Source organism: Arachis hypogaea, chromosome 8 (genome assembly GCF_003086295.3).
Source record: "Arachis hypogaea cultivar Tifrunner chromosome 8, arahy.Tifrunner.gnm2.J5K5, whole genome shotgun sequence".
Lineage (NCBI taxonomy): Eukaryota > Viridiplantae > Streptophyta > Magnoliopsida > Fabales > Fabaceae > Arachis > Arachis hypogaea.
Genome location: NC_092043.1, coordinates 16,261,072 through 16,332,576, shown reverse-complemented (window position 1 = coordinate 16,332,576; position 71,505 = coordinate 16,261,072). Strand labels below are relative to the sequence as shown.

The window sequence follows — 71,505 nt, the reverse complement described above, 5'->3', positions numbered from 1 at the left end:
TTAGGCAAAACCATCTTTCTCTGCTCTGTTACTGAAGTGAGACAATGTCATGTTTGAATGGACAGAAGCAGCTGATGACTACATTGGAAATAAAAATTTAGAGAGTTAGTATATTTGAAAAGATATCACATCCCTTACAAGGGTAAACACAAAAACCTACCTGCGCGGCTTCTACAACACACAAAAGGCTCCACTTCTGACTTCGCTTCATGATAGCATCAAGTTTGCTGCAGGGATCAAGCTCGCTAGCTCACCCCCCCTCCACACTCCTGATTCCTCGAGCAGAAAATACCCTCCCCATGGAGTATCCCCGAGTAGCCAACAGAAGAGATCGTAATGAGACCCGAGGGTGCATGCTATGTCGTGTTCAGGGGGCGTGTACCCGGAATATACGCAACATGGGAGGCGGCGTCGGCTCAGGTGGATGGCTTTCCCTGGAACCTGCACCTTCGCTACTGGAGCTACGAAGAGGCCGTCACCGCCTAGAATGACTACTTCCAGATACATGAAACCCCTTCTCTGGCGCGGCGAACAAAGATGGAACTTTTGGCGGAGTTTCCCCGAAAGGGCGGCGACAGTGGGAGCGATGGCACGGCGACACGGCAGACTCCGGAGGGATCAGGTACAGTCCCATTCTAGGGACCATTCTAATTTGTTGTTTAATTTCCTAGAATATAGCATGGTAATGTTCGTTCTATTAAGTGTACTTGTTCACCTTGTTGTGACCGTTGCAGCGGGCCCGTTGATACGGCGCCTACATGATGCGGTCGAGTCCCTGGAGAATCGTGCCATTGAACTAGAAAGGGATAGGAATGAGCGCTTGGATCAGACGACAGAACTGCTCCGTCAGCTGGCCGACATTTTATCGCATGGAAAAACTGCGAATCAATTCTCCCATTGATGATGCCATGCCGTCCCGGCATTGTGAGGGACGTGCCGATGAAGATCACCGTGGAAACGGCACCCGTTTGCCGGTCATGAATGTAATGGTGACTTGAGTGTTGTTTTGAATGTACGTTGTAATTTGACTTGTTAAGTTGTACTGTTAAAACTGGTTGTATATTGCTTAAAAGAAAAACTGGTGTTATTCAGAGAAAATCGGACAGGCAACGAAAACTCACATTTGCAGAAGCGAAAAAAACGAGGATGGAATTAGTGGGGGCCCGTTCTCTGGCGTCGCCGGTGGGATTCGTTTTTTGCCGTATATAGGCAATGTGCAGGCGCTTGCGTGGATCATGTTATGTGTGGTACGTTTGTCAAATGTGCTGTGGTGGGCTATGCGATATGCGTTCGATTAATAAAAACTCCTTTAAAAATGCAATAAATAAATTCTGACCACTATAATTAATTATATTAGATAATTATATTTTCATCTTATAAATGTTTTGTCTTGATTATGTTGGTAAAAATTAAATTGTAATTAATTTATCAATAATTATAATAATTAAATGTATTAAATAATAACATGTGTGTTTAATGAGCAATTTATATTAATTATTTATGTCATACTTACCATTGAATATTATTTATATTAGTGTTCGTAATTTATCTATACGCTTAGTCGCATTTGCTAGATTGTAGCATTGAGGGGCGTGACTATGCATCATGATGGGTCTGAGTGTCTGATAAATCCCATTTGTAGGGTTTATCTTGTATTGATTTTAGGGGATTTTATGACCTTTTACCCACATTTATTCAATGAAATAGCATGGTTTTATAACTTCTCCCTTAATTGTGCTTAAGAGTGAAAACATGCTTTTTAGGACTTAAAATAGCTAAATCTAATTCTCCTTGATTCCATTAGATGCCTTGATATGTTTGTTAAATGATTTAAGGTTTAGGAGGCAGAGATTGGATCAAGAGAATGAAGAAAGAAGCATGAAAAGTTGGGGAACTCATGAAGAAATGAAAGAACCGGAAAGCTGTCAAGCCGACCTCTTCGCACTTAAATGACCATAACTTGAGCTACAGAGGTCCAAATGATGCGGTTTCAGTTGGGTTAGAAAGCTAACATCCGGGGCTTCGAAACGATATAAGATTTGCCATAGTTGCTACACGTATGGTGGCGCGCACACGCATAGTACGTGCACGCGCCATTGCTGCCACCTGGTTCACTTAAAGCAAAACGTGGCCAGCGAATTCTAAAGCCTTGTGGGCCCAATCCAACTCATTTCTAATGCTATTTAACCCAAGGACTGAAGGGGAAACACAAGTATTGAATATGTTAGTTACCATTAGTTCATTCACACTCATTAGGATTAGTTTTAGAAGTAGTTTCTAGAGAGAGAAGCTCTCACTTCTCTCTAGAATTAGGATTAGGATTAGGATTAGTTCTTAGATCTAGGTTTTAATCTTTGCTTTCTTCTACTTCTACCTTTCAATTCTTTGTTGTTACATTCATCTTCTTCCATTCCTTTGTTGTAATTTCCTTTATGTTGTTCTTGTATTTTGTTGTAGATCTAGTATTGTTCCTTCCATTTTCTTTCAATTCAATAAGAGGTAATTCATACTAATTGTTCTTCTTTGCTTTTCAATTGTTGATCTCTTGCCTTTGTAGTTAGATCTCTCTTTAATTCTTGCAATTTATGTTGTTTACTTTTATTGCCTTTTATATGTTTGTTGAAATGCCTCTTCTAGATATAGTATAGATTTTGTTCCTCTTGGCCTAGGTAGAGTAATTAGTGACTCTTGAGTTATCTAATTCCTTTGTTGATTGATAATTGGAGAGATTGCTAATTGGTTTGGAGTGCACTAAAGCTAGTCTTTCCTTGGGAGTTGGCTAGGACTTGTGGCTCAAGTCAATTCATCCACTTGACTTTCCTTTATTTAGTAAGGGTTAACTAAGTGGTTGCAATGAACAATTCTCATCACAATTGAGGAGGATAACTAGGATAGGACTTCTAATTTTCATACCTTGCCAAGAGCCTTTTATAGTTGTTAGTTTACTTTCTTGCCATTTATCTTTCATGCCTCTTATCAAAACCCCAAAAATAACTCAACCAATAACAAAACACTTCATTACAATTCCTAGGGAGAACGACCCGAGGTTTGAATACTTCGGTTTATAAATTTAGGGGTTTGTTTTAGTGACAAACAACTTTTTGTATGAAAGGATTATTGCTTGGTTTAGAAACTATACTTCGACGAGATTTTATTTGAGAAATTCTAAACCGTCAAAAATCTAATCATCAAAATGGCGCCGTTGCCGGGGAATTGCAATGGTGTTGTGTTATTGGTTATTGTATATATGTGAATATTGTGAATATGTTTGCTTTTTGCTTCTTTGTTAATTTTTAGTTTGTTCTCTTTAATTGTTCCTATTTTTTTGTTTTTTTTTGTTTTTGCCCTCTCTTGCTATCCTGAATTCTCATTTTGGCTATGAGTGTGATTACAATTATGTTGTAGGTGATGAGGACTATAATGAAGATGTGTATCAAGGATGGGATAACCAAAGGTGGGAGGAGCCATATGCTTATGATCAATCCTCATGGCAACAACCCCCACCAATGCACTATAAAGAAGAGCCACTCTATGATGCATATGAGCAATATGAACCACACATAGAGCAACCACCACAACATCAACATTTTCAAGAGCTACCCCCTCCATATTATTACCAAGATGAACCACCTCCAATAAATGAAAATTTTCAACCACAAGGTGAATACTACTTTCCACCACAACCTCCCATGGAAGAATACTCATATCCATTGAACCAAGAGCCATATGATCCTAATCATAATATCCAAAAGGAACAAGAGTCAAGGGATCGTCTCAAGGAAGCACTGGATCAATTTCAAGCAACCATGGAGTGTGTTGTGCAACAAGTGGAAAGAGTGGAAAACATTGAACCACCACAACTCTACCGAGACGAACCACCTTCCTATTATAAACCCTTTCCCCAAAATGAGGAACCCTTCCACCCACCCCAATCTCTAATGGATGAAACCCTTGGTGTTCTTGTTCAAGGGCAAGAAGAGATGAAAAGGGATGTGCAAAATTTCATGGCCGCCTTGGATGCGGTAACAAATCAATTAGCATCCCAATGCTTGAACACTCAAGGAACTCCCATGGCTATATGTGGAAAATCGAATGAAGAACATAGCATGAAGGAGAGATTGGAAACTCCGGTGGGAAATGAAGGAAGTTGCTTTGTATTGGAACAATTGGAGGAAGCTTTAATTGTTGAAGACAAGGAAGAAGTGGTAGAAGACTTAGGAGATGCGGAGCTTCCATGGGAACATAGAGTTGAAGAAAACCCCTCCAAGATTATTGAAATTGATGCTAGGGAGGAAAGTGCACACCTTCCAAGGCATACTCCATATGAAGACTTGGATGGGATAGAGCAAGGATTGAGTTCCCTTGGTGATGAAGATCAAGCATCAAGTCTTAGTGGTGAAGAATCCTTTGAACATGAAGAACCTTCTCCGGTTTGATTTGAAAGCGTTGAGGAGGTAAATTTTTCTCACCCTCCCTATTATGATTTGAGTAAAGGAAAAGGTTTAGATAAAATTGTTGAACAAAAGATTGAGATTAAGAGATCTTGTGAAGAGGTGGAAGTCCGTAGAAATAGAAGAACGGGGGTTGGTTATGCTTTGTCAAGATCTTTGGAAGCATCTTTGCCTAGGTTGCTATCTACACCTTCATTTGAGTGGGTGAAATTCATTTCTATTAGCTTTATCATCCCACTTGAATATGGTTTGCTTGAAACGGATGGCCAACTTAGGGAAGTTTGTGGGATGAAGCGTAAGCGGAAAAGGTTTTGTGGTGGGCGTTGCAAATCAAGACTCATTATGGTTGATGCATCAAACATGAGATATAAAGGTTGGAGTAGTGCTCAAATAGATGGGTCTAGGAGGATTGTTGGCCACTTCATAGAGAATTCACCTTACTCACCACCCGGTTGGACTAATAATGATGATCAACTTCAAGACGGGTGTGAAAATAAAGTGTGGGATCCCAGATTAGAAAAAGAGGATCAACTTTGGGAGCCCCAAGCTTGTGAAGAACTCCATCAATACTTGGCTCAATCCATAAGAAATCTTGGGCCACAATGGAGAACCAAGCATTGGTGGGAGTTCCAAGATGAATATAAGCACAAGCCACCTTGATGAGGAGCTCCCCATAAGTCCAACTTAAGGACAATAAATAAAAGTGCTAGGTGGGAGGCACCCCACCATGGTAACATCTTTTCATTTTCTTTTTTTTGTAAATAGTGTAGAATTTAGTTGCTTTCATATTTTGTTTAGTTAGTTGAGTATATTTGGTAGTTTAGTATGGTAAATAAGGTTTTAGGGTGTTATGGTAGCTGTTTGGAGGTTTGGAATGCTTAGATTGGTGCAACAACATAGAAAAATTTTTGAAAATAGAGCACCATCCACGCGTACGCGCATTCTGCGCGTACGCGTGCATCTAGCATTTTCGACCATCCACGCGCATGCGCACTGTACGCGTACGCGTGGATGCAAAATTTCACCTCCAGCCAAAAAACCAGAGAGTTAGGCCTGCACTGTGCAAACATTGGGCCTAAGGCACAAGTCTATGGACGCGTGCGCGCACCTGGCGCGTATGCGCACATGATCTTAAATTTGCAATGCACGCGCACGCACACTGTGCGCACGCGCGTCGATTGCACAATCTGCACCGCCGGTACTTTTACCCGAGAGTTGTGCCACTTTTGGGCCAACATTATGCCTCTCGCCTAACTCGATGCACGCGTGCGCGCATCTGGCGCGTACACGTCCTTAGGCCAATATGCACATCGACGCGTAAGCACGCATGATGCGTACGCGCCAGTAAAAAAAAAAAGAGTTTTTTTTCTCATCTTCCATTTTCTTTTGTTTACTGCATTCGCATACTTCTACTCTTTCCATTTTTATTTTGTCTCTATAGCATGTTTTCAGTTTTTTTTCTAAGTGTCATTTCAATAATGGTGTTGGATTCTTACACTCAATTGTTGAGAAATTCTTGCATTATTTTGGTGCCTCTTGACTTGTTTGATATTGTTGGGTGGTGAAACTTTTAAATCAATGCTTCATTTTGTATGACTCTTATGTTCTTTGTGCATTGATATGACCTTATATTGTCTTTCATGGCCCACTCTCTCTTGTTCGAACTTGATGCTCATCATGCTCTTCATGCTTTGACCTTACTCTTGCATCAAGTATCATTGATATGCCATTTTCTCTTACTGTTTCCTCCTCTACATGTTGTATCTACCATGTAGTAGAGAACCATACTCCTACTTGGCATTAACCCCCGCCTATGTTCTATTTGCTTTGATATCTTTGTCATAGGCTTAATATTCCTTTCCTTTTCTATCCTTTTAGGTTGGCCACCAAGAAGGGAGAAATGAATAGCTTTAAATGGGGCAACAAACAAGTCATCCGCACAATCTTTTGACGGAGCTCATCAATTGTAGTAACCCGTCCACATTGGTCTCCCTTGAGTGCACCGAGGACGGTGCAAACTTTTAAGTGTGGGGAGGTCGTCCGACCGGTCGGCGATTTTGGGTGACAAATTTCTAATCTCAACACTTTTGCATTTCATTTTAGGTTTTTAGGATTTTTGTTGCATTTTCTTATTTTTTTTGCATATATATACACAATAAGCTTAGTCAAAATAATGAAAATTTCCAAGATTTCTATCTATAGGGCACCTCAATTGATTTGAGTGAAAACTCTTCATAGAACTTGCTTGAAATATATATATTGTGGATCATATTTTTGAGCTAAGAACACAAGCAAGTGAGATTTGAGCCTAATGGTGTGGTTCATCCTATAACCACTTATTTTCCTTCTTGTGTACATTATTCTCTATGAATGTAATCTTTGATTTGTTTGATTCTTTATGTCCATTATTTTGTGTATTCATGCATTTATATGATTGATGCCATCATTTCATTAGCTCACTTATCTAAATAGCCAACCTTTTATATTCCTTTGTTAGCCAATTTGAGCCTACGCTTAACCCACTTATTCTTATTTTAGCACATTACAAGCCTAAAGCGGAAAACAATAAATGTCCTTAATTTGGATCTTTGATTGGCTTAGACTAGTGTGTGTGAGTACCATTCAAGTGTGGGAATCTTGGGACATTGGGTGAATAAAAGGGTAGTTTTGTATTTTTATTGAAAATATTGGGAATTGAGTACATGCTCATGTATTGATCAAATGTATAGACCTTATGCATTGATGTTCTTGTATATAGAAAGAAAAAAAATGAGAAAAACAAAAGAAAAAGAAAAGAAAAATAATATGGAAAAAAATAGAAAAAGAAAGAAAAAGAAGAAAAATAATAAAAAGGGGACAAAATGCCCCAAATCAAAGTATAGTCCAATAAAATCAATGCATAGGTGTTGTGAAATTAAAAAGGAACACATAAGTATGTGAAAGAGTGAAAAATGGGTAGTTAGGTTGGAATTTAATTGTATAGCATGTCATAGGTTAGGTGGGAAGTTTAAGCTTATCAAAGATTCAAATTTCAAACTCACTTAACCAAATATGCATCCTACCTTGACCCTAGCCCCATTACAACCTAAAGAAAAGACCTCATGATACTTGTATGCATGCATGAAATATATGTCGATTGTTAGAAGAAAAACAAATCTTAGAAAGCATGATTAGGAGAGAATTGAGTGAATCAACCCTAAACACTTGAGCGAATAGAGTGCAAATACATCTGGTGAGGGTTTGATGCTCAATTACATATTTCCACCAATGATCATCTCCTTTCATGCAAGTTTGTAAAAATATTTAATAGCTCAATTCAATTGTGGTTTGGCATGGTTGTTAATACCTTTTGCCCTTGTGCATATATGCTTCTTGGGAATTAATTTATTTTGACCAAGCAATTGCATTCATGTAGATAGTTGCATATAGGTAGATTGCATTTAGTTAGTTTTCATTGAAGAAATGTTGATCCCTTTGCTTTCTCTTGGTTTTAGCATGAGGACATGCTTGGTTTAAGTGTGGGGAGGTTGATAAACCCCATTTGTAGGGTTTATCTTGTATTGATTTTAGGGGATTTTATGACCTTTTACCCACATTTATTCAATGAAATAGCATGGTTTTATAACTTCTCCCTTAATTGTGCTTAATAGTGAAAACATGCTTTTTAGGACTTAAAATAGCTAAATCTAATTCTCCTTGATTCCATTAGATGCCTTGATATGTTTGTTAAGTAATTTAAGGTTTAGGAGGCAGAGATTGGATCAAGAGAATGAAGAAAGAAGCATGAAAAGTTGGAGAACTCATGAAGAAATGAAAGAACCGGAAAGCTGTCAAGCCGACCTCTTCGCACTTAAACGACCATAACTTGAGCTACAGAGGTCCAAATGATGCGTCTCTAGTTGGGTTAGAAAGCTAACATCCGGGGCTTCGAAACGATATAAGATTTGCCATAGTTGCTACACGTATGGTGGCGCGCACGCGCATAGTACGCGCACGCGCCATTGCTGCCAATTGGTTCACTTAAAGCAAAACGTGGCCAGCGAATTCTAAAGCCTTGTGGGCCCAATCCAACTCATTTCTAATGCTATTTAACCCAAGGACTGAAGGGGAAACACAAGTATTGAATATGTTAGTTACCATTAGTTCATTCACACTCATTAGGATTAGTTTTAGAAGTAGTTTCTAGAGAGAGAAGCTCTCACTTCTCTCTAGAATTAGGATTAGGATTAGGATTAGTTCTTAGATCTAGGTTTTAATCTTTGCTTTCTTCTACTTCTACCTTTCAATTCTTTGTTGTTACATTCATCTTCTTCCATTCCTTTGTTGTAATTTCCTTTATGTTGTTCTTGTATTTTGTTGTAGATCTAGTATTGTTCCTTCCATTTTCTTTCAATTCAATAAGAGGTAATTCATAATAATTGTTTTTCTTTGCTTTTCTATTGTTGATCTCTTGCCTTTGTAGTTAGATCTGTCTTTAATTCTTGCAATTTATGTTGTTTACTTTTATTGCCTTTTATGTGTTTGTTGAAATGCCTCTTCTAGATATAGTATAGATTTTGTTCCTCTTGGCCTAGGTAGAGTAATTAGTGACTCTTGAGTTATCTAATTCCTTTGTTGATTGATAATTGGAGAGATTGCTAATTGGTTTGGAGTGCACTAAAGCTAGTCTTTTCTTGGGAGTTGGCTAGGACTTGTGGCTCAAGTCAATTCATCCACTTGACTTTCCTTTATTTAGTAAGGGTTAACTAAGTGGTAGCAATGAATAATTCTCATCACAATTGAGGAGGATAACTAGGATAGGACTTCTAATTTTCATACCTTGCCAAGAGCCTTTTATAGTTGTTAGTTTACTTTCTTGCCATTTATCTTTCATGCCTCTTATCAAAACCCCAAAAATAACTCAACCAATAACAAAACACTTCATTACAATTCCTAGGGAGAACGACCCGAGGTTTGAATACTTCGGTTTATAAATTTAGGGGTTTGTTTAACAAACAACTTTTTGTATGAAAGGATTATTGCTTGGTTTAGAAACTATACTTCGACGAGATTTTATTTGAGAAATTCTAAACCGTCAAAAATCTAATCATCAGTGTCTAACCCCCTTGCTCCGCCCATGGCCACAGGGAGTCGTCACTCACGTCACGTCAACGAACAATTAAGTAACATCGTTTTTCAACTTTATGTCAGTTCCAAGTAAATTACCCCGATTGCATTGTGAAGAGAAGAGTCCAGCAACAATGACCACCGATGGTTTTTTGTTTATTTCTTTTCGTCTTTTAACATGGCGTTGGGCCAAACATCTGGCCCTGGCCGAAACAACAGTGACAATTCACCCCGCAGCCTAACCCAGTCCCCTCACCGACCCAGATGAGATGGAACCATACAGTGCGACAAGCCCACAACAAATGTTAATGGTTTGAAGTAAACACAGGAGTAAACACAAACCCAAATGGGCCCAATTAATATGGTTATTTATCTTCGAAGTCCCATAAATGTATTTTTTTATTTTTTATTATTAAAAAAATTAACGAAAATGGAATCCGATAAGGATAAGATGCGACGGTTTAGGCTGAGGGAACTAGATTCAAACGGGCGCAGTTAAACCATAAATACACGTGCAACCGTATTTTCCACACTACTGGATAATACTGTCATAAACACATACAGTGCCAGGCCCCTCGTCCCGACGAAAAGGTTTCAATGGAGCGGTTGTCTGCTGCGATTGAACTACCCCGTGACGTTTGATTGGCCATAGCCATTAAAGTCACTGCAAACTCCATTGAGGACTTGTGCAGGTTCCGTATGATGTGTTGCGCTGCGCGCGATGCTGGCGAAGAGGAGGCTGTGCTCAGGATGATTTCCATACCACCCCAGCATGACATGAAGTGGTGGTGGACACGTGACCCCACAGCGGGAAGATTTTTTTAGAGGTGCTTTGAGGCTGGTCACCCGGAGCTGCTGTTTTGGGAGGCGCTGCGGGAGCTCTACATTCAACGTAACGACACCATCGGATGGGAAATGCTGCAGAATGCGGCAAGCAATGGATTGGACGCTGCCAAGTACGCACTTTCAATGGAGCTACTAATCCGAAGGGACGACGATGACGACAAAAAGAATGGCTTGGAACTATTTCGCGCCCTGGAGACTGATGATTTACTCCCTGCGTGTTACTCGAGTTGCTTTGCAGTTCTCACAATTGCTTGGCTGGAGAAAGTCTAAATGCCAGAAAAGGAAGAGGATCATATGGTGTGCGACTCGGCAAGATGCTTGACCCGAGGCCACATGGGTCTTCTGTATGACTACCGCCGAAGGGCTGCAGCGCTGGGCTCCATCCACGGTGTCGGGGGCGCAAACCATATTCCGTGCATCCGCTGTCGCGCCGACGACGAGGTGGAACGATACTTAGATATACACAAGTTTTAGGGCTGTCAGGCATATGTGACCACGGAACACAACATCGTTGCAACTGTGGAGGCCAGGAAGGGGGTAGGGGGAGGTTGTGATTATCGCGCTGATGTCTGTGATCGTTATGTACTTCTGTTGGGGCTTTTTTCTGATAAAATTTGCCGGTTGAAACCCTTTTTTTTTCCTTTTTTGGGTGACACTATCATATAAAAAATAATTAACTCGACACATGACAAATTATTTGTTTGGATGTTGAAAAGAAAATAGAAGGAAAGAAAATAAGAGGAAAGAAAATGAAAAAAAAGTTGAGTTATTTGTGTGTTGTTTGGATGAATAGAAAATAGATGGAAAGAAAATAGAAAGAAAATTTTCTTCTGTTTGGATAGAAAGAAAAGTGAGAAGAAAGAAAATCATAATAGTATAGAATTACCTTAATACCCTTATCATAAAATAAAGTATAAATATTTTTATTTATTCATGTTTTATTATATTTTATAAATATTATAAAATATTATAATTTTATATATTTGATTTAAATTATTTATCTAATACATATAATATTTAAATATAAAATTTTATTATAATAATATATTAAAATTAAATTTATATTAATATTTGTTAATAATAATATAACTAAGGGTAGTATTGAAAATTAAAAAATATAGAACTTTTTTTCTTGTTTTCTTGCTTGTGATCAAAGAAAATTTTTTTAGTGTGACCCACACAAAAATTTTCTTTCCTTCCTATTTTCCTTCATAACCAAACAAATAAAAATATTATTTTCCATCCATTTTCCTTCCATCCATTTTCTTTCCACCTATTTTCTATCAAACTAAACATAGTGTAAAAGAAAAAAAATTAGGAATATAAGATATATATTATTTAATAATTATATAAGATAATTACATATTTATTCAATTAATAATCTATATTAATAATTTAAATCACGACTAACCGAAAAGATTATATCACAGCATTTTTAAATATTGTGTATATTGTTTACATTAAACTATAATTGACTACACTTGTTTAGACCCTTAACAATAAATTTATTTTTTTAAACATAACATAATTAAACATAATTATTTGTTGCGAGGTTATTTTTTTGTTATATATAATAGTCCAAATCGCCATGACATTTATGCAGAGCACGACATTTTTTTTCTTTAATTTTTTTTTGTTTTATAATATAATTGCACAGTTTGGTTTAACAAATCCTTGTGATCTCCATGTCTTTTATCTGACCCACCATACTGGAATTTTCCATCCGTTTTTTTTGTTTAGAATGACAGAACCCCTCCAGAATGTGCTATTCCACCGACACAAACTATGCACCAAATCACAATCATGGGGTCCAACGTGGTGCCCTACGCCGATGTGGAACATTGTGCTTCTCACCGTCGGGTCGCCGCATTCGGACATGTGGATCGTTTTGGCTTAGAAGCGAATTGCCGTCGAAGGATCTTAAGGTATTTATGAAGAATCTTTGTGGTTGGCATCTGTGGAAGGATCTTCTCTCGTAGGGATTGGGGTAACCCTATCGTTCATCATCTCACCTAATGCTGTCAGAGGTCTAGCACACTCAACGGTAGCAAGGCAATTTTCCCGAGAAAGATCCCTCGTGATATCTTCGAATGGTCACATCACCTTGTCACATTAGAGACCCAATTAGATCGCCGGGAAAGCAAATGTTTACACCAATTCGTGCACATTTTAAATATATATGCGGTATAAAAAAAGACCCATCAGCGTGCCTTCTAAGGTAAGCATCACTCGACCAACACACTTCCTGCGAGGTAGTCGACGGAAAAATGCGCTCAATGGAAGAGGAGACAGACGAGATACCAGCTTCGGAGGTAGTCGAATTTTATGCACCCGTATAAGGTAAACATTTATGTCTCCTCCTTGGCCTCTGTTGAATAGTTTCACCGTTGTTTGTAGGAGGGATTGGTGGCGGCGGCTCTCCTAAAGTTGAACGCCACGATGGATGCGCTAAACAGGAACATTGTGAGACTACTTGAGGTATACATAATTTCCGTGTATCTGCTTGAAAACTCTATTTCCCCTTAGATTGTGACCCAGATCTGTATTTGCTTTCCCATATTCTCCAGAAGGAGCATTTTCAGGTGGACGTATTCACCGATAACCTTAGGAAAGCACTTGGCCAGGTTAACGAATGCCTTAACAAGTACGACAGGACGGGAGGGGAGCATGGGACAAGGACCGTCGGGGCCGGGTCCTAGATCACCGCAGCCATCCCGGAAAGCAGCGCTCAAAGGAGGGGAGAACGTACCTCGGCGGCGAACATCGACATGGTCGACCTAACAGCGGGACCCCGCGAGAGACGCATGGCAAGACCCGGAAGCTTGGGTGGAGGGAACATCACCTCTAGCATGACAGGACACTGCGTGGAGAGCACCATCATGTTCAGGTCGATGCTCCATGATGATCGTTGGGTGGCGCCAGGGGTGTCGCAGCAGACCAACTTCGCATGGACCGCACCTGCCTCGCAGTTTAACACACCCCGTTCCACCCCCAATGTGTTGGACCACGCAGGGCATGTAAGTGAAACTACACAGCCCTGTAGGCGACTTGCCGTATTACCTTAACAACCACGTGTGCATTCGTGTGATTTATTTATTTCACCCAATTTTCTATGTGCCCCGACATGACAGGACACGATAGGCTCGAATGTCCGAAGCGGTGCAAACATCATAGGAAGCGGCTCGGGATTTCAGGGAAAGTTTTTCAAAAGAGGAGAACTCCTAGACGACATGAGAACACCCCAGAGAATGCCATGAAACCCAAGATAGCAGAACAGCCAACACAATCCGTCATCTGGGCAGTGACCTTTCTGCCGGTAAGGCTTACATTGTCCGGATTGATGTATCGCTTGGGTCGAACTCGAGGTAAAACGGTGTTCCGAAAAAGACTTAACTTTATTTTTTGTCTTCTGCAGTTCATACATGCCAGTGTCAAGATAACCCGGCATATGGGTTTTCCCTTGCAGGCAGCCCAGATGATAACCTACATCTTCAACGATTGCATGAACCCTGACGAGAAACTGTTTTGCCGCGATGATCAGCAATTGGACCTAGAGGCATTTTCGTCGCTCCTCCATGGGAATGAACGGTCATCCTACATCCTGGAGCTGCTTGCACTCAGGACCTCATGCACACAGTCGCAGCTGCAACGGTGTTCGGTCTGGTCCCTTCCGCTGATTTTTTTGGTAACGTTTCCATACTACGTGATATGAGATGCCGATTTCTTTTTGCGCAACGGTTACGACCGCTATATGACCGAACAATGTCACACGTGACAAGAATTTGCTCTGACCGAGGACATCGATGATGATCACTTGATGGACTACTTTCGTGGGACATGGCTACCACGTCCCAACGCCCTGAGATATATTAGCACTGTCGCGACGCAAACCGCACGAAAAACCGATAGTTACAAAGAAAAATGACATAACATTGAGGAAAAACAAAAAAACCAAAATGCTGTTTATTATTCCCCATTGCCGCTCATACCTGGCCAGAAAACGCTAACGCATAACTCCGTGACAGATCTACGTCCAAATGAAGGACGTCCTCAAGGGCACGAAGAAGTCTCACTACTACCTGATGGCCGTGGATGTCTCCAGTCGCCGGACGTGGATATTCGACAGCTTTCCAACACAGGAGACTATCAAGGGAAGGATTTCTGCGGTTAAGTCAGTGGTACGTAATCTCTACGTATCCTTTCCCATGATTCACTACATTTTCGTTGTGTTTCCATCCCGACCTGGAAGGTTTTTATTTTTTTATGTTTTTTTGTCTAATCCGATTTGTTTTGAACTGCTGGGCCTGCTGGGTTTAGTTCGGGACACGCAGAATCCAAAGAAGGATAAAAAAAATAAAGGGACGATATTTAAAAAAAAAGAAACAAACAAAAAAAATAATTCCGTTTCCTCCTTACCCACGTAGGGACGAAATTTTTTTTGTCTTGTCTCAATCCTTATTGGACATGCAACTAAACCCAAACATTCATGTTCTTGGAATTTACAACTCCTTTTCCTGTCTCATCTACTGCCGTTTTGCAGGCCACTGTTCTGGACAAGATCTTGAGAACCATGTTCCCAGATCTCGACGTCTTTGGAAGGAACCCGCCGCTGTCTGAGTGGAATCCGGACTTCGTCCTGGGGATCACCAACGAGAGCAACTGGTACAAAGTATATTAATTGCTCAACCATGTGTATTTGTTCTCCGGTTTTGACAGGTATTCACCAATTTGTATTTTCGGCGGCGACCGTGGAAAAAAAAGTGACAAGGACAAGCTATGGATGATGCTGTGGCTTCAAATGGAGCATATGTTCACAACCAACCCTGTCCCGCAGAAGAAGGTATTCAACACTACTTTTCCCACGCTGTATGCATTTAAAAAGGTTTCCCGTTGTGTAAAGATCTCTTAATCGACACATCCATGTATGCCTTTACTTTGTCATGCTGCAGAGCATCGATCAACTGTCCGACAGGATACGGATTGACACTGCATTGGCTATTGTAAACGAGCACTTCAATGAGTTCCGCGATGAGATAAAGCAGCGGGCAGAGGTGGACTGGAATAGCTGGAGGGCAATGGAAGCAGTGCTGCCATGACCTTGTTCACAACGTGAGCTTTGTTTTGACCATGTTGGGCTTTTCATGCCCCCTTTTGTTGGCGACCAGGGTGGGCCGTCACTTTGAAGTGGTACTAACAAATCATTGTACACGAATCCACTTCGACGTGATAGCTACCTGACCCGCCGTATTGTAAAACTTTTATCATTAGTTTTAACTGCTTGACTATATTTGGTTGCATGCGTATCCAGCCTTGCATGCCGGAACAACCGCTTTTTTGGTAAACTACTTTGTTGTCGTGCGCTGGATGTTAAATTAGCATTTTTGTATTCTGTTCTGTATGTTTTACAACGGAGTCTACAATATAATGCATTGCCTTTATTATCAACCCCTAAACAAATCGTCTCACTATATGGTTATTTTTTTCCCTTGCCAGTGGATAGTGCCATATTTTCAGTACCAGGAAAGCATAAACAGTCGATGCAATTTATAGGCAATTTCGTCCTGAAATCCGGACATCCGAAGTCCCTACACAATGACCACTTTAACTTGGCAACAATGTCTCGTTACATGACTCGGTTTACACTAACTAACCATTTCTAATTTAATTAATCAACACAAACTTGTGACTCGGTTTACATTAACTAGCCCTTTCTAGTTTAATTAATCAAACACAAACACAACTATTGTCACAACATAGCAACACATTGAGACACACCAACACATTAAGGAGGCACGTCCTCACAAGCTCCACTGCATACTACATTCTTCCATGAACGCAACCGATATGGCCTAATGAATAAAACTTTTTGAGGCAACAATGACTCGTTACATGACTCGGTTTACACTAACTAGCCCTTTCTAATTTAATTAATCAAACACACAAACGCAACTTTTGTCACAACACAGACCAACACATTGAGGAGGCACGTCCTCACAAGCTGCACTGCATACTACATCCGTCCCTGATCGCAATGAATATTACCAGAAGTATAAAATTTTTAACTCACATAACCTACGCTATGCATACTCCCTTTCGGATGCCACGCCAACAAGTACAGCGCTTAGCAACCACCCATACGGAATCCAGCTCAATGCGTAACCGCCAACAAGAACGGTTCAGCCAGCTCACTCAAATTCATAGTACTCCTCACCCCCTTTCCTGCCTCCATGCTTTCGTAAGCCGCGCCAGCCTCAAAACCGTCGATGTTCTCCCCCGTACTCGATTGTTGACACTTGCGAGAATTGTGTCCGCCCTTTCCACACAGTCGACACCTCTGAACACGGCGAAACTTTCCCCGGGAGGTGACAACTCTTCGACCACATCCTTTGTACCTTGCCCGCATCGGGTCCCGAACAGACACCCTGCTGACCTCCTCAGCAACACCCAACCTTTGGCGGTGTTTGTCCCGCAGGGATTGACGCTCCTTTGCCAACCTTGTTTTCACGTTAATGTAGTCCTTGAAAAACCGGCAAGATAGGCTCACCAGCTCCCTGCAATCATCCAGCATTGCCGCGTGCATGCTCATGTATGCCGCGTCTGGGATCTCCCCAACACGAGTTCTGTCGCAGGGTGCACGCGGCTGCTTAGCCCTCTTTGTCCACCGGTCAAGTATTAGGCCTTTGGGGATAGCTGTCATGTTCAAATAAACCAGAACCCCAACCATGTGGACACAAGGAAGCCCAAAGGACTCCATCCGCTGACAAGAACAGCTGAATTCGTCGTCTTCCTCGGCCCAGACACGGCCCATGATCTCTGCTTGCAGTACATTGCAACTTCGAACAAAACACAAGCGCTCGTCCTCTTGGTGGACACAACTCTAACGTTGCTGGCTAGCATCAGCACCTCGAAAAACAGTTCGAAAACCTCTCTTGTATAAACCATTGCAGCGAACTACTCAATGGCCTCGAGTTTCGTCTTCACAACAGGCTCGCCATACGCAGACTTGTAGTCTGCCACTAGTTCTCTCCTCCTCATGAACTCTAAATAGTGTTGGAAGTGCTCGACAAACTCCCTCAGATTGTACCCGTTGTGTATAAATTTTCCAAGCTGCATATTCAAAGCCTCGCACCTGGATGTCGTCTTCAGTCCTGCGAAGAATTTCCCCCGGATATGGGCATTAGACCAGGAATGCTTATTGGCATACATATCCACTATCCACGGATGATCCTCTAAACCGGCCGTCCAACTCTAGCAGTGGCGTTCCTTAACAGATGCCAGCTACACAACCTGTGATGTGCACCGGGAAAAACTGTGCTAACCGCACTCTTCATGGCGAGGTCACCATCCGTGATGACAGACTTCGGCTGTTTTCCCTTCATTGCCTCAAGGAATGACCGCAGTAACCACACATAGCTTGCTTCGCTCTCGTTGCTCAAGATGGCGCAGCCGAACACCATCGTCCGCATATGATGGTCCACCCCTGAGAATATTACCAAAGGGCACTTGTATTTGTTACGACCGTAAGTTGCATCAAAACCCAGGATATCACCGAAGACGCTGTAGTCATAACGACTTGTACCATCGCACCAGAAGAGATTTTCCAGCCTTTTGTCAACATCCAGCGAGTACCTCCAGAACATCCCGGAATCAGTGGTCCTTAAATTTCCCAAGAACTTCAACGCGGACTCCGCATCTGTCGCGCCAGCCCGCCTTTGCTTCTCTATCACATTATATATGTCTTTTATCTCGAACCCAACAGTCTCGAATCCTCCTGACTGATTGACAAACGCGCGGAAAATCGTCGGCACCTGCAACCCAGATTTCCTCATGGAATTGATTTGGTGCAAATCCCCTTCCTTGATTGCTCTGTGTGACCGCGACAGACCCCTAAACCTCGCATCTAGCATGGGATGATTGTGGTTATCGCAGAATTGTTCAACAAACCATCACCCGCTGGCATCATCAGCGTGGACCTTAATCCGGGCTTCACACCTGCACAACATGATCGGTCGAGGATCCTTCTTCCTGTCTTCTCGATGCATGTGTTTCCCATCGCGCTCTCCTTCCCTGGAGCACACAAATACCTGCCAAATTATTTCGCCCTCTGCCCCCTGCTTTGTTCTGTGACCCACCTTGGACCTCCTGACCGAGAATCCCTTCATGCGACCGAATTTGTTGTAGTAGTCATAGGCTGCCTGTAGGCTTGTGAACTCCGTCGTCAGCACGTCCTTGGCTGTCAGGGAAGAAAATTCAATTGCACCAAAGGACCCTGTCCCGTCAACAATCCTCACTGCTGCTTCTGCATCTATGTCTGCATCTGCGGCGGACGAATCCATCGCTTCTGCTTCCTCTACCGGCACGGTTTCGCCGCTCATTCCATCATCGGCATCCTGCATTTAACAACACGCGGCATGTGTGAGAACAGGCGGTGGGCCATATGAACATAAATCGGTCAACAAAAACTCATAACATGATAAACAAACACACCTGCGACGCATGGACTCAGTCAAAATTAGATGAAAACTCGTAGCTAGGCTCCACAAACCCATTTGGCTATCACAGTTCAAAAAATCGTAGTGAGCGAACAGAACATGGGCGTTATCAACCATGACTGCGAACACGTAGCTATAATTCCAGACACCCTAAAATAATCCAACTAAAACTCATTCAACTGTATTTCCAGTCATACTATAATAATCCAACTAAAACTCATTCAACTGTAACGACCAACCCCGATTTTCGGTACAGAATTTAAGAGGTAACAAATCTAATTCGGCGGTGTGCCATTCTAAACGGCAACCCCGAAAAATCAAACGATAAAAACTATCAGCGGACAGGGGAAGGCACCCCCCCACAATTGAAATCAATTTCTGCGCGTGCCTCCCCTGCAATTATCGGACGGTAAAAACCTAATCAACACCGACAAAGCGTACCTGTGAATCTCGTTGCCCTGGGTGGTCCATTTCCTTCCCTTATTTGAACCTCGAGACAGCCAGATCTCGATCTCTGCTTTCGCACCGTTCAACCCCGCCTTCTCCTCTGCCGTGTACCGCCGTCTCCGTGCGGTTCGACCAAACGAAGCTTCACACTGACCCCAACACAGCTTTCACCTACCTATTAATAGAGTCTAGGGCTTTAGATTAATACCGGATTCTCGTCTCCTCCCCCTCCTTTTGGTTGTTTTCTTAATTCCATTCCCAACTGCTACTTTTGATTATTTGTGAACCGGCCCCAATCTTTTCCAAAAATTGACTTCATTACCTGGTCCACCAAGGTCTTGAATATACTTTTCCCACCGTAGAAACGTCCTCCAAAGGAATTATGACATGGATCAAGGGAAAAGAATTCAAGGAAAAAGAATTCATAGGGACTAGTGTGCTGAGTGGTTCATTGAAGCATTTAGGTTTCGTTTGGTAAACTTTTTGCTTTTTAAAAGTTATAGTATTTATATTTTGTAAATTAAATTAAAAATGACTTAATAAGCACAAGCAGCAATAATAAGTGTGTTCGATAAAATAGATTTTAAAATTTAAAAAATACTATAATAGATATTAATATAAGAATTCAATTTAAATATTAAGTAATAGAATAAACTAATAAAGGTGTAATTTTTTATTTTTGAATTTTTTTTTATGTTTTTTTTTTTGCCTTACTTAGGAAATAAATGATTACACTTTATTCTCTAAAATAAAATTTAAAATTTAGAGGATCTAAATCTTAATTAACATACGAGGTTATATTAGATTTTTTAATTTTGATATGTACATGCTAACTTTTAAAAGTTGTAAACACATGAATTTTTAAATTTATCAAACACAAACCAGTGTTCGTGTTTTTCAAAAAGTTTTGCCAAACTAAACGTTAGAAAGAAGAAATATCAAATTCGAAAAGGAATGGAAAGCTCTAGCCAAAAAGAATGACGATGAAACTTGAAAGTATTGTAAAAAGACAAGGGAAAAATGATTTTAGTAAAGAATAGTGCTAGTAAAAAAGTAAATTTTTTTACTAAATTTGTAGAAAATATTGTTTATAAAAAGAATTCTTCACTTTGAGGGGTACACAATGACATTGTAGCATTATATTGTCCAATTTGTAATGTGTTTCTATACTATTTCAATTATTTCTCTTTCATTTTTTCACTTAATTCCACTTATAAAATTAATAATAAAAAATTACATTTTACTATCTCAATTTGAGAGAACTCATTCTCCTACTTTTTCTCCCAATGTTTTTTACGGTGTGTGAGAAGTTTGACCAACTATCAAAAACAAAGAAAAAGAATTTCATGAAAACATTAGTTTTATGAATTATGTCCCGCATCCTTTTTTTTGCCGGTATCAATGTCTCCTCTGCAAGGGCAGGGCAGTTGTACACTTCGTGATATTGGATTAAAAAAAAAACAAGAATAAAAACGAAAAATTAGAAATCTTGATAGGGTTTTGGGGGAATATATGACCACCTTTAAACAACCTTGCTTTTGATTACAAAACATTTATTTTAAATCATAGGAAGTAACAGGCAATAGTCAAGAAGGTATGCCATTTAGATCTCTCAATCAAAGAATGACTGCTAAAATTACAAAGAATTTGATAGGGTTTTTTTTAGCCCCTATATACACCAGAGGGCTCCGCATTCTGAACAATCCAAGGGTGTTCAAGAAGTTTGTGTAAAGGTAGACGTTGAGAAGAGTCCTTGACCAGCATCTGTTGGTAAAAATAATCAGAGAAAACTGAATAATCAGGCAAATGCGGACACTTAGCTAACCGATCAATATTTAGTATTAGGATCTTATCAAAACATAATGCAAAGAAGTAATGAACTAACCTGACTGATGAGGTCCTTTGCAGCAGAAGACACAATGGGTTTTGGGGGGAACTTGAGATCCACTTGTACAATCCTGCAATATATAAATGTATTCATTTGAATTTGAATTTGGATTAGAAATTTTGAAATAAAAAGATGGCAACATAACATGATTTCCTATTCAGTATTGATCGGAACAAAGTAGCCTGAAGCACACTAAATTCATTAGCTTCCCTTCCTAGTTCATTCAAACAGTTTCTTCCAAAGTCAACACCTAGCATTTTTGTCTTCGGTTTTGCAAAGGTCTAAAGCATTGTTTGGGTTGCAATGGAAATCCAAACATCAACTATATTTCCCACCCTTTATATCAAACTGCTTACCTCCTATAAGTATCAGAATGTTCTTTAGCCTCAAAAGGGGGGACTCCATATAGAAACTCATAGCACAGGACACCAAGACTCCATATATCCACGCTAGCATCATGTTCTATACTCTCCACTGTTGAAACCCCAAAAGCATACATTAGAAAGAGATAAATGGTGATAAATATACAACAGAGTAATTAATGTGAAAAACATACCCATCTCAGGTGGAAGGTAATCCAGTGTGCCACACATGGTTCGCCTTCGGTTGAAGGTGTGCACTGACCACCCAAAATCTGCTATCTTCAGTTCACCCTGAAAATGAGGTTAATACAATGAATTAAAGATGAAGACAACGTAAAAATGGTCTACTCAGAATTAACAGGTGCTGGAGAATACCTGAGCTCCCATAAGGAGGTTCTCTGGTTTAATATCCCTATGTATTACATGCTTTCCATGGCAATATATCAGGGCTCGGGCCAATGATGCAACATACTGTCTCAACCATAAAACGGTAGCAATCAAATTAAGTCGTCTATCTCAAACAAATGTTCAAGTGATAAATATTCAGGCAAAAGTATGAAATATCTCATAAGAAAAAATATATAGAGAACAAGAACTGCTATATGCATAATACTTACGGTAGCTGCACGTCTTTCACTGAAATATTTGCATTTCTGCAATTCTTTGTATAGTTCACCTTTAGGTGCATACTCCAAAATCAAGTAAACTCGTTTCTGCAGCAAAGTTATTTCAGGCATGAAATGTACATAGTTAGTGATATATTTAACCATCTTCTTTATTAATGGAGGATACATTCTAAAGATATCAGCAAAGCAAGAAGTATACCTGATCATAAAAGTAGCCGTAAAGGCGTAAGATGTGAGGATGTCTGAGATGACTCTGAATCTCCACTTCTCGCCGAAGCTGATGCTCAACTTGGGACTGTTGCAACTGGCTCTTAAAGAGTACTTTCAGAGCAACAATATGATTACTCTGTTTCATAAACACATACAATCACATTATGAAAGATGAACACTTTAGAAGAACAAAACAAAACAACGGCAATGATGTAAATTGTTTGCAGAAAAAAAAAAAAAAAAGAGAGAGTTGTGGGAACAAAACAAATAATTGAAGTTGAAGCAGACTGAGACCCACGAGAAAAAGAGACTCACTCTCTTTTCCCTGGCCAAATAGACATGGCCGAATTTCCCCCTTCCAAGCGGTTTCCCAATGTCGAAATCGTTAAGTGTCCACCTCTTTTGCTCCCCAGCTGAAACCTCCGAAGAAGCCTGCCACAAATAACGACGAGAAATTGAGAGAACTAAACTATCTTTAGAAAACATAAATCCCTAAATTTCGAAAATCAAGGTTCCCGGCCAGGCTCCTCAACGTCTTTTGTTAAAAATCCGCAGCTGATTGTCTAAAATAACAACAAATTCAAGCCGATTTTCGAAGCGAAAGAATAATAACTAGAATCTTTTTTAACCTTTCTAGAAATTCATTTCTAATCTTCTTTTAATGTACATTAACCTCGACGTTGAACAATCAAAGAATATGGCAAAAATTACGGTAACGGAAACGAATCAGAGGAAGGGGGAGGGTTAGGGGTTTAGAATTGGGGCGAATCGAAAAACCTAGGGAGGGATTGTAATTAAAACTGTGACATAGGAAGGGTTTGTATAAGCTATACCTGTTGTTGATGTTGTTGTTGAGGTTGCTCTGTTGCAATCGCCATGAGAGAGAGAGAGAGAGAGAGAGAGAGAGAGAGAGAGAGAGGAATTTGATTATGAAGGAATGAAGGAAGGGAAGGAAGGAAGACGAGGGTCCTGAGGGAGGTTCTTCTTCTTCTTCGCCTTCGTCTTCGTCTTTCTTACATTCAATTGAATCCAAGGACCCCTTTCTTCTTTGCAAAGAATGAATCCCTAACGATCAAAAATAGAGATCTACAACGGTCGAGTAACGGATATCTGCCACGTGTCAACGCATTTTGAAATCTCTCTCTCTCTCTCTGTTGGGACTTGGGAGCGTCCATTTTAGATCTGAGAAGTGACATCGTGCCATCGTGGTAATAACTAATAACCATAGCAGTAAAACTGTAAAAGTGAATTGTTATCTTCATTTTATTATTTATTTTTTAAATTTAATTATTTTGTTAATTTTATAGTTTTACTAAATTTATAATTAAATCTTTATATTTTTAATTATATTATTATATTATTTTTAATTTTATAATTAATTTTTTTATATTAAAAATATTAAAATTAATAGAATATTTTTTATAAAAAATATTTAATAAAAAATTTAATTAAATTTTTAATTATAAATATTTTGATTTATAAAAAATATTTTATTAATTCTAATATTTTTTATATTAATAAAAGTTTAATTATAAAATTAAAAATAATATAAAAACGTAATTAAAAAATACAAAAATTTAATAATAAATTTGATAAAATTATTCTTTATTTTATTATTTATTTTTTAAACTTAACTATTTTGTTATTTTTATAATTAAATTTTTATTTTTTTAATTTTATTATTATATTATTTTTAATTTTATAATTAAATTTTTTTATATTAAAAATATTAAAATTAATAGAATATTTTTTATAAAAAATATTTAATAAAAAATTAAATTAAATTTTTAATTATAAATACTTTTAATTTATAAAAATTATTTAATTATATTAATAAAAATTTAATTATAAAATTAAAAATAATATAAAAACGTAATTAAAAAATACAAAAATTTAATAATAAATTTGATAAAATTATAAACGGAATAATTGATTTTTTTTAATGACACGAAGAAAACATGGAAAGGAGAAAGGTAATTAGATAATGGAATGATTAAAGTTATGAATAGTCGTATAAATTTTTTTTTTATTTCTTACGATATTTTTTAATTCAATAAACCAAAAACTAATCCACTAATGTAAGGATTTGCCGCTAATAGTCGTATAAAAGGTAGTACTACATCATGTTCATTATCAATTTTTTTTTCACCTACAATCACATGGAAAGAAAAAAGATTTAAAAAAAAAATTTATTCTAGTATGAAAGAAAGAGAAATTTTTTTATTATGAAATAAAAAAATTATTTTTCAAAAAAGTAATTAAATGCGAACTTGCCGTCTACTAAAAAAAAGTTGGATTCTAGATATAATTTTAGAATTATTTTTTTTCCGAAAAGTAAATTTTTTTATTTTATAATAGAAAAAAATTTCAAAAAAAAAAGTTAAAGAACATTTAATTTCTGTTAACAACGCCATATTTTTTTGTCAACTAAATTCTTAGATGTGATGGTGTGAATAACTATGAAGTATGGACATTTTGCTGAGTTGCTGTGTTCGTGTGTCGGATATATTTTGGACACGACATTCATCGATACTTGTCTAATACGCGTGTCTGTTGTGTTCAATCCGTGTCTTAATAAAAAATAAAAAAAATTTTACCGGACACGTTTGGACACACTTAAATACCATCATGTGTTTGCGTGTCCAATCTTATTCTTAATATATATTCTTGAAATAAATTTAGATATAGTATAAATTATTATTTATTAAAATAAAAAATATTTTAAATACTTGATATAATTAAAATAAGACATTAAAAATAATTACAAAAATTAATTTATATTTTAATATCAATAAAATATCAAAATATTTTATGATTTATCTAAAAAATACTTTATATTTTATATGTATGCGTGTCCCATATCTTATAAAATTTTAAAATTTGTATATCAGCGTGTCCTGTGTCGTGTCATATTCTATGTCCGTATCAGTGTATGTGCATCATAGATGAATAAGTATTATTTTACGTAAGCCTTTTTTTTAGTTATTAATTTTTGTTTTTGACTAGGTACTATGTAGATGGATATGTTGGTTTTTTTTCTTAATTTACATAAAAAAATATTTTTATGTATTGTAAAGACATTATGCAATTGAAATTGTGAAATTAATTTTTGATCAGTTAAAGGCATAATTTTAAAATCAAATTTTTATCTCTTAAAAAATTTGACTCCTTTGAATTAAACACATTTTTTTTATAAATATAAATATATTTTCTTTTTTCACACCATAATGACTCAGGTGTGAGCTACAGTGGAAATAGATTCTCTCCTCTTAAATTTTTTTTAATAATTGAGAGAGTAAAGTATAATCTCTTATTATTAATTGTTATAAATAAGATAAAAAAAACTATAAAAGAGAGTGTGCATTAAAAAGTTATAGATTACACTTTACTCACTTTTTTTTAACAATCTCAAAAATCCATTCTCAAGCTACAGCTACCTCGTTGTGGTACTTGAGGTTGGTTGAACTCTTAAAGAAGTCAAGCCAACAATTTGTATGTTTAGAGTTTATGTTAGACTTTCTTGTTATGTATAAACTTTATACTTAGACTCTTTGTGCATATTTGATTTGTATTACATGTTATTATGTATTCATTTTATTGATAACAAATGAACACCAAAATAGTTAAACACGTTTTTTTAAGTAAAGAGTTCAACACAATAAAGTAAAACAACAATAGAACAAAAGAAAATTAAATAGCAAATAAAAAATTTAATCGATAGTCATCTTTGACATTGTCATCAATAACCATTAGGATCAACTTCATTCCACCTTTTGTAGCTCATAAGCGACCTTTATTAACTTTTGCTATTTCTACTATTCTTTTCCATTCATATGTGTCAAATGATAGCCAAAAAATCAATTAATCACCTATTATTCTCCTCTTTTTTTTCAGCCATTCCTGTCCAATTCTCAAAGTGTTAATTATTTCTGGAGTAGATCATAATCTATTATAGTTAACTAACCATGCACACTGCCAAGTAAACTCACAACGAAGAAAGAAACAAGTGGTGAAAGTCCTCAACATCCTTTTTACATACAACACACACATTATCATGCTGATCAATAACACCTAATCTACATAATCTTTCTTTAGTATTGACTATATCAACTAATACAAATAAAGTAAATAACTCAATTCGTGGAGGTACTAAACCTCTGCAAATGAAACTAGTGAAGTTATAGCTCGTAATATCCTCTGAAAGTATTTTTGCCCGCAAAATCTGCACAAAAGAATTAGTAGAATAAACACTTGATTTATCAAATTTCCACACCAGTCGGTCCTTTCTTTCAGTTATTAAGTTGACTGACCGTAGAACTCTAGGAAGTTGGTTAACTAGTTCCAACTCTCATTGAAATAGTTCTCTTCTCCACTGAAAGTTCTATATTCACTCCAACTCATCCTAAAATCTACAGTCTCCTATAATAAATCCGTTTTGATTTGAAACCGAGAAAAACTTTGAAAGAGTGTCCTTCAACACACCAGCTGGTAACCAATTGTTCTCTCAAAATCAGACTCTTCTACCATTTTTTACCTCCAAAGATAAATCTCGGATCATCTTCTCCCTCACCTCCTACTCCTTTATCTGCAACTAACAAATATCCTTATATGTAGGGCTGGCAATCGGTAGGGTAGGATATGATTTGGACCCTACCCTAACTCTACCCGCGAATTGAAAATTTTATTAAAACTCTATCCTACCCTATCCGCGAGTGGAGAATCTCTCAACCCTAACTCTGCTCGCACCCTAAAATTCTAAACCCTATCCTATCCTACCATACCCGCAAAAATATCAATTTTTTTTAAAACAAATATAAAATTCAATCATTCCAAATTTCATTCATATTAATAAAATAAAAAATATAAAACTAATGCTCTTAACTAATAAATTAACAAACTAGTTTAATGGTTGCTCACTTATTACAAGTCATTACATGAGGGAGGTTATGGGTTCAACTTTCACCTCCTTCACTATATACCTAATTTTTATAAGAAAGCAATACATTAGGATTTAAATTATTACAAGAGCACACAATCTTCTTTTATAATGGACAATCTTTTTTAGAGAACTGCCACTATCATCTGAAGTACTACATTCTTACTCCCAAACTTCCTAACTTTTTTGAAATTTGTACTATTTTCCATTTTACTAATGATATCCCATACTTGCCATCTTCATTTCTCCACAGAAATTTCTTCTACAGTGAGATTAACTTCTCTGCCACTGTTTTTAGTATTTTGTACAAGCTAAGCTAGTAAAGTGACAAAATATTAAGTATTGATTTAATAAGAATCAACTTATCAGTTTTATTTAAAAATTTTGCTTTTTACAAACTAAGTTTCTCTTCTACATTGTCTATAGTCGATTTTCATGTCTTGACAAGTTTCAGATTTGCTCCAAATAGAACACCAAAATATTTAACTGGCAATGATGCTTCCTTACACTCCAACAATATGCACATCCTTCGTGTCCATTCCCTCTCGCAATTAACTGGAATTAAGGTGGATTTATCAAAATTAATACTCAATCCAGACATCACTTCAAAACACCACAAAAGGTTATTATAATTCATGATTGTAACCTCATCCTATGGACAGAATAAGATGGTGTCATATGCAAATTGTAAGTGAAACAATTCAATATTGTCCCATCAAACCAACAAGAAAAAAATCCTATTATTTCTCATAGCCTCAGCTATCATCCTATGGAGTACATCAACAATAAGAACAAAGAGAAAAGAGAAGAGAGGATCGCCTTGCCTTAAACCTCGTTGCATGCTAAAGGATTTAGATAGTGAACCATTTATCAGAATCGACATAAACGCTGAGCAAACACACTCCTTGACCCATCTTCGCCATCTAATACCAAAATCCATCTTTTAAAGGACGATATCCACAAAACTCCACTTGATTCTATCATATGCTTTTTGAAAATCCAACTTAATTATCGCTGAGCTCTTCTTCCTCGTCTTCAGCCACTGCACAGTCTCACAAGCACTCAAAACCAAGGTTCTGAAAATCAGACCGAACCGGCCAGTTCGACCGATTTAACCGCAAATCGGTGACTTTTACGGTTTGGTTCAACATAAAAAAAATCGTCAGAATCAAAACTGTTTTCAAACTGCTGAATCGGCCGAGAACCGATCAATCGGACCAAACCGGGACCCGGTCAGTTTTCTTATTTTGCCCAAAAATGCCAAAACGCAGCTGTTTAGCATTCAGTAGAACACCTCACCCCAACCATACCAACTCTAACTCCCTCCAATTCTCCAACGGCGCAGCACACACTCCCTCTTTCGTCCCTCCCATCACCCTCAAGCTGGTCGTTCCTCTCAACACCGGCGAGCTCAATCCCTCCCTTTCGTTCAGCCGCCAAACTGCTCCTGACGCCGTCGCCGGTTGGAACTTCGAAGCTCACTCAGTCCCTCACGCAGCTAACGTCTCAGACTCTCAGCAGTAGAAGCATAGTCGTCGGGCTCGCCTCCTGCCTCTGTCGCGTTGCTCTGTTCCTCCGTCGCAAGCTCTGCTCCTCCGTCACAAGCTTTGTTCCTGCCTCCGTCCCCAGTTCTGTTCATGCCTCCATCGCCAGCTCTGCTCTTCTAGGTATTTTACTATTTTTTTTAACAATAATTGTTGAATAATCATTGTTGAATAATCTCTGAATTTGTTATGGCCTTATGGGTTGAATAATTGTTAATCTATGAATTCCTAGGTTGAATAATAGGTTAAATAATGGTTGAATATTGTTAACTAATAATTTTGAATTTGTGATTTACTGATTTTTCATTTTTCTTCTTCAATTATTGTTGTCTGTAGTTTAGGATTGATAATTTGTAGTTCTATTGTCTTCAATTTCTATTTTGAATTTTAGTTTTTATAGTGATTGATTGATTTTGTTTGATTCTGTTATGGTTTTGCTTCTGTCTTTCGTTGTTAATTTTTTTTTGTTGTATACCTGTTGCTGTCCTTGAGAGTTGAGAACTTGAGATTATTCATTATTGAGTTGTTGTATTTGGATATTTGGATACTGTAAAGTGTATTTGCCATATTCCAGATGAATTAGAAGAGAAACTGGTGAATAAGGCTTTAAATTGTGAAATTATGTGTTGTTGAAAGATGATAATAATGAAATTAGGGATTTGTGAATCTGAACTCTAAAGTTAGTGATTGATTTCTGATATGTTACTGATTCTGTTTTAACATGTACTTTTGTTTCTGATTTGTTACTAATTCTGTTCTATGGTCTTATGGATGATTATTTGATTTCTAGCCGTTCTGTTGCTGTTTTTAATTTGGATTATGATTTATTGATTTTAGTTATGGATGGAAGTATTAATCAAGAAGCAGTTGCTGATAATGCCTGGTTGAGTAATAATTCGTCTGTCAATCCTCCTAATTCAAATGATTCTGCTAATCGTAATCTACCTAGTTCGAATAATAGTCAGTCACAAGGTTCTTCTAATTTATGGATTTTGATGATTGATAAATTTTCATGTTGATTTTTAATATTTAGATATTTCTTTTTACTATTTAACTTTTGAGATTGTATTTTGATAAGATCATATGGATTTGATTGATGACACTTTGTTGTTGAATGCTAATTTTTGTTGTTGAATGTCCTGTTTGTTGCTAAATGATAATTTTTGTTGCTGAATGCTGAATGCTGTTGGTAATGGTGTTTTTGCTGCTGAATGTCTTGCTGTTTTTATTTCTTTATTTGTTTCTGAATGTTGGTGGCAGACTTTAGATATGGTCATGTTGATAATTTTTTTTCAATGTACTGTGGCTGGTCTTTAATTTTGTATCTGGTTACGGATACTTTTTTGTTTTATAGTTGCTGGTTTTGCTTTGATTTGTAGTTGCTGGCTCCTAATTATTGCTGGTTTTGCTGGCTTTGTTTGTTGCTGAATGTTGGTGGCAGAATTTAGATATGATCTTGTTGATAATTTTTTGATTTTTCATTGTGATGTGCCTGGTCTTTAATTTTGTTTTAATTAATATAACTTTTATTAATTTCAGTTATGGATAATAGTATTAATCAAGAAGCAACTGCTGATAATAATGCATCTGTGAATAATAACTTGCCTGTCAATCCTCCTATTTTGAATGATTGATAAATCATGATGTTGGGATTTAATATTTAGATATATTTTTTTATTATTTAATTTTTGAGTTTGTATTTTGATAAGATCAATTGATTTGGTTGATGATATTTTATGTAGTGTTTTAAATTTTGAAGATATTTTAAGATTTATATTCGACTATAAATATATTTAGGATGTTTATTTATAATTTATTTATTATTTTATTTTAAAATGATTTTTTCGGTTGAACCACTGGTTGGACCGGTTGGACCAATAAACCACTAAACCAGAGCAGTTCGATAACCGGTCTGATTCTCAGAACCTTGATCAAAACTCCATCGTGTATCTTTCTCCCTTTCACAAAAGTAGTATGTGTCTCTCCTGCTAATTCTGGCACGTACCAATATGACCATCTAGTGTTTTGCGATCGAAAATGCAAAAGAAAAAAGTGAAAAAATTGGACGACTAGTAAACAATACCTTCAATAATTTTTCATCTTCTGTTTCTATGTTTTTTGGTGAAGATTTGGAACGTAATTTTGAGATTTTCTTGAGTTTTTGCAGAAATTTTGAATTTGATCTTTTATGTTTTGATTGAAGGAAAAGAATCGTTTTTCATATTAACATTCTCACTGTTAGAAATAAGAGACTAACCTGGAGAAAAGATTTGTGTATTATTGACTGTATTCAAATTGTCTACTCAAATTGTCCAGAATGATACAATATGAAAGGATATTTATAGGTACTAAGAGAATCGTAATAATAAGGACGTAATCTCCTATAATAAATATTCAGATGTACTAAATAATACTAATTGATCCTAATAATATTCTAACATCCACTTGAGTTTGAAACTTATTTAAAACAACGAAATAAAGAGAAAAAAACTGCATAAACTGATAAAACGGGTGCAGACAGAACTGCCGGAAGGAAGCGCAGATGGAACTGCCGCTTGTCTGAAGAAAACTGCCACGAGTCTCAAGGAAGCGCAGACGAAACTGCCGCTTGTCTGAAGGAAGCGCAGATGGAACTGCCGCTTGTCTGAAGGAAGCGCAGATGAAATTGCCGCAATCGAAAGAAAGTGCAGACGGAACTGTCAGAAAGAAACGCAGACGGTACTGTTGGAAAGAAACGCAGACGGAACTGCCGCAAACGAAACTGTCACGAGAAAAGAACTGCCACGAGAGAACGCAGACGGAACTGCCACGAGAGAACGCAGACGGAACTGCCGGAAAGAGAGCAAAAAACTATATGATTTCTTCATGAGAATAGGAAAACAGCGGATGGCATTGGTGTTTGATCATTCGACTCGAAAAGACACAAGACGGAGAGAATAGGCTAGTCGGTGAGGTGAGAAAGTATCAAATGAGTGACAAAAGGAAAAGAAGAATGGCATAGAAAAAAATACAAAAAAAACTACGGTGATTTCACCGCAAGGAAAATAATCTATCATCTTCAAGGAGGATACCATGACTCTGATACCATGTTAGAAACAAAAGACTAAACTAGAGAAAAGATTTGTGTATTATTGACTGTATTCAAATTGTCTACTCAAGTTGTCTAGAATAATATAATATGAAAGGATATTTATAGGTACTAAGAGAATCGTAATAATAAGGATATAATCTCTTATAATAAATATTCAGATGTACTAAATAATACTAATTGATCTTAATAATATTCTAACACTCACTATTAAACCATCGCGAAAATATGTGTTTATACATAATTAATTTTTATTAAATTTAAGCCAACTTAGTTGAACTTAAAAAAAGAAACTTATTTTTATATAGTTTTCTTTTTGGTGGTCAGCTCAATTACTCTTACGCGTCTTAAGAAAAACATGCAAAGTATTTTTCCACAGCCTAACGTCGATGAATAGATTCTGTGAAATATATAAAACAAGCTTCGTCAGCTTTCTTGCATTGACACGAGAGAGTAAAACCAAAATTACAGTTCGAACTACGAAGTTATCACGTACTTAAAAACAATCGTAATAGTATTTTAGTAATAGAGATCGGGCGCATGTAGTTTAATCATAATCGTATATTTAATACGTAATGTAAACTTTAACTAATAAATTAATTTTCGTGCTTTCTTATTATAACTATATTAACAATTAAATTTACGTTTAATTTTATAAACTTACATACTTCTCTAACATATTAAACATGATATTTTTATTAGGTTTTAAGTAAAAAACATCTAACATTTACATAATTGAATATAATATTAAAAACTCTAATAAATACGATAATACATGCCTTAAAATAGTATAAAGTATAAACATAAAAATTGGAAATACAATGTATCATCATTTAATCATACAAGACATGAAAATAACTTTTCTTTTGTGGAATTGTCTATGGTGGGGAAAGTTGGTTCTGGTCCTTAAAGCACCTGATTAAAATATTCGAAATATGTGGCTAGATATGACGCCGTACCGTTGAAAATAATTCTACTATGTTTGGCCCCAGAATTTATATAATTGCAAACCGGGTTAAAGGGAATGTGGAAAATGAGAACGGTTTAGTTGCAAAAGAAGTTAGCCAGAGAGTGATTGGGCCGTATTGGACCTTGTGACCTAAGCATGATATAAGAGGTAATGCTTTTTATATGTAGCTGGACTATTTGTAGATTATTATTTTTTGGTAAAATATTTGTAGATTATTTAAGTCGACACATCAGATTAATTAAGTCGATCCACCGTAAACAAAAAAAAAGTAGGTGAGATTGATATATTTATTTGTCTTAATTTAATTATTTTTTACTTAATAATAATTAATAACAATTGTTATCCTGAGGATACTAACAATATAAATGGTAATGATAATAGTTAGTATTATTATTACAATCGTAATAAAAAAAAGAAATGATCATAATTATCAGAAAAATGTGAATAAGAATAATCGTAGTGAATATTAAAATAATAATAATAATTCCTAATATAATACTAATAATAGTAATTACACTAATATAAATATAAATAGTTGAAGAATACTACTCCTTAGGATAAGAAGAAAAAAGTCTAAAAAATTAAAATTTTAAAATAATGACTACATTTATTTAGTGAGAAAAAATTTAGTATATAATTAATAATTATTTTATAAAATTATTTAAATAAAAAAATTTTAACAAAAAATAATTATGTGAAGGAAAATTGAAGTGAACTAATGATATTTTTTAATGAAAATGTTATTTTTAAAGAATAAAAATTTTGAGGAGAACTCATATTTTTTTTGCTTCAAATTTGTTTCTTTGAAAAATAATGACGATGACTTGTCAACTTAGCTTCAACCACTATAAACAATTTAAAAGAAAGTCAAATTATCAGAAGAGAAAAAATATCAAATTAGTAGCAATTATTTTTTTTAATTTGAAGTAAAAAAAAGTTGAAGTGAGCCAAATAATATTTTTCTAATTTGAATCAATTATTGCTTAAAAAATGAAGAGTAAAGCTAACCGAATTTTTTTCTCCGTTTGAACAAATATTATTTTGAAAGGAAAAAAAAGTTGTAGTAAATGAATTTTGTTGTAAAATAATTTTTTTTAGAAAGGAAAAAAATAGGTGAATCAAGGTTTATAGTAAAAAATATATAAATGTTTAAAAATATTCATAAAATAATATTATAGAAACTAGAAAGTCAATTTTAAGGATGAAAATTTTTATTATTAAAAGAAAAGAAATGATGAAAAGTAAGAAATCATAAACCAAGACACTTAGTTATCAGAAATGTGCTTCTTTTCATTTTAAAATATTTATGAATCAAGAACTAAAATATTCATTAATTATAAATGTTTCCTGGACCTTAAAAGTCCTGAAGATACTTTCACCGTGGAAGAAGCCTCCTTCTTTTGTCTCTCCCCTTATCTCAATTCTCAAGCACAAAAAGATTCTTCTCTGAAGCCAATATTCCCATGCAACTTTTTTTTTAATTATTATTACAATTGTCTCGATATTTTTTTTTAAATTAAAAATTAAATTATCTTTTTTTTTCATATATTATTTTATAATTTTTTTAAAATTTTTTAACACATGAAATAATTAAATATTTAACCAATTCAATACATAGTTAAAGTTTGAATAAATTTTTCTTTTAAAACATATATTCTAAACTTACACAAATATTTCCCAAGCTTTATAATTTTATAAGAATAAAAACAATGCAATTAAATTTTTAATTAATTTAGACATAATATTTTATAATCAAATAAAATATATAAAATTTTTTATGTTAAATATTTGTATAATTAAGCTTATTATACCATAATATACCAATGAGTTTACTATTTAATTTCCCAAAAATATCGAAGTGGTTTTTTTATTTGTAAAAATCTAAGATCCCACATTTAAACATTTTTTTTTTATTAAAAATAGGTAACTTTACTCAAGGTAAATTCTCTTGTTTATAGATTTTATAATTTTTTTTGGGTAAATGTATATGAATATGAGTTATTAATATAATTAGTAGTAAAATGTTCAGTTACAATTATCTACATACATTAATACAATTAGCAGAAAAAAACTTAATTATTAAAATTTAATTATTTTATTAAGTCTTATAATTTTATTAAATTTATAATTAAATTTTTATATTTTTTTGTCTTTTAGTTAAATTCTTACATTATTTTTAATTTTATAATTAATTTTACTTTGTGTTAAAAATATTAAAATTAATAAAAAATTTCTTTCAAAATATATGTAATTAAAAATCTAATTAGATTCTTAATTGTAATTATTTTTAATTTATGAAAAATATTTTATTAATTCTTAACATTTTTAGAATAACAAAAATCTAATTACAAAATAAAAAATAATATAAAATTTAATTAAAAAAATAAAAATTTAATTACAAATTGGAAAAATAAACAAATAAGTCCCTAATTTTTAATTTAAAAAATACTTAAATTTTTTATTAATTGAAAATAAAAAAATAATTCTATTTTTTTTAAAATAAAAGATATTTAAATCTCTCTATCTAAATAAATCGATCTTCCAAAAAAATTTAAATATCTCGTATTTTAAAAAGTGAAAGATATTTTTATATTTTAAAATAAAAAAACCAAGAACCTATTTATGGTTTACTCATCAGAGCAATTAAGCCGTTAATTAATTAATGTTATGAATTTTTTTCCCAAATAGACAGTTATTTCAAAGAAAAGGAGACACAACTCTATTAAAAAATATCAAAATTACCATTATTGAAAGCATGCCATGGTCCCCAGCAGAGAAAGGGTCCTGTAACAATGTATGGTGATCAGTGTTAGAAGACACCAGTCAGTTAAAGGGACAGGTGTTGCATCACCTCCACCTCAGTTTCATGCAAAGCCGCCACGACACAGCAATGCACCCTCCCCTTTTGCCAGCTTAACCTCCCTTCATTGCTATATACATTCCCTTCACTTCTCTCTCACTCTTCCTCAAACCCCATCACTTCTTGTCTAAAAATTCTCAAAAGTCACCAGCCACCAAAAACCCATTTACCATTATGTCTGATCAAACAAGGACAGGCTATGGAGGAGGAGGGTCCTATGGATCATCCTATGGTGGAGGAGGCACCTATGGTTCATCTTATGGAACCTCCTATGACCCCAGTACTAACCAACCTATACGCCAAGCCATCAAGTTCATGACAGCATCAACCATTGGTGTCTCATTCTTGATCCTGTCTGGGTTGATCCTCACTGGAACTGTCATAGGTTTGATCATTGCAACACCACTTCTTGTTATCTTCAGTCCTATCCTTGTCCCTGCTGCCATAACCCTTGCACTGGCTGCTGGTGGATTTTTGTTCTCTGGTGGCTGTGGTGTTGCTGCCATTGCTGCATTGTCATGGTTGTACAGCTATGTCACTGGGAAACACCCTGCTGGCTCTGATAGGCTTGATTATGCTAAAGGGGTGATTGCTGATAAGGCTAGGGATGTTAAGGACAGGGCCAAGGATTATGCTGGTGCTGGTAGGGCTCAGGAGGGCACACAAGGGTATTGATCATCATTGTGATGAAGAAAAATGGAAGCTTTGTGTGTATGTGTGGGTGAGTGAGGTTGGAGGTGGTACTCGAAGTCATAGGCACCCTTTTTGAGATTTGCATGTTGGAGTTTCATGTCACGTTATCATGTTTGTATCTTGTGTCCACTGTCCAGTGTTATATTCTGTATTTGTCTTTTCACTTTTTATTGTATCTTTGTTGGTTTCTGAGGATGAATCTCTCACTTTATTTGTGTAGTCATCATGTTAATAAATCAGAACTCTTGTAAGAATATTTCCTCGTCTTAAGATATGTGTTTGATTATTTCTTAGAACTGTTCCTTTTTCACCATTTTTGTTGCTCTATTAACTAGCTGTAGGGGAAGCAAAGATATACATCAGATGTGTGTTAAAAATTATGTTTGTGAAATTGATTTTAATAATTAAAGTGACATTAATAGAAAAAATATAATAAAATAATAACGAGGTAAGAATAAATATGTATTTTTATTAATATTATATTTTAATTTTAGAAAACTACAAGATAGTATCTTAAAACTTATTTTTTTCAAAAGCATTTTAATTTTTCAAAAAGGCAATACTACCTTTATAAAAGCATTCTTAAAATTTTTCAAAAAGCTAAAATATAACCACATGATTTTTTTATTTTATAAAAAATATGTCACCCCTCCAAAAAAATTTTACCAGGTTATCCATGTGTGAATTCAAAGACATGCAACATATTGGTAATCAGAAACAAAACTGAAGTAACACATTTCTAAAATAGTAGTAAATAATGTTAGGAGCATCATCATCAAAAGTAAAAATGGAACCTCTGTTCTTGCATGCAGAATACATCTAAAATATGATGGGGGTATATAAAGAACCTGGTGGATTCCAAATTTGTCTTCAGTCTAACATGAATATGTAGGTGTGCCTCAAATAATGTTATAATCAGAATCACTTGTCAAAAAGTTTTTGAGACATGTTGAGTAGACCTTGACACTTGGTTCTTTGGTAACAAATACGGCGGAAGAAAAGAAGGGATGACGAATGCAATGCATAGACAGAGTAATGCCAGCGCCACTACCCACCAAGCTTTGTGGGGTATGCCTAATAATAGTTCGTCACAGACTGTAGTAAAAAATGAGGAGGATACAAGATATCAATATCAGAATTCCATGAGGACAAGTCACGGAAATAATGTAAATATCTTAAGATGAAAGAGAATTCAATGAAGGCATGCAATCAACCCCTTTGGATGCAGCCACTACTAATATCAATTAGTGTGTTTATGGCAATTACATAATTTTAACTTAAAAGTGTGAGAGTTCTTATATATCTGGAGTTAGAAAAAAAAAATAATTGGAGACAATAGAAAAGGACCAAATGGGATACGTCAAATATACATAGATTGCAAATACAGATACTTTGCAAAAAAGCTTACCAATGTTGAAGATAATAAACTGCCTCTCTTGTACATGTGGTATTGCTGGAAACCCCTCTGGCTCCACAGTTACAAATAATATGTTGTGTTTATCCTGAATTATGTCAATGTTGCAAGGGCAGAACACAATAAAATTAAGCACATGCATACATTTAAGTTTAAGAAATTTCAACTACCATATTTCACATTAAATATCGGACCTCATCACCATAGGATTTGAAAATGAGCTTCTCAGTGTTGAGTAATCTCCTGTTACTGTTCACCAACAATTTCGATTTAAGTAGTTGTATGGAGAAAATAGCTGGTACCTGGTGTTTTTAATTTTGTATATGTCAGTTTCCAGAGTAGAGATTTCCATGCAAAGAAATTAATGAAGGTATGCTATGTATACATACAGAAGCTGGATATGATATCTTCACTTCATACCAAGTGTGTGGTCTCAGATTCTCTAATTTATAAAAGCGAGAGCCACCTTGTAATAGCAACGTTTCTCTCTCAAGCTCTTCTCCAACTCTCAGAATTTTATCCTCATCCCTGCCACAGTGAGCATTTGACCTTAAGACTAAGTTCACAACAAGAATTCTGATATGTAGAATGTAAACCAAAAGCATGTTTGGCAAATAACTGTCTCAGGTAAAGATATTCCTTTGTGAAAAGAAGAAAAAAATTGTATGTTTTTTAGTTAAAAACGAAGTCTTGTCTTATTGATTGTCTATTTAGACATAATCGACTACATAGATCAAACGATATCATAATAAATCATATGCTACATGAGTCAATGTCAAAATGCCCTACATAAATGATATATGTTTAAACTATCTATATTTTAAATCTATTTTTAACAATTTTCTCTAAAGTCTGTTTAGGTCGTCTTCCATCTGAACCACTTTTCTTATTGGAGTTTTAATAAAACTTCTCCAAGCATATCCATACTATTTAAGATGGTGCTACCCCAAAACTCTTTTCTAATGCAATCATTTCTAAAATTTTATAATGGAAGCATAACTGGGGACTTTTATATGGTGCTTACATATTCCCAAAGCAGAGGGCTGGGCCCTTTATGATGATCTGGAGAATGCAAAGTAGAATAAACATATTACACATATAAATGTGATGGGTAGATGATGAAGATGACATCCAAATCTTCATCCGATACCTGAAAATGTCAGTATTTTAGTACACACTTGACCATATGATAGTATGCAGAATTTAGCATGTTTGTTGGTTTTTGTTTTTATGAAACTGCACCACCTGTCACCTGAGACTAGATAAAGAGGAGAATACATCACATGTATATAAGATTTTACGATTTGAGAGTGATAAATTTGTTTAGTTAGACTAGTTTGCCCTTCACTATGAAATAAATAGACAAATCAAATCTTGAAGAATGATTATGTCCTTGTATTTGGCTAAAATGAGCTTGGGAATTTACTTGATTATCATGGTGGGTTGGAGAGTGAGCAATTCTCTCCCTTTCTAAAGCAATCTTATGAACACAATGTTTGATTCCAGATCCCTGAGCTAACTAAACTAAGTAACTAACAACTTCCGCACAGAAAGGTAAACAAAGGCAGAACAATAACACACAGTAGCCTCTCGAATACTTTGAGAAATAAAAAAGACATGATAATGCAGCTTCAGAATTGGCAACTAATTTGGATTGAACCTGCTGAAATGCCCCCAGCTGAAGGGGAAAAGAGAAAAAGAAAAGAAAAAGAAGATGTCCTTGACTAGTTTTCCGTAGGCCTTTTATCAAACACCTTCTCTTCAGTTTCCACTCACAATTAATTTCGGCAATGATTTACAGACAGAACCAAAATAAAAAATTCTAAGCGCATTCCAGTCATATCAAAATTAACACTAAAATCTTCAGTTGCGGTAGAAACATGCATACCTTTAAATGCAAAACTTAGAGAAGCCAAAACCGGGTGAAGGGAAAAAGAGGCCGTTGTTAAAATTTGATAGTTAATTAGTTATTATACCCATAGGTGTAAGAACCGACCTGGTAATCGAATCGATCAGGCTACTGGGTCACTGGTTCAACCGGTGGATCACAGTTGAACCAGTCTTATTTAAATAAAAATATAAAATAGTAAAAAACTTAAAATTAAAATTTGAAATACAAGTTCAATTTTTTGAAGTCATAAACTAATTAACAAAAGTCTCGTTGAGACAAGAAGTTCAACAAAACAACAAAAGGAAAAACAAGTATGTATTTGAACTTGTAAAAAGCTCACTCCTTGCTGATGAAGATAGACTTATGCCAGCTTAAAAGCTGGAATTGAAAAAATCTTAGCCATAAGCACTAAAAATCAAGGGAAGGGAAAACAAAAATAGGTAAAAAGATAATAAATCAAGGCATTGCACACTTGATTGACGAAAAAGGTGCTAACAGTCAAATTATTAATTTGGTTAAGCTCAAACTGGTTTGAAAGTTAAAATCAAAACGTTTTATCTTTTATCTGCATACAGTTTTCAGTTCAAGCACACACTGACAAAGTCAACTAAACAATTTAGTTCAAATTTGATATTTTCTAGAGAGGCTTTACACCAACCAAGTCCTATCTAACTATGAATAATATTACAAATAGAGCGACATAGAATCCTCCCAACATTATTTTCTTCAAAAGTTCAATCAAAAAACATATAACTGGCACTTCAACAAAATGTGAATTCAGAACACTTTCCAATCAAAACCACTCAACAAATCCAAGTATGAAAAAGATCAAAGGAGCTAAAACCAATTCAACAATCAACAAAGACGCAGCATATTCATAATCAGCAAAACCACTGCATATTCATATTCATAAACAAATTCAAAAACCAATTCAACAATCAACAAAACTCAGCATATTCATAATCAGCAAAACAACTGCATATTCATATTCATATTCATAAACAAATTTAAAAACCAATTCAATATTTCAACCACTGCCATATTCTAATCAGCATCATAAACCAAGCAACAATAAAATTAACAGCAATAACATCAATGAATAACTGGAAATATTAGAATAACTGGAAATTAAAATGGTTACCTGTTGTTGCAGAGGCAGAATCGATTCCGGGAGGTGGACGACGCACGGCAGCGTGCAGGCAGCAACAACCACGGAGGCACGGACCACGGGGAACGAGCAGTAACAACCACTCACTGAGACGGAGGAAAGGCGGAGGGAGGCGCCGCGAGCATGCAGTGGCGGTACCGAGGTGATCTCCTAGCTCTGCCTCTATGTGACAGTGTCTCTGGTGGTGCTTCAGATTCAGCCAGGGTTTTTTTTGTTAATTAAAACCTCAAAACGACGTCGTTTGGAATGGGCGTTTAAAAAGAATGAGAAGTCAAATGAACTCTCGTACTTTTTTCTATTTCTAAAATAATGAAAAGAAAATAGAAAATGACAAAAAAGCAGAGAAGCCCTAAAACGATGTCGTTTCTTAAACAGTTGAAGGGCCGTTCTGAGAGCGCGCCCGCTCTCCCTCGCTTACAAGCTAAAACAACCGGAAACGGAGAGAGAAAAAAACATTCGAAAGCTAAGACTGAAATCGAAGCTTGGAACCCTAAAAATTGATGATCTAACAGTGACAAACTAACATTTTGCATTTCTGAACATTGGATATGGTACATGCATTTTCGTCTTTATCGTGTCGTTACTGCGATAGCTTCTACGTTTCTCACCAGCTTCGTCTTCAATGAAATGCTAAGTTTTCGATTTGGAATCTGATAAGAGCTCCTTTTTTTTTTTCTTTTCTTCTCAGTTCTCAATTGCAGCTATCAATGATACTGACCCGAAAGCTAAATGGGAGCCACTAGCTCCTACCAAAGAAGCTCAGGCATGTTCCTTTTTACTTAACTTCTATGATAAATGGTTATGGCATTATATTGGAAATTCAGTCTAGGGTTCAGTGACTAGGGTTCTTCATAATCTTAGTAGCATTGAGGTAGTAATGTTCCGTGGCTTGTTGTTAATGTGCTTGTTTTAAAAAAAAATTATAATCATTGTTATTGTTTGAAATCTAGGGTTATGAAATTGTGATCGACATATCCGAGTGTCTCAAGTGCTGCATAGCATTATTCATTCAGCATCATTTTTCTTTTCCCTGCTGTTTCAGGAATTTCATCTGACTCAAACTTATCATGATGGGCTACTCAAGTTACAATCTAAAGACTACCAAAAGGCTCGCGAGTTATTAGAATCAGTACTTAAAGATCCTCTTTTAGCTAATGCACAGGTTTTGGATTTCACCTAGTGCATACTTTTTTTGTTCCATGGTTGTATACACTTTCGTTTTAAATTGGAAGTACAATGATCTAATGGTGTATTTTCTGTCATCAGGTGGATAGCAGTGTCAGTGATAGTCATCTTTTGCAACTAAGGTTTTGTTCTTGACTCTATTATGTATTTCATTCTATCTCATGTTGTGTTTTCAATTATTCTGTTGTTGTATTCTCATATAAACCACCTCCTCTTCAACATTTAGTCTGTTAGAGTGACACTGGGCGCGAGTATATTGCAATGAGTTCCTTTGCCATGGGTTAAGGGATCACCATGATTATGATATTCTGATAATTTTGTTAATTTATGCATTTTGACAAAGTGCATGGGTGGTGGATGTTAGTCATAAAACCACTGCGGGTCTTTGTAAAAATGGTTGCATAGCCCCACACAACAAAAGCAAAGGTTGGCAATCCCCGTCAACAGATGAGTATGAGCTATTTGCATAGCTTCATATATAGGCATAATTTTGACTTTTTTAGATTGTGCTTTCCAAGTGCTTGGCCAGGGTTGCTTGATGTGGATTTCGAGGCCCTATGTGACTTGTGTCATACATGTCTACAAATGTCTTGTGTCATTCATGTTGCAGTTCTCTATGCAACTGGGTTTTTGGCCTCCCACGTGCTTGTATTATTATTCTTCTCTTCTGAACAATATTCTTCTTTAAGTATATGTGATTGTTAGCTATTGATTTTTTCCACAGATTTTTGGCACTGAAGAACCTTGCCACCGTATTTCTTCAGCTAGGTTCTGCACATTATGAGAACGCTCTGCACTGTTATCTTCAAGCTGTCGAGATTGATTCAAAAGATTCTGTTGTCTGGAACCAGCTGGGAACATTGTCATGCTCAATGAACTTACTGAGTATTTCCCGTTGGGCATTTGAGCAAGGCCTCTTGTGTAGCCCCAATAACTGTAAGCACTTGTATATTTTTAATTATGTCCATTGGTTGGGGTTTTATTTGTTGAGCTCTCATTAGTATTTCCCGGCTGTGAAATTCAGAGTTTGTTTCCCTTCTGTATGATCTTTGTCCTTCAGTTGAGTGTATCCTTCATTCAGTCTCTCTGTTCTGCACTGTTCAAATGCATTATGGACAATAGAACTACTTTTGTTTTTTTTATTTCCTTCTCAGTTGGCATCAAATATGAAATTAATATATGAAGAAATGTGAATTGCTATTCAGCAAGAAGTAATTTTTCATTTATTCTGACTGAATGGACATCAGGGAGAATTTATGTTACGTATTTGACATTATTTTACAAGGATTAACCACTCCAACCATAACATTTAAACATAGCTGAACTTTGTTCCTTTTTTGGAGGTTAATTTGTAATTATACACTCAAGTAATTTCTATCTAACCCTACTAAATCATAAATAAGTAGAGGAGTCCGAATGCACAAGGCTCCTACAGTTACGGGATATTAGGTCAGGCATTGACGCCCTTTTACCCCTTTGAGCACCATGACTATCATGTCTCAAGTTTGAAATTTTACTACGATGTGAAGATCACCCTCTTATTCAAGCAAAACTAGTTATTTCAAAATTGGTGAGGTAGTTATTTCTTATAATAAGATTTTTTTCTCTGAAAGTTCTTTTCAAATCACATTCTTTTCAATAGTAATTCAGTGCATGTCATCTCCTCCAAATATGTACATATTACATAGAGCATAATGCACATGTTACATATGTATATGTATTCGTGATCTTTTGCCCTTGATGTAACTACAGGGAATTGCATGGAAAAGCTTTTGGAAGTTCTTATTGCTATTGGCGATGAGGTTGCTTGCTTGTCTGTCACTGAGTTGATTTTGAGGCACTGGCCATCACATTCTCGTGCATTGCATGTTAAAAATACCATTGAAGAGTCAGAACCATTGCCATTTGCTCCCAGAGGCATAGACAAACTTGAACCGAAACATGTGCGCCTCAAATTTCCGGATAAGAGAAAAGCTAGTAATGAGAATCCAGATGAGGGTGTTGCATTCAAAAAGCCAAACCAGAACAGAGAACTGCAGCTGACAGAAGCTTCCTGGGTGGCTCTGGCCGATGCCCTGCTGGAAATCCTACAAAGTTCTGATGTAAACCCTAAAAAATTGTGCATCTCTCCGGATGTTAGACTAAGCATAAGCTTACCTTGTTTTGAAGCTGCTATGAATACCGTGGAAGGGGTAGGGCCCTGTGGTGAAAGCAGTGCTTTGCGTGATGGTAACATAGAAAGGCCAAGTGCTAAAGGTAAAGAAGCAAATATCCAAGAAGAACAACCACATGAAAGGCGAAGTTCTCGACTAGAAAGGCTGCGTAGTCGTAAACCAGGGAAAGAAGAATCGGATTCTTGTGGCAAGGACCGGGCAAAGGTTGTCATTCAATACTTAGAGCCATTCATTGATCGTGGATTGGGTAGTCCAGATGTTGCTGATAGTGATAACTCTGCATTATCCTATTCAGTAAATTCTGAAAATAATAATGTTTGTGCATTTCTATTACAAACTTCAAAAAATTACGGTGCTTATCATATGGGGCACTTGCTTTTGGAAGAGGTTGCAAGACAAGGCCTCCTATATCAAGATGCTTTTGTCAAATTTCTTGAGTTAGAAAGGTTGACACGGCATTGGGGAATGGAACGAACTGCTGAATGTAGTCTTTTTCTTGCTGAGTTGTATCATGACTTTGGATTATGCTCCTCCCCTGGTTCTAAACAATCAGAATATATGTCAGAGACATCTTATCATCTCTGTAAGATCATAGAGTCTGTAGCTCTAGATTATCCATTTCACTTGAAACATGCCTTGAATGAAGATGAAGGTTTGCTTGGTAGTTTCCAAGGGATGGATAGAATATCAGTTGATACCTCTAATAAGAGCAATTCAGACAGCTCGTTTCTGATGGAGAATAGTGCATTTTGGGTTCGATTCTTCTGGCTAAGTGGGAGAATGTCTGTTTTTGATGGTAACAGGGCAAAAGGTTGTGAAGAATTTTGTATTTCTTTGTCACTTTTGGCAAAGCGGGAAACTATGGAAGATTCTCTATGTTCAGTCCGTCGTATGCATTGCAAGGCCGTAAAAGAGCTGAACATTGATAGAGTTCTTTACGAGATCAATATATTAAAGGTCAATTTCTTGATGGAAAATTCTGTCATTGAGATGATGGAACAAGAAAAGTATTTGGAGTGTATATCATTGCTCTCTCCACATCTATTCTCCACACAGGATGTCTACATTGATGCATTTTCTCTTACAGTGCCAGATAAAAAAGATGAAAAAATAACTTCCATTGAACTAATGGCTTTAGATGTTCTAATAGAAGCATGCCAGAAGATAGAGCCAATGGATGTAGAAATGTATTTCAATTGCCACTATAAAAAGCTGAAAATACTTATGGCAATAATGGGATTAAATAAATGTATGACATCATTTATATTTTCTGATCAAACTACTGACTTAGTGGTATCTCCTAATTTTGAGATTGATTCAAATGAAAGTTCAACCAAGCATTGTAGTCACTTGGTTGCACAGGAAGTGAAGGCACTCTCGGATTGTATTTCTCAAGTGAAGAAAGTTATTGACCATCGTGGAGATTCTGTAAGTATATATCATTCTCGTTAGTTTAGGATTCTAAGCTGTGATAGCCAGGAAGCAAGTTTCTGAGAAAAATATTCTCACTGTTCACCCAGGATTAAGTTTATGAACTACAAATGTAATTAAGTTTCCTTCATGTTCACAGCAACATCTAGATATTGTCAACATGGTAAAACATTTCTCATTGCATGTAAAAACCAAAAGGTTGTACTTCATCCTTGTGTGTGGTCATGATTTTCTTTCCCCTGTAGTGAGAGATTTCTTGTGTTAGATTCAAGGAGACTGATTGGCTCTGGTTTACATTTTATCCTTTTGGGTATATATGATGGTTTTGGTCATAATTTTTCTATTCCATGGAGTGTTTCTTCTCTGAAATTATTTTTCTCCTACCAAATCAGAAGAAAAAAAATTAGGACAGAAGTTACTTTTGGAGCTTTGTTCTCCCGCTTATCTTGTTCTTTTCCGCTAATATGTATTTCTTTTGTTCCGTATGGAATTGGAAAAGAAAAAAAGGGGTCTGATTCTTTGATTTGGAATTATTTACTGGAGACTGTTAATTATCAACTGAATCTTTTTAGGTTTTCCTTTTGTATTCCCCCTCTTAGAGAGTCTTTTAAACCTACCTCACAATGCTGTTAGTTATCCAAATTATCAGCTTGTTTTCACTCTAACATTTGGGGTTTATAACAATTGGATTTCATTAAGTTATTCAGGATTTGGTTTTTGCTTTATGTTTTGAAATGGTTTTGTTGATATGGACATCCATTTATTGAACTGTTTTAAGGGAAAGATACAGAACTTTGTCTGCACTGCAGTTTTGCAACCCTGTTGCTCTTTCTCCTACTATAGCAGGAAGTACTTATTTACGCAAGAGTAGAAAATCCCCATCAGTTGGCTTACGTGCACTTTGGTCCTGTTACTTTAAAAATGTGCAAAATAGTAATAACCTAAGTGCACATAACTCAAAGTTGCGGGAGTTCTGTAAATTTTTTCCTACTTATTTAATTGTTTGATGTACTAATCAGTCGTCAATATTTAGTAACATTTTCACTGTGCAACAATTTAAGGACTTCCAACATTTGTAAGCAATTTTTGCTGTCCAAACTGTGAGTATATGTCAAATTAACATGAGCTGCTGCCTTGAGAACATGATCAATCAATGCTTTAATCTCATCTATGGAACTGCGCGCATCTAGTGGGACAAGACTTCGACATTGTCTCATTCCTGATGCAATATTCTAATTTCTCTTTTATACATCGATCATTTTCTTTTCTCTTCAGTTATGGAGGATATCTTATTATCCTAATTGTTGCATTTTTCTCATTTTCTATTTAAAAAATAAAATTAGCCGCAATATGTGTTATGTGAAATCTGGTTCACATAACCTGGTTTTAGTCATGACACATTTTCATATTTAACTATCGAATATCACTTGTAGTGAAACCATTAATGTTCTTATGCTGGCAGGATGGCCTTACAGTTCCAACAAACAGCATTATCCAAATGCAGTCTCTATTATTGTTAATCATGAGATATGTTGCAAACTTACTTGTCTGTAACAAAGCCTCTGAACCAGTACATTCTGATGAAGAAGAAAACAACTATTTTGTTGATGCAGCCATTGTTTTCTGCAAACTCCAGCATCTCAGCCCAGCTACACCTATCAAAACTCAAGTGAGCTATCCTGTGGAAAGAAATTTACTTTCAATGATTTGGTTGTACTATGGTTTTTTCTTTTGGGTAATTAAAAACATCTCTATTCTTTTCTGAACCCTTAACTCAGGTTGATTTAATTGTTGCAACGCATGACTTGCTTGCTGAGTATGGACTGTGCTGTGTCGGTGAAGGTGGAAAAGGTGAAGAAGGAATATTTCTTAGATTTGCAATAAAGCATCTCTTGTCCTTGGATATGAAGCTTAAGTCGAGCTTTAACTATCTAAATAAAGAATCCGTGCAATGTGAAGAGGTATCCAGGAATAGTCTTGTAAATTCATCTGCAGAAGATTCAAAGTCAGATATATTAGATGTCCAGATGGATTGGACAAAAATAGGAGAACTAAATTCTGGGAAGGAGGTTTCTGAAGGAATAATATCAGAAAGGATTGCATCTTGCCGAGTTCAAGAAAAAGACAGCAAGGAAATGGTGTGTGAAGATCATGGAGGGGCTGGGACTGACAGCGGTTTCAGTAAGGTTGAAAATCCAAGCAATCTATTGATTGATGGGAATGAACTTTCAGAAGATGAAATGGAGGAACTTGAGTCAAAAATTGACAGTGCCTTAGATCAATGCTTTTTCTGTTTATATGGATTGAATCTAAGATCTGATTCATCATATGATGATGATATAGTGATGCACAAAAATACAAGCCGGGGAGATTATCAGACCAAAGAACAATGCGCTGATGTTTTCAAGTATGTACTTCCCTATGCAAAGGCATCTTCTGTGAGTGCTCTCTATCTCTAATTTCTGTGGCTCAGTTTGTTTGCAGAATGTTGTATAGAACGTTGTTTCTGATTTTGTTTTGCTAAAAATTTTGTATTTACAAGAGGACTGGATTGGTCAAACTTCGTAGAGTTTTAAGAGCCATCAGGAAGCACTTTATGCTGCCACCAGAGGACCTGTTGTTAGGAAACCTGATAGATAAGTTCTTAGATGATCCGAATGTTTGTGAAGATAAACTCTCAGGTGATGCTGGATCTGATGGATTTCTTGAAGCTATAAAAAGGATTATGTTTCCTGATAAGGGAGGACTTGTACAGTACAACACAACATTATTGAGGAGGTAAACATTTATAAAGTACTGTTATGCTAAACCAGTCTCTTCTATATTTTATGCCATGTATCCATGATATTCCCTGCCTCTAGCTTCTTAGGGTTAAACCAAAGTGTATTTGTTTTCAGGTCTGAGCCATATTTGGAGGTCTACTGTAACTTGTATTATTTCTTAGCTCTATCTGAGGAAATGAGTGCTACAGATAAATGGCCTGGATTTGTTCTCACCAAGGAAGGAGAAGAGTTTGTTGAACAAAATGCAAAGCTCTTTAAATATGATCTCATGTACAATCCTCTACGTTTTGAAAGCTGGCAGCGACTTGGGAATATTTACGATGAGGCAAGTTAGAAATAATAATTGGTTCACTAAACTGTAAACCCTGAAAATTCTGCAAAGGCAACCCTTTTTTTTTTATTTCAACATATGTTACCATATATGGTTTTATGAATGTTTCTTGATTGTACTGAGCCAGGAAGTAGATTTGTTGTTAAATGATGGCAGCAAGCATGTAAATGTTGTGGCATGGCGGAAGAATCCTACTTTATCCAGTAGAGTGGAAACAAGCCGAAGGAGGAGTAGACGGTGCCTGCTAATGAGTTTAGCTTTGGCTAAGACCTCTGCGCAACAGGTTTTACATTCTTTGTATTTACGCTTTTTAGTTTTTAAGTCGGAGATGAAGCCTATTATAATGTCCTTTTCCTGGAGGAGCATAGTTCCTATCCTGGGGTATTACTCTCTTGGTTAATCCAAAACAAAACTTAAGAAAAGGAAAGAATTTCTATGGAAAAAACGGTTCCTTCCACATGTTATATTCATTGTAAATCAAGATTATGGCAGTCATTATTCATGCTAGCTACGCGGTTCCATTGAATTTCTGAAAATATTGAAGAATGAAGTTTACAAAAACATTATCTTTTATGCTGTGATATGTCCAACATACAATTTCTTATGGATTTGCAAAATTGTATGCGTGCGGTGTTTATTTAACCCTAACCATACTCTTAGACTCTTTTTCAATGTTGAATCATATTGATTATGTTTGTAACTTTTTCTCTGAACGTGTTGTCCAGTGTGAGATACACGAGTTACTAGCACTGGTATACTATGACAGCCTTCAGAATGTAGTGCCATTTTATGATCAGAGATCTGTTTTGCCCTTAAAGGATGCAGCATGGAAGATCTTTTGCAAGAATTCAATGAGACATTTCAAGAAAGCATTCATGCTGAAGTATACATTCTTTGCCCATGGATTATTGCGTGTCTCTTTGGTTCTTTGGTGATGTTTATGATTGATTTCTTTGTGCAGGCAAGATTGGTTGCACGCATTTTACTTGGGTAAACTCAGCGAAAAGCTTGGATATTCACATGAAACTGCACTAACGTATTATAGCAAAGCCATTGCTTTGAACACATCAGCTGTTGATCCTGTGTATAGGATGCATGCCTCACGTTTGAAGCTGCTGATGAAGTGTGGAAAACATAATTTGGATATTTTAAAGGTTTTTATTTTTGTTCCCTTTTCTGACCACTAAACTCTATTTTGGTATGTTTTATTCATTGCTATTATGCATTTATTCTTGTTCATTAATTTTTTTTTTCAAGATATTTTTGTGCTTTCAACTGTAATCGTTAATTTTGAAGTTAGGAAGGAATCTGGTGCACCTAATCTATAATTGGCAACACTTTGGTCTTTGGCAGGTTCTTTCATCACACTCGTTTGATCAATCTGTAAAAGATGCTGTCATGAGTATCCTTTGTGATGTGGATAGCTCATTATCAAATGAAAAGGAGAGAAGCATTAAGGCCAATTCTCTAGAAATTAACAATGAAGGGTTGCTCAAATTGGAGACTGCATGGTCTATGCTTTATAGTGATTGCCTTTCGGCCCTCGAAACCTGTGTGGAGGGAGATCTCAAACATTTTCATAAGGCCAGATACATATTAGCTCAGGGGCTTTATAAAAGGGGTGAGAGCGGTGATACAGAGAGAGCAAAGGATCAACTTTCTTTCTGCTTCAAATCTTCACGCTCATCCTTTACAATAAATATGTGGGAAATTGATAGCACGGTTAAAAAAGGACGGTACGGTTTTATTATTACTCCTTTATTGTTAACTTACTGCAAGTTTGAACTTGAACAAAATGGAATTTTACCACACACTATTCAAGGTTCATACAATGGATGATTTTGAAGTATGAATGACTATTACATTGAACATGCTGTTTAAACAATCTTTCGAATATTTGAAAGATGTGATTTCTTGGAAGGATTCTCTTTCTTTTATTCCCCAATTGGAAAGAAATCATACCCAAATTGTCGTGTAACTTTAGGGTTTCCCTGTTCAATAAAAATAAGCATTGGATATGAGTATGACTTGTTTATTGTTACAATATGAAGGAGCAAGGATATAGCAATATTGTCAACAACATAGTAGTAAACCTAACCTATGTTCAATTTTACAATATTCAGGCGCAAGGCACCAGGGTCAGCTGGGAACAAAAAATCCCTCGAGGTTAACTTGCCAGAAAGTTCACGAAAATTCATTACTTGCATTCGAAAGTATGTGCTGTTTTATCTCAAACTATTGGAAGAGACTGGAGATAGATGTACTCTTGAACGTGCATATGTTTTTCTTCGAGGAGATAAGCGGGTAAATCACAAAGAGCTTGATTTACTGCTTAAACTGAAGTTATGATTTGACTTATGCATATTCACTTTATATTTGAGAATTGTTTGATAGATTTTGATTTGTAGAATTGCTGCTGTTATTTCTGCATTCTTTGTGTTCTGATCTGATAGATTCATATGCTGGTTGTGTTTATATATTGACTTCCACCATATATGCAGTTTTCACTATGCATTGAAGATATTGTACCAGTGGCCATTGGAAGATATTTGAAAGCCCTGGTTTCAGCTATGGGCCATTCTCAGACTTTAAGCTCTGGTCCAGTAAGCAGTTCTGACAATGTGCTCGAAAAAATGTTTGCTTTGTTCATGGAGCAAGGGAGCTTATGGCCAGAAATATGCAGCTTGCCTGAAATTGAGAGCCCAGATACATCAGAGAGTATCATATACGGGTAATAAAATGTGAACAACAATGACCGTCCTTAAGCATAAATGCTGAACATTATTTTCAATGAAAAAGCTTATTCAAATCTTCTAATCTTTTCAGATATCTGCATGAACACATTGTATCATTGGAGAAAAATGGAAAACTGGAAACCCTTGAAGCAATAAATGAGAAGATTAGGAAACGATTTAAGAATCCTAAGTTCTCAAATAGTAGTTGTGCAAAAGTATGCAGGCATTCTTCTGTTGCTTGGTGTCGAACTCTTGTATATAATTTGGCACAAATTACTCCAATATCATGTGAATTCCCGAATAGAATTCAAGTTCAGAATTCAACAGATGGTGGGATGGATAATGGCCAACTGCTCTGTATTGACTTGCAACCGCACGAATTATGGAGTACAACTTTTGAAGATCCAACTCATTTGGAAAAAATTGAAACAAAATGGATCGCGATTTTATCAAAAATAAAGAATATAGTGATCAACAAAGTTTCCGATGAAAATTTGGAAACTGCAAACACTTTGCTCCGGGCTTGCTACAATTTTTACCGGGAGAGTTCTTCTGTGGTGCTTTCCTCTGGGCTCAACTCTTATTTGATCCCATACCAATTAGCAGCAGAGACCCCATTCAACCCTAATATGAGTGGGATTGAAGCACTTGATCTGAGCATCCCTAGGAAGCTTCTTTTGTGGGCATATGCTCTACTGCACGGACGATATGCAAATATCTCCTTTGTTGTAAAGCATTGTGAAGAATTCACAAAGGTAGGCTAACTGAATTTCTCTGCTGGAGTTGTTTGACGCTCGACATTCAAGTGTTCCTAATTGACCTTGGATTTACACCGTACAGTATGAATTAGGAGTACTTCTCCACGGGACAGTGGGGCATTATGCAGTACCTCTATGGCTGTTGTTGTCTTGTATATTTAAAGGATTAAGAATCTTTTCTTTCATGTTTAGTTGACAATGTCAGACATTATCCTGAAGTAAGAGAATCATTTGACCGCCATTCCTAACTTGTATTTCTTTTTTGCAGTCAAAGATGAAAAGAGGAAGTGGAACTTCACCCGGAATTTCAAACTCACCTGCTGCCTCTACTCTTCCAGGTTATTTTGTCCTCGACAATAATGTTATTTAGGCCAGAGTTTAGTGCCACTCATTATTGTCTATTGCCACATCTTTTCATGATATTTTTCTACCCTACATCATGATTATATACTCCCATTATTTTAGACATACTGATCTAAGGAAAAATAAGTGTAGTTACACTACACTTAGAAAGCGATGATTTTTAATGATACTACTACGTGCTTGTTGTAGGTAGCAGCAGAAGTGTACAAAATTCTGCAGGATGTAGTGATGTTGATTCTACCCAAGTCACAGCAGTCGGGTCTGGTTCTTTGTCTGGCAGCAATACAACGAACTTCGTGAGTTCCGATGAGATTCAAAAGAATCTCTTTGCTTTTCCATCCCACCTGCATCAAAATACCACTAATGATGCAGAAAGAATCAATTTGACAGCTCGAGAAGGAGATGCAGATAGAAATTGATTTTGTACAAAAATACGAGGCACATCTCATAATAGCCGCCTGACTTGTGCGCTCTGCCAATAGGGCTTGAAGATGTAGATAGTAGTTGTAAATCTTGGTGTGTTATATAAAAGATTCGGCAAGATGTAAATAGGATTCTAGTTGATGATATCAAATTTGTTAATGTGGTTCGTATAGTGAAACTACAACACATACATACGAGTTTTAATTGACTATTAATATGATAAGTTTATAAAATTAGATCAAATCAAAATCTAATTGAGAAGAGAATTTGAGACATAATTTGGGGTTAATTTGATCTAATTTCATAAACTTATCAAGTTAGCCGTCAATTAGATCTACTAGGTGTATTGTGATGTCACTTAACGAGTCACATCAAATTTTGACACCATTAGCAACGGAAGGATTAAAATGACTAATTTAAAATCTTTGAAAGACGAATTTAATAAAAAAAAATTCGAGAACTAATATAAAAATGAGTAATTTTTCGAGGATTAATTTAACCATTTACTTTCAAAGTTATTTTACCTACATCTACATTTGCACTTTTGATGGGAGACCCAAGGTGTATTTTCCAATTTTGTTCTAGAAAGTCTGGAAGAAAATCAAACGATGAATAGAGAAAGGTTCCATCAAAGCAGTGAAAGAGTTTCCAATTAAATTAAGTGGCGCAGGCTGATCAAAATTATTTAATGGGATGCTTCTAGATTCCAAATGGACATTTTGAGGGATGGTTCGGAAGAGATTCATTTGCAATCCATTCAGGATTCATGTGGTTTTAATCAAGCTCTTCTGGCAGAGGTTTTTTTTTTCTTTTTTCTTTTTTTTTTTCAGTATCTTTCAGCATGTTAGCCAATGATTAATCTGTTGGAGATTGGAGTTTTATTTAAGGGTATTGTCGACCAATGAATTGTCACATGCACAAGGTGGAATTTGAATGTCCGATACTTAAATGAATTAGTGAGCTAATTATTAGAGCAACTCAAGTTAGCTTGGCAATAGGGTTATTAGAGAAACAGTTTCTTCCCTTATTAAAAAATGGATGGATCTTATACTTTTCATGTTGCCGAGTGAGGCTCAAGCTATGTTTGCAAACTCATTCGTGGATGTTATCTAAAGACAGTTTGCTTCTGGTCATTCATTTAGTATATTGATGGGAAATCCATGCATGCAGTGAAGAATGGGAAGCCACGGAACCAATGGAGATATTCACATCCATTTTGAGAATACTAAGTTACTCTTTCAATATTAGCAGCTTGCTTATCGGTGGGTTAGGCCCTGTTGGGTTTTAAATTGATTGATGATATCTTCAATGCTGTTGGCTTGTCAGAAACGTAATAGTTTGCATCTCAATTTAACTCAATATTTTGATATTATAATTTTAAATGACACAATTTACAAAATTTCTATTATATTTAACGATTTTACAATTTAAATCTTATTATAATAACATCTTTTATATACCTAATTTACTTTTTCAATTTCACGTAAAATATTGATTTTAAACCAATAATTTTGACAATTAACGTATGAACATTTTATCAAAAGAGAAATATATATTTTAAACTTGTTACGTGGAACCTATAAAACATTTCTTTCCCTTCCGAATATTCATCACAATTATTAGTGCCTAACAAATATTACGAGTAGAAAGTTTGAATCGAAAACTAATTTACTTTTTTTCATGTCTGGAAGGGAGGCGAATGATAAATTAGGTATCTTGTAATGAATTAAGACACTAATAACGCATAACGCATTCAGTTCAAATTCACATGCCACATTGCCACATCCACCGTACCGTGCTGTTATTAATTATGACTATACAATCCATGCAAATCGATACATAACGTATAACATTTTGATCCTACCGTAACCATTTCTAAATGGTCTGCTACGTTAACCTGATCAGATGAGGATAAAATTTATAGAAACATTACTACGTAATATTAGAATATTAGAACTCTCGCAGCCGTTCATTGCAGGGATTCATTCAAGAACCAGACGAAACGGAGTTACGCGAAAATAAAAGGATAATATTAAATGACAATATGTTAGTTTGAGAGAAAAACCTAGGAAGTTGGGTGAGATATTACCAAAGACTTGGACAAGGATTAGATACAGAGTTAGAGAAAGGGCAGGTGCAGCACACAAAAGAAGCCCTCATTTAAGCACAGCTAATAAGCTTGGTAAATGTTTGAAACTGAAACAAGCCCTCAACGACCCATATATGCTCCTCCCTCACCCCATCAATCTAGAAACGTAAACCAGAACCCCACCCAAGAAAGCTTTAAAATCTGCATGATTAAAGCTATATCTAAATATAATTAAATACACAGTAGCATAATCAATCGTAACCTTGAAAACCAGCCATGATCTCAACTCAGAATTAAAACAAAAAAGCTAAGTGATACAATTGTAGTATAAGTATGTTTGATTACAAAAAAAATGACCAGCAGCTGAAACAAGAAGTATGAAACAATAACTTCTCTTTTGTGGCAAGGTTGCCGGAGGGTTGAAGTTCAAAAAATCTTATATCCAAGACTGCCAAATTCTCATGGTTGATTTTTACTAAACTTGAGGGCATTTCCCAAGTGAACAAAAATGACAAAGTATGCATTAAGACTAATCTACAACTACATTTAGAGAGTGCTTATTTACTTTATATTTACACAGTAGGAAAATTCAAGGTGAATATTTTCTTTTTTTTTTTATAACAAAAACTATTGAACATCAGGTGTTACAGTAATGAATGCCTCTAAAACTCTACGTTGGATTTTCTGTAGTGCTATTTCTCCCCACCTTGAGTTTTCCTACCATCTCTATGTCAATCTTTGACCTATTCTAGATGGCCGTACTCAAATTAAACATGTATTAGATCAAGGGAAAAGGAGGGGAAGGAGGAAATGAGTTAATGTTGAATATATGTATATATGCTGTGAACATACCATCATGACTGCCAGAACAGCTCAAAATCGTTACTATACAAGGAACGGTCTTGAATTTCCAGATTGGCAACATGCCAATTGATGAGTTGAGATTGGAACAATTTACACAATACCAGTCCAGCTGGAAAAATCCACCATTCATTTTCGTCCCTGCATCCACATAAAGTTGAAAAGAGAAAAAGTTATACTAATCAAATTTCCCAAGCAAAAAAAACTGTTATATATAAGCTTGGAATACACTTACATGCCGATACTCCATGGCTGAGTGCTGGGTTGTTTTTTACCCGAAGATGATTGAGAGTAGTAATGAACATATCCACAAAGAAATGCAATGACCTAGTAACAAAAGAAACAGCCAAGTCCCTTAGATTTGAAAAGAGGGCTATGCTAAATCTTTATGAATAAATAAAGGGAAAGGGTCTCTCTGTTGATATATTCAACTCTTTAAGGTATGTTTAGTTGGAGTAAAAAAATGGAATGAGAACGTTCATAGAAGACCTCTGTAAGTTTACTACACATTAAACCCATCCGTGAAAATTTCCAGCCTATTTTAAACCCCCTATTCTCCTAACAAAAAATATGAATAAACCTCATTTGTCCCATTGCATAAGGTAAAAGAATAACTGCAACTGATCAGCTGAAACCTGATAGAGAGAACTCACAACATTAACGACAGATGTAAGGTTCCATAGAGCATAAAGGCGTGCAAGGCCTGCAGAACGTCTTGGTCCATGACTAAAGAGAGCATTAATTCCAACAGGAAACGGGAGGAGAATACCAAAAGGCAATATGAACAAAACAAGGAAGACATCCATCATCGAAATTGAATACAGTTGAAGCAGCGTAAGTAATACTAAACTAAAATCTCCTAGAAGTAGCATTGAGATTACTAAACCAACAAGATCCTGCAACAGTGCAAAAGGGAAAGGGGGAACATGTCAGCTCTAAAAAACAATAAGAATAAATTATATCTAGTAAGTACACAATGATCAATGCAACATACCTGATGGCCAACAGGTTTTGTATTATGAAGTATAAAAGAGAGAAGATAAAAGATATCTCTCTTCTCATCAAGCATATGCAAATTGTTCACACTTAAAGCAGCTCCGTGTGTCTTTCGCCTCATATAATTGTTCTCAGTTCTTCCACGAGGGCTTAAGTGACCTCTGCTTCTTGGAAGAACTGGGGGTCGATCCTTCTTAATATTAAGAAGCCTGGAAACAAAAATAACATAAACCAAATCATAATATCAACTATCACATACCAAAAAACATACCATAAATTTCAATAGATCAACAAGAAAAAGAAAATTAGTTTCTCTGTAGATGATATGAAAAGGTGATGTTGCAAAGTTAAAAAAAAAAAGGATTACCGTGATCTTTCCTCAGTTCTTGAAGCTACATCAATATTTTCTGCACCGGACGGATAGCCTTCATCCTCAAGAGCATAAACCACAAGCCCATAGTTGCAATATCCACTACTTGTCGCCTGAAACCAGCCAAGATCAACACCAATACCATGGATACTCAATGCAGGATTAGCATGAGTCTCTAGCCATTTGAGGACAGGTCGAAATGTTACTCTTAGTCGTCCTCGACGAACTAAGCGCAACTGCGCATTAAGTCCAGCCACTAATCGATACCATGTTGTTGGTTGAACTGACTGAAACATTTTAGAAAAACGCAAATAATTTTATTTCCCTAAATAGAACAAAATGCAACAAATAAAATGCATCTGTCTGTCAAACTCATTTTAATCATTATACAAACCTGACTCATAAGGCTGGTAAGAATATTATCATTGTTAAGAGAGAATGGAGCCATATAAGTTCCATCACCCCCAAAAATCAATGCCATTGGAAACCTTTCATGTAATCGAGGAGGCAAGTCTGTCCTCTTTTCATCTCCACCAAGAAAGAAGTCCACATATGCAAGCATCAAATCAGAAGTTGCATTCACCTTTATAATTTCACAGGTCAATTAGCATTCTGATTTCAATTGTAAAGAAAAGTTGCACAGATATCTTAAGAAATCTTTATTTCAAACAGCTCTTCAATTTAAAATACAATGAAAAAATGAACTTTAAATCAATTGAGATTTTTATCTCAGATTAGCAATCAATGTTCACCGGGGTTTTGACTGGAATTCCTCAGCATTTAGGGGGGCAAAGAAAGACAAAATAAAAAGCAATCAACAACAATGCAATGAACTAGAAGGCATCTCGTATGACAAGATCATTGTTGGTTTAACTATAAAACACACCTATCAGGGGATGGCAATTAAATGAAAATAAACCATTAGATCATCTGATGACCATTTATCCATACTGATACAGTTAACATTTATTGTTGATAATAGAATGCACAATACAAAAGGATTCAAAAATGCAATTTAACCAACACAATCATCAACAAGTAAAAAATACCACCAAATACTTGATTGTTCACCGGTTCAATATACATATAAACAAGTCAAACCTTGATCCCTTCATAGAGAGCTCGAGAACGACATGAACGAAGGCAAGCATGATCGTACTCTGATCGAACAAACTCACGCAAACGTTGCAACATCAATCTCCTACGCCATTGTTGCCATGACCATGCAAGAGGATATGCAAGAACAGCAAGAATGCTATAGATTGCACCCTCCCACCACTGGTATGTTGCTAAAGCATTAATCTCATCCACGAAAGTATTGAATGCACCTTCAAAACTGTCATAACAATTGTTGAAAGATATCCGTTTTAATATCATGACAAAACATATTCCTAAAAAAAATAAATTTAGCTAGATTCTTAAATTCCAACCAGCGAATCTACAATGATCAAACAGAGAATATTTCTCCTTACACAATATCCTGTATCTGTTCAGGAGGTGAATGTGGCAGATGCCAAGGCTCACTGAAAGTATTAGGCCCCATAAAGTACATTCTATAAACATGACTTTGGGACTCCTCAACTCTGTTTGTTTCCAAGACCTAGGCATTGCAGAACAAATGAGAGAAAGACATAAGCATCTTAATTCATAAATATAACAAGGAAACAAGAACCATGCTTGATGAATACCTCATTTAGTGACTCCAGGAAAGGGAAAGAATGATCTATTTGTGAACCATGTTGGGTAGGTGCTGGGCCAGGCAATTCATCAACCCCAACAAATTTCATTCTAGCAACACTAAGCACCAGTGCTAACAGGATCAGTAGACAAGTAAGAAAAAGACCAAACAACCATGGACCACCAAATGTGTAGATTAACTCTTCGAGAGCAGTATAACAGTTTGGCATGTGATATCTGTCTGAAATACATCTGTACGGGCAAGGAGTTTCAGCATTCCCACCTGTACAATTGGACAATATGAAAATTTGTGCATTTTAACTTTCAATATAATTCTTCAAAATAAAACAGAATAGTGTGCTGTGCTAATTCAGTCAAAATCCTTTATGTTGTCTAGTCTACCTCGAACCGTAATATATGATGCACGATGAGGAAGCTCATTAACTGGACACTGGCGACAGAGAGATTTATCAGATCCAGTAACATTCTTGTAAGTGCCAGCTGGACATTCCTGTAGGCAAGCAAAAAATATAAACCTTAGTAGATTATTTAGAAGTGGAACCAACAATTAGTCACAGAAGATGGAATGCTCCTAGAATTGAAGTGGGGTAAACAAATCAAAGTTCCAATTAATTTGACTAAGCTTCCTCCAATCCAACATTGTCAAAAGCATTGGCAGCCAAGGAACTGAGGGCAAGGTAGGATGCAGTCAAGCAGCTCACTGCCATTGAGGAAAGGTAGAGAAAACAACGGGCAGCAGCCACATCAAATGAACTTATGCAAGGCATGATGGACAAAAAGCTCACAACTTTGACATTGCAGAAAAGAAGGCCCAGGTTCCATCAAACTCATTTCTTCTTTTACTCCCCCCCCCCCCCCCAAAAAAAAAAAAAAAAACAAACAAAAGTCAAATCCACCACCGTCAATTCTATCAATACTTGCAACATATTTCAAGCTCCTGAACTTCTATTTGGTCTAAAAGGAGTTGGATAAAAAGTTACTGCAACTCCGTCCACTAATATCATATCACTTCAAGAAAGGCCCGATTTATCATTATAGTATATCACCATATTAAGGTTATTACAAAAAAAATTATGCAGTTATGGCAACCACAAGCACCACTGAATTACCTTTGACAGATATTTCAACCATTAGAAATTCTTTTCTACTCTACAACTTGACATATTAACATCCCAATAAGTATTAAAAAAACCCACACGTAGATATACCAGTATATCATATCTTTCAGAAATGTAACTTACAAATCATACTGCCCGCAACCAGCATCATATTGAGGTTGACAAAAATAATGCAGCACCTAAATATGACAAAAATAATGCACCATAGTATATGAGTGCAGGCATGACTCTATTATCCCCCCCCCCCCCCAAAAAAAAAAATGCCAATGTCTAATAATAGTCACAGATGTAAACCACAGCACCAAGAAACATACAAGATCATACATCCATGGAAACTCATGATCAAGCAAGACCACATATACATGTGGAATTACAATTAAATTGTGGGAACTGTTAAGAAAATATACCTCACAAAATGTCCCATAGAGCCCTTTGGGGCAATCCCTTCCGGTTATTGTCCCATTTTCTCCAGAACCACCCTGTCCTTTACCTTGTCCTCCCCTATTATAATCATATAAAAGGATAACCTTTTGAAATTACCATTATAACATATGAATGTAAAAGAAAAAACTCAGAACTGCCATTTACTTGCAGCCATAAATATTAAGGAAATTCAGAAGCAAACTTACAGAACGCACACAGAGTAGAATCTAAGCAACATACCCAGTATGAATGTCTCCTTTTACACTAGCAATAGGCTGATAAAGATCTCCAGTGGGAATGTCAGACCAATGAAAGTGAATTCGTCCACCACCTCCACCGCCGCCTCCATTTGTGCTATAACCGCCCATACTAGAAAGAATAGCTGATTCAGCAAGTGAAAGGGTATGGAGAAACAATAGTATGGTCCCACCAGATCCACCCCCAGAACCTCCAGTAAAATTATCAAAAATTGCAAGATTCTCCCTCCTGGTTGCTGGTTCAAAATTCTCTCCATCAGCACTTATAGAACCTTTAATGGACAAACTTGACAAAGAATGTTCTAATGATCCAATGACTGCACAGCACACATAACAAGATTGGAAGTTAAAGAAAACTTGTAGTAATCAACATCTTTGAGTATTTAAAATGAACCAATTAATTAACTGATCCAAACATAAGCTTACCTACAATACCACCCCCAGACGTTCCACTAGCTGAGCTGCTATTTCCACTTCCACTACCAAGTTCACAGGGCAAGTTTGCATTCCCATATGAAATGCCACCTTCAATACAACTATCGTTATAACATGCATCCCCTCCTTTCCCACCATGCCCACCGCCACTGCCAACACCATTGCTTAGAACATTTCCATGGCCCAAACCACCAGTACAGCCTGTGAACATTAATTTTCAAGGGACACAATGAATATAGAAATGAACAGTAGTTTCAGCTAAAAATTGACAGCTGATAATAGCCTCTTGAAAAGAAAAATACCCATTCCAGAGGCCGATATTAATCCTGAAGGTTCCACAGTTATGGTCCTTGCCCTGTGGAAATGGACAACAGAACCTTTAATAAGGCCTTCAACTAGAATGTCCTCAACTCGGCAGATCTAGAAAGGAAGATACACAAGAACTTTCAACTAAAGATATATAAGGATAACCAAATTCACCACACTTCAGGATAGTTCACAAGTACCTGAAGTGTGAATGACAATGATGAATTCACATTGCAATCTTCAGGAGGATGAAGTAATTCAAAAGGGCAAGTTTCATTGTCACAATAAAGCTTGGGAGTCCTGTCAAATCATAAGAGCACATAAATTTAGCAGAACTAAAAATCAGTGTACAGAATGAGATGAGAAATTAACAAATATATTTAACAATATCCAAACATACGCATCATCAGTTGTTGCATTCTCCAATGGACCACGCAAGACAGACCCAGGCCCAACCTACCGAAAATGCCAAAAGCAAACTCAGGTTCGGGAGTTAAGACTAAATCTTGCTTAACCAAAGTGTAAACACATGCACTATTATCACATTAGCTACTGCCACAAAGCAAGTTAACAATATGGTTCTAAGTCCAGAGAACCAAGAACATCTCAGATTGCAACAGAGCCACACACACACACACACCAAAAAAAGGAAGGTACCCAAAGGGGGAAGACAGTATATTTGATCTAAAAGGTAAACAATAAGCATCACATGAAGATTATGATCCTGATAAGATGAAAATGTAGAGAGGAACAAAAGTTTGCAATCTATAAGAGAATTTTTCTCTTAACAGTTTCTAAATATTTCAGCATAAACAAAAAAGATGCAGTTTCTTCATTTAAGTTTAAAAAAAATTTTTAGGAAGATTACTATCATTATCTAAATATAAATATTTTGGCATAAACAGAAAGATGCTTTTTCTTCAAAATAAATTTTAGAAATATATATAGGTAGTAAAGAGATTATTATCATTATGAACTATATATGCAAAGATTTGGGTATAAGAATACTACTACCACTACAACAAAACTTTATTCCACTATGTGAGGTCGGCTACATGGATCATATAGCATTGGATATAAGAATGGAGCCAAATAACGGTTTTCAGATGTATCCATTGAATTATGGACCTATATATATCATAGATTGAATACAAGGATTCTATTCGGAGAATTGAAGAACTTCACTGCAACTACAATCTTTTACTAAACTATTATCCAGGAAGAACAATTTGCATTCGATGATTACAATAAAATAACAAATGTAAGATATTCATATTTCACTGGTATAGACATAAAATGTTGTGTGGATTTATTTTAAAACTAAAAATTTAACAAGGGCATAGCATGCAGCAAATTATTAATCAGAAGCAGCATATCTTCTCCAGCAAACTAGTAAAATAAAAACAAAAATGAAACTATAAAAGAAATGGGAAAAAAAAGAAGCATTGCTTTCCATAAGCTGAAGAAGTCTGATACCCATCAAGCAATACCTCGGCAGCTATGCCCAAAGTAGAAGGAAAAAAATGAAATAATATTAAAATATTTCTGGAAAAGGAAATATTCCAGTTCATCATATTAGATGAATCAAATGGCAAAAACAGAAAATGATCAGTATAAAAATAAAATCTCACATGAATACTGTAAAATAGGGATAAAACCAAGCGCTGAGCTTCAATCCAATCCCCTGGCCCTGACAAATTTAATAGACCTTGTCCATGAACTCCAAGGTTTGCATTAGAATGTATAACAGAAGACTCCTGTCAATAAAACCAGATGAGTTAAATGATAGACCACACACATGCAATAACATTTTAAACTCAGAGTTGTTAAATACCCTGAGAACAATCAAATTACTAGCTTCAAGCAAAGAAGTTGCCACAGCAGTTCCCTCCCCGGCATCTATGAGCAACTTTGAGTTCCACATCAAGAACATTTTTACTGACATACGGAGAGCCCCATATACCTTTGCCACACAAAATAAGTGAATATAAGGCATAAATTAATGTCAGCTCATTTCGGATATGCTCATTTATATCTAGTAATTCTGGATAAAATAGGTGACGAAAATAAAGAAGTGTATGAGTCAACATTCAGTTCACACTTCGAAGATACAACAGTTAGTGGATTGAGAATGACTGAAGATTCAACAAACAAGATCTAGTAAACAAATTCTGACAGATATTCCAACTACCTTCAACTCAGAATCACTCATCAACAGTTCCTCAGCCAGTAACTCAAACTCTGAAGAAGCATAATGTCGCAGCCCAAAGCTCAACACCCCACCCTGCAAGATACTTATCTGTCCTTGCACCTATATAATGAATGTGAAAACACAGTTGAACTAATTTCCTTACATGGCAGATATTTTTTTTTTCTCCAAACCAGATGAAAAACAAACAGGTATCACAATATATCTTACTCTTTTGCATAGAAGTAAAGAATTAACATGCCAGAACAGAATTGCAAAGAGAGATGAAGACAAGAACTCCTCTAAAAAACCTTGAAAGAGGACAAAAAACAAACATGGAAGCAGATATCACAGTAACAAAGCCTTGAAAACCTCAACATGGATTTAAAGACATCCTGATAAAAAGGCTATGAACTTTCAAACCATATCACACTAACAGTTGAATTTATCCCACATAAAGTGGTCACACTTAGAAATCTCCAACCTCCTTAGAAGTAGGAGAGCTTTGCTCTATAGCAGAGTACATCATATTGTAGCATAGATTGTATGTGGACATGAAACTTAACTTCTACCAAAGCCATCGGATGAAACCCCATGACCCAACGAGTTAGGTTACGACCAATTAAAGAAGCAAAGACTAAAAGAAGAGCAGAAGGTTCTCACTTTCTCTCTTTTAGACAAAAGAATTCACCAGAAAAAGATAAGGGAATACAGAGACAGAATAAAAAAGAAAAAAACAATAAATAAAAAAGCCATCCACTAAGAAGAAACAAACCAATAATATTAACAGAATACTAAAGTGACGGTCATATGAGCTTTCATATTTCTAATCTCTATGCAAACCTAACAACCTCCCCCCTTTCCCCCCACAAGGCCACAACCCTTCTCCTTGCATCGTAAAAATACACTGGCAAAACGGCGAGAACATTAGATCATGAATACCAACAAAGCTCTTGAAAAAATAATCAATCTCTTATATATCAAGAATAAGAGAAAACACAAATATATGGTTTTAAGATTAAGAAAGGCATAGACAGCTTGCAGTGTAAAGAAATATACATCAATCAAATTATCACAGGGATATAAAAACACACTCCAGAGAGAAATGGGTGTTGAGCTGAATTTGACAAACCTGTACACGACTCCAGAGCAAAGGAACCGTGGCCCTAGCCTTATTTCTAACATAAACATTGGTCCAAAGAGGTTGATTAGGAAAGTCCAAGAGAAGTGTCTCCGTATCAGTTGTCATGTTAAAGTTATCAACAATGAGGCTTCGAGGAACTGCATCATAAAGAGTTCCAGCAGCACCTGCATTTTCAGCACAGCCCACGCTACTACCACCTGAAATAGCAAAATCAATTGGAAGTTAAGAGAAAGCAATCAATTTTCATGCAACAAGTTAATCTCTTGCCCAACCTTCCAGGGTTGTCCATAAAAATAGGATGCTGGTTAAAGAAAACTCCAGAGTAGAATGAGAGTAATTCCCAAATCCTAGGTGTTTATAACTAAAGTGCAAGTTAATTCTAGAATGCAACTAAAATTTCACTGGCAAAGTGGGAGAAAACCCCCTCCTCCTCTGCCAGGTGCAAAAAAAAAAAAAAGGAAAAAAGGGTCATGTCACACTATATATTAAGCGCATAGCATAAAATGAGTACTTAATCTGCAGAGAAGCTCTTCTGCCAGGTATATTCATAAAGAACTAAATATAATGAAATCATGAAATCCTCACCATGTACATAAATTTTGGGCTCATCGTGCCTGCTGAAAACATCAACTGAAACTCTGCCACCACCACCACCAGCATAACCATCACCACCACAAGCACTTATCATCCCACCACCAGTCCTGCTCTTTAAAACAATTAAAGAGATCAATGAAAAAGCATACAAGCAATTTTCATGAATAGTAATTACATTTCAGCTGCAATTAAAACCAGAACAAATGTAGAAACATTCCACTAGTTGCAATACATGTCTTTGACTTAACGCATATCAATATGGGAAAAAGACCATGGAATCCGATAAGCAAGAGACAGTGTGTTCCAGGCTCAGCATGCTATTTTGTGTGTAGATATTGTCATAAACAGATTAGAAGGCAAAAACAAACTTCAAATCTAGGGATAATATGCGTCTTAACTTCACAAAATGACAAATGATTCTTTGTTCTTTAAATGCGTGTCGATTTACGTAGCCATACTTAAAAATGAAATCAAAATACAGATTCTTTGCTCTTTGTTATTTGTTTTATAATATACATATACCTTAAAAAATGAAAACAACAGTGAAAACAGCAATAATGAAGATTCCAAGATGAATATCAAAATCGTCCAACAAGAGAACCACGAGATATATGACAACTGAAATAGCTCAAAATCAACAAGAATATTCTTATGTCAATCAAGAAACACACACAAACACAGACGCAAAATAAACGAATAAATTATTTACATTCTGTAAGCCTTGATGTAGATGCTGCCACCAGAGCCGCCTCCACCTTTGTTACCTCCATTTGCACCATCAGCTAAAACCCTAGCATTCATCTCAAGAACCTGATGAACCATCAATTTCACAATCCCACCACCTAACCCACCATAGTCTACCTTGAGGCTCGTAGACCCACCTTTGCTCCCAAAGCTTTCAGGGTTCTGAAGCGTATCCCAAGCATACGCATCCCCTCCCCAAACATCCTCTGGCAGCTTCGACGTGTCCGTCAAGCAGCTCGCGCCCCTCCCACCGTGGCCCCCGCCGCCTCCATCCTCCCCTGCTGGCGTCCCGCTAGTCTGCGGTGGCGGGTTCCCCGCCATCCCCGTCGTATCCACCACCGAACCGTTACCAAATTCGGCGTTCTCCGATTCGAGCTCGAAGGCTCCAGTCACAATCGAGGAGTTGGCGCCTAAGGTGAAGTTCCCGGTGACATTGACGGTTATAACGCACCCATAAATCTCACAATGGAACCTCACACCGGGGAGGATGTTGAAATTTCCCTTCCCTGCTATGTACACGTCGCGGGTGAGGTTCAAGTCGTTCGTTATCTGGCACGTCGTGTCTAGCGAACCTACCCCGCCAAGATCGTCCTCACAAGAAACCGACGGCGGGCGTGGTGGTGGAGGTGGAGGAGACGGCGGCGAGTAGTCATGGTGGAACAACCTGCTCCAATCTAGATCAGTCACCTGCTCTATGTCGTTATTGTCGATCGTCGGGGCCGTCCGTTGCTCTCCATCGCCGAAAACGGCGGCACCGGCGAAGGCGAGGACGAGTATGGCAAGAGTACGGAGCCGCCGGAAACGAAATTGAGCCATTCGCTGACGACAGAAGTCATTACATTGAGGGAATGAGCTGAGATTTTTTCGCGCGATTTCGGTTATTGTCGAAAATCTTGGGATTCAAGAACCAATGCAATGACCTTTCGTTTTCACCAAGAAGGTAAATGGTACAAAATGAGGGGAAGAAAATCGAAAACCCTAGTTTTCTGCGAGCGCGCGAAATCTGAATCTCAGTGAAAACCCTAGAAATCTCTCACTGAAGAGACGCACGGGGAGAGAAAGATCGCAATGGGAATTTGTTTACTCAGAGAAAGAACCACGATGGTGCAGAAGAGCTTTATTTATTTTATTAATGAATTATTAATTTGATTAAATAATAATTTCTCGTGAGAAAGAAGAAAGTTGAAATGTTAAAGTGCGGTGAGGTTCATGTGAATCCTGGTGTTCGACTCTTTTTCTTGCCCTCTTTCCCTTTTGATTCTGTAATCTGACTAATTTTCCTGTGATTGGGTGGCTTGGATTATGAGGATCTAGGAAAGCATGGAGAAGTGAGGTGTAGCGAATATTTCCGTGTCTTACCGAATCTCACGCTGCTGCCAGAGAGCGTCAGGGGCACAGCTCAAGTTAATAGAAAATAATTAACGGACGAAACCACGTGTAACGGGAAAGTGAATAACGACAGAAGGGGTAGGTTACTGTCTGCGTGAAATCACGCGCTGGCCCTTTGCACGTAACCGAGATGCGAGGGAGCGTGTTGGCGAGCAGCCTCCGCCGTCAGATTCAGGTGGCGAATCAGATTGGCGATGCGATGACCATTATGACCTTGGAAAGTGACTTGGTTATATAAATTATAGATATAGATATAGATTCAGCTAAGGAAACAGGCACACAGCATAATAATAATAATAATAATAATAATAATAATAATTTTTAATACATTTATTATTTTAAAATAAAAAATTAATAAATTTTTAAGTCATTTTTAATAAATTTATTCTTTTTGTTAGAATTAACAGTGTGTCTTTGCTTAAGTTTATTAAAAAGTTAAAACAAATCTAACTAAAAATAGTAACATTTTGAAAGTTATTAGGAAAAAAACGTTATAGTCAACAATATTCATATATAGTTTCGTTAACAAATATGTGCTTGTTAAAAATATAAATATATTAAAAGAATTTATTTATATTTATAATTATTAATTTAAAATCTTATTTTTCAATATAAACTTTTCAAAAGAAAATATCTATATATGCATATGTAATTGACAGTTAAAAAATAACGTATTTTTAGAATATAAAAATTAGACACCAAGAAATGTTTCATTTATATATAAAAATATAATTAGATAATAAATGATATATAAGTTATCAATAATAAATATTTCAAGTCATGTCTACAATTAAGACTTAAGAGAGCGACCGGGGGAGGGGGCAAAAAGTCATTATGATAAATGAGTAAAATGACCTCCTTTACTTTAATTTGATTCAGTTTATGAGTGTTTTAGTTTCTAGATTAGGGTATAATTTGGGAGTTTAGTGTGCGTGTGATATTCAAAGAAGGATTTAATGAGAAAATTGAAAGAAAGAATCAGTAATGGACCGACGGTTGTTGAAACTTGAAAGTGCCAAGCGATAATAGTTGCCAAATGCCTCGGCTTGTGTCTCCGAGCGTTAAACCACGTCACTCCTTCTATTATTATTTTTTTTTAATTAGGAATGAGATCCTAGGCTCGACTCAAGAATTTAAATATGGTTTTGAAGGTGGTGTTTTGTTTGTTTCTGGAGGAAAAATGTGTTTTTCGTCTAGATGGAGGTTCGAGGTGAAGGCCACCACGCAGGGGGCGTGGTGCCTGCTACACGTGGAGGGCGTGAAATTAACGTGGCAGCATGTGGTTGGAGGAAGAGAGTATCACGCAGGGGGCATGATGACGTCAGCACGCAGGGGGCGTGCTGACGTGGCTGAAGGTGGTTGGTTGTTTCGAGTAGCACGTGGGGGCGTGCTGAGTCAGCACGGGGGGCGTGCTGACGTGGACGTATCACGTGGGGGGCGTGATGAGTCAGCACGCGGGGGCGTTTTGACACGTGGCAAGCTGTGATTGGCTGAGACAATCAGTACGTGGGGGGTGTGGTGAAAGCTCTCCTCTATATAAGGCAGTGCTCCGGTTCATTTTCATTCTGAGTAAGAGTTTATGAGTGTTCTTTGAGTGTTTTTGAGGCGTAATGGAGGGTACCGCAAATTTGGTGGTATATCGCAACGGTGAGATAATACATAATACTCATGAGGGAGTGAGGTTTGTGTGCCAAAATCCGTTTTCGTTTGTGGTTCCATGCACCATAACGTTAATGGAGCTTCAGAATGGTCTCCGTCAAAGCATGGAGAACAGTACGTTAATGAGAGTGAGCAGAATTCTGTACCGGAATCCGGTTATAGTTTTTGGTGGTTTAATACAGTTTGATACCATGCCAATCACAGACGAAATGAGTATGCAGAATATGTTTCAAATTCACCGGCAGACTCAGATGCGACAGCCACAGATTGAGCTGTATGTTGAGTTTGAAACCGTAGAGGCGGAAGGGACTCAAAATGATTTAGAGGTGGCGGATGATAGAAATGCAGTGTATGAGGGAATGAATAGTGACAGTGACGAGGACTTCGAAGCCACTTATGAAGCCGGAGACGAGGATGAGGACGGTGATGTGGGAGTTGAGACAGCAGCGGAGAATGTAGTGGTTCATCCCTCGACCAGTCAACCGATGAACGTGCCACGTTTTATGCGTGAGGTGGATCTCGACGCCATGCATGCACCGGAGTTTCCGGAATATTCAAACATAGGTGTGTGATGATTAAATAATACGTTGTTGTTAATTTATGCATTGGATTGATTAGTAAACGATGATTTCTACTTTCTGTAGGCGTTGCTAATCCTGAGGACGGAGAGTTCCGAATTGGAATGGAATACAGTTCTAGAAAGACGGTCGTGGCAGCAATTAGAAGTTACACTATCGCTAGAGAAGTTGACTACGACGTGTATGAGTCTGAGCCACAGACGTTCTATGCAAAGTGCAAGATGTATGGGCGTGGGTGCGACTGGCTTATCCGAGCCAACTTGATAAGGAAAAAAGGTTGTTGGGAGATACGCAGATACAACGGTCGGCACACGTGCTCAATGGGAGTGATTTCACAAGATCATTCGAAGTTGGACTCAGATACAGTTGCTGAGGCTATAAGGCCGTTGGTCGAGACTGACCCGTCCATCAAGGTGAAATCTATAATAGCCGAAGTCCAGTCAAGGTTCAACTATACAATCAGTTACCGAAAGGCTTGGTTGGCAAAGCAGAAGTCCATAGCAAAGGTTTTCGGTGATTGGGAGGAGAGTTACCAAGCCTTGCCATGGTGGCTCTCGGTTATGGTTCAGAAGATGCCTGGGTCAGTTGTCCAAATAGAAACACGACCGCTGTACAACGGGAATGAGGAGGCGCAAGGGGTAAAAATACTTCATCGCGTATTCTGGAGTTTCAATCCATGTATTCGGGCATTTAAGCATTGTAAGCCCCTAGTTCAGGTTGATGGCACACACCTATATGGCAAGTACAAAGGTACACTTATGGTCGCTGTTGCACAAGACGGGAACCAAAATATTGTGCCTATCGCTTTTGCCTTGGTGGAAGGGGAGACAGCCGACGCGTGGCACTTCTTTCTTAGGAATCTGCGAATGCATGTTGTAAGAAAAGACGGTGTGGGAATGATCTCAGACCGGCATGAGTCAATTCGGGCAGCAGTAAATCGTTCCGGAGGTGACTGGCAACCTCCAAGAGCATGGTGGATGTTTTGTATAAGGCACATCGGCAGCAACTTCCTACGAGCATTCAAAGTCCCTCACTTGCAAAAGCTTGTGGTCAACATCGGGTATTCAAGAACGGTGGAGGAGTATAACATCAACTATAAAAGGTTGGAAGAGCGAGGCGAGGCATATGCCAGGTGGTGCGACGACATCGGACTTAGACATTGGGTATTGGCGTTCGACGAGGGACATCGATTGGGCCATATGACGACGAACCTTGTCGAGTGCATTAACTCAGTATTGAAGGGTGCCCGTAATCTACCTGTGTTGGCACTAGTCCAAGCAACATATTATCGGCTAAATGAACTTTTTATGCGGAAGAGTGCCGAGAGTCACGAACGCAAGCGTGCTGGATTTACCTATTCCGTATTCGCACAATAGCGGATTGAGGCAAATATGCATCAGGCTGGGAATATAGTTGTGCACCGTTTTTCCAGACGGAATGAGGTATTTGAGGTGCGCGAAATGACTAGCGGAAAGGTGTTA

The 71,505-nt window shown here is 36.6% G+C and overlaps 5 protein-coding genes across 8 annotated transcripts; 2 read left to right on the top strand and 3 right to left on the bottom strand.

Annotated features, from left to right (window-relative positions):
- Positions 1 to 20,863: 20,863 nt before the first annotated feature.
- LOC112706322 (serine/threonine-protein kinase Aurora-2) lies at positions 20,864 to 23,576 on the bottom strand. Its single transcript, XM_025757576.3, has 9 exons — positions 23,262 to 23,576; positions 22,744 to 22,860; positions 22,418 to 22,564; positions 22,210 to 22,305; positions 21,968 to 22,063; positions 21,787 to 21,883; positions 21,587 to 21,704; positions 21,228 to 21,300; positions 20,864 to 21,106 (listed from the first exon to the last, which is right to left on the bottom strand). Exons 1-9 carry the CDS (start codon positions 23,304 to 23,306, stop codon positions 21,005 to 21,007), a joined length of 891 nt encoding a protein of 296 aa, XP_025613361.1. The 5' UTR covers positions 23,307 to 23,576; the 3' UTR covers positions 20,864 to 21,004.
- A 12,112-nt stretch (positions 23,577 to 35,688) lies between these two features.
- LOC112706320 (uncharacterized) lies at positions 35,689 to 41,329 on the bottom strand. Of its 3 annotated transcripts, XR_003155725.2 has the most exons (7): positions 40,966 to 41,329; positions 38,958 to 39,083; positions 38,323 to 38,461; positions 38,128 to 38,235; positions 37,928 to 38,021; positions 37,368 to 37,614; positions 35,689 to 36,854 (listed from the first exon to the last, which is right to left on the bottom strand). XR_003155725.2 is itself a non-coding variant. In NM_001405398.1 (6 exons), exons 2-6 carry the CDS (start codon positions 39,074 to 39,076, stop codon positions 37,448 to 37,450), a joined length of 627 nt encoding a protein of 208 aa, NP_001392327.1. In that variant the 5' UTR covers positions 39,077 to 39,083; positions 40,966 to 41,220; the 3' UTR covers positions 37,225 to 37,447. The 3 variants fall into 3 exon arrangements, 2 of the variants coding, with proteins under 2 accessions (NP_001392327.1, XP_025613358.1); NM_001405398.1 differs by lacking the exon at positions 35,689 to 36,854 and having other exon boundaries at positions 37,225 to 37,614; positions 40,966 to 41,220; XM_025757573.3 differs by lacking the exon at positions 35,689 to 36,854 and having other exon boundaries at positions 37,228 to 37,614; positions 38,958 to 38,995; positions 40,966 to 41,220.
- Positions 35,722 to 36,812, top strand: LOC112706321 (oleosin Zm-I). Its single transcript, NM_001405391.1, has one exon. It carries the CDS (start codon positions 36,001 to 36,003, stop codon positions 36,499 to 36,501), a length of 501 nt encoding a protein of 166 aa, NP_001392320.1. The 5' UTR covers positions 35,722 to 36,000; the 3' UTR covers positions 36,502 to 36,812.
- On the top strand, positions 41,278 to 53,669 carry LOC112706319 (calcineurin-binding protein 1). 2 transcript variants are annotated; one of them, XM_025757571.3, is made up of 19 exons: positions 41,278 to 41,543; positions 41,681 to 41,755; positions 42,035 to 42,154; positions 42,259 to 42,299; positions 42,902 to 43,113; positions 43,930 to 45,779; positions 47,245 to 47,451; positions 47,561 to 48,220; positions 48,325 to 48,560; positions 48,680 to 48,890; positions 49,024 to 49,179; positions 49,622 to 49,779; positions 49,858 to 50,050; positions 50,250 to 50,632; positions 51,020 to 51,200; positions 51,398 to 51,627; positions 51,723 to 52,386; positions 52,658 to 52,727; positions 52,942 to 53,669. In XM_025757571.3, the coding sequence occupies exons 1-19, from the start codon at positions 41,541 to 41,543 to the stop codon at positions 53,169 to 53,171; spliced, it is 5,880 nt and encodes a 1,959-aa protein (XP_025613356.1). In that variant the 5' UTR covers positions 41,278 to 41,540; the 3' UTR covers positions 53,172 to 53,669. The 2 variants fall into 2 exon arrangements, with proteins under 2 accessions (XP_025613356.1, XP_072056883.1); XM_072200782.1 differs by having other exon boundaries at positions 48,680 to 48,894; positions 49,028 to 49,179.
- Positions 53,670 to 55,541: 1,872 nt separating this feature from the next.
- On the bottom strand, positions 55,542 to 67,532 carry LOC112706318 (uncharacterized). Its single transcript, XM_025757569.3, has 22 exons — positions 66,364 to 67,532; positions 65,646 to 65,761; positions 65,049 to 65,257; positions 63,920 to 64,039; positions 63,563 to 63,691; positions 63,360 to 63,485; positions 62,129 to 62,184; positions 61,929 to 62,028; positions 61,725 to 61,842; positions 61,414 to 61,623; positions 60,971 to 61,304; positions 60,715 to 60,808; positions 59,571 to 59,679; positions 59,180 to 59,451; positions 58,964 to 59,091; positions 58,593 to 58,827; positions 57,886 to 58,074; positions 57,489 to 57,778; positions 57,120 to 57,330; positions 56,779 to 57,021; positions 56,361 to 56,452; positions 55,542 to 56,266 (listed from the first exon to the last, which is right to left on the bottom strand). Exons 1-22 carry the CDS (start codon positions 67,212 to 67,214, stop codon positions 56,119 to 56,121), a joined length of 4,380 nt encoding a protein of 1,459 aa, XP_025613354.1. The 5' UTR covers positions 67,215 to 67,532; the 3' UTR covers positions 55,542 to 56,118.
- Positions 67,533 to 71,505: the final 3,973 nt, after the last annotated feature.

Excerpts from the sequence above, each read along its gene's own strand:
- LOC112706322 (XM_025757576.3), bottom strand. The coding sequence starts at position 23,306 with ATGGCGATTGCAACAGAGCAACCTCAACAACAACATCAACAACAG. Across the intron at positions 22,861-23,261 it reads AACAACAACATCAACAACAG|GCTTCTTCGGAGGTTTCAGC; the intron begins GTATAGCTTATA and ends TATTTGTGGCAG. Across the intron at positions 22,064-22,209 it reads GTGAAAGACGTGCAGCTACC|TATGTTGCATCATTGGCCCG; the intron begins GTAAGTATTATG and ends TGGTTGAGACAG.
- LOC112706321 (NM_001405391.1), top strand. The coding sequence starts at position 36,001 with ATGTCTGATCAAACAAGGACAGGCTATGGAGGAGGAGGGTCCTATGGA.
- LOC112706320 (NM_001405398.1), bottom strand. The coding sequence starts at position 39,076 with ATGAAGATTTGGATGTCATCTTCATCATCTACCCATCACATTTATATG. Across the intron at positions 38,022-38,127 it reads TCAAATCCTATGGTGATGAG|GATAAACACAACATATTATT; the intron begins GTCCGATATTTA and ends GACATAATTCAG. Across the intron at positions 37,615-37,927 it reads GTTTATTATCTTCAACATTG|TCTGTGACGAACTATTATTA; the intron begins GTAAGCTTTTTT and ends TTTTTACTACAG.
- LOC112706319 (XM_025757571.3), top strand. Across the intron at positions 43,114-43,929 it reads CTTGTGTAGCCCCAATAACT|GGAATTGCATGGAAAAGCTT; the intron begins GTAAGCACTTGT and ends ATGTAACTACAG. Across the intron at positions 49,180-49,621 it reads CTAAGACCTCTGCGCAACAG|TGTGAGATACACGAGTTACT; the intron begins GTTTTACATTCT and ends CGTGTTGTCCAG.
- LOC112706318 (XM_025757569.3), bottom strand. The coding sequence starts at position 67,214 with ATGGCTCAATTTCGTTTCCGGCGGCTCCGTACTCTTGCCATACTCGTC. Across the intron at positions 62,185-63,359 it reads CCCTATTTTACAGTATTCAT|GTTGGGCCTGGGTCTGTCTT; the intron begins GTGAGATTTTAT and ends CATTTTCGGTAG. Across the intron at positions 60,809-60,970 it reads AAAGGAGACATTCATACTGG|GGGAGGACAAGGTAAAGGAC; the intron begins GTATGTTGCTTA and ends TGATTATAATAG.